This window comes from Leguminivora glycinivorella, chromosome 6 (assembly GCF_023078275.1).
Source record: "Leguminivora glycinivorella isolate SPB_JAAS2020 chromosome 6, LegGlyc_1.1, whole genome shotgun sequence".
Taxonomy (NCBI): Eukaryota; Metazoa; Arthropoda; class Insecta; order Lepidoptera; family Tortricidae; genus Leguminivora; species Leguminivora glycinivorella.
The window spans coordinates 11,898,270-11,960,976 of NC_062976.1; the positions used below are offsets into that span (position 1 = coordinate 11,898,270).

General features: G+C 36.2%; 4 protein-coding genes across 8 annotated transcripts; 2 read left to right on the forward strand and 2 right to left on the reverse strand.

The window, feature by feature from the left end:
* Positions 1-20,224: 20,224 nt before the first annotated feature.
* On the reverse strand, positions 20,225-34,186 carry LOC125227157 (ATP-dependent RNA helicase DHX33). 5 transcript variants are annotated; one of them, XM_048131381.1, is made up of 15 exons: positions 34,050-34,184; positions 33,869-33,974; positions 33,509-33,762; positions 33,103-33,312; positions 32,535-32,757; positions 31,741-31,925; positions 31,293-31,368; positions 25,607-25,794; positions 23,983-24,156; positions 23,571-23,695; positions 23,095-23,219; positions 22,580-22,744; positions 22,031-22,159; positions 21,056-21,102; positions 20,225-20,958 (listed from the first exon to the last, which is right to left on the reverse strand). In XM_048131381.1, the coding sequence occupies exons 3-15, from the start codon at positions 33,751-33,753 to the stop codon at positions 20,721-20,723; spliced, it is 2,130 nt and encodes a 709-aa protein (XP_047987338.1). In that variant the 5' UTR covers positions 33,754-33,762; positions 33,869-33,974; positions 34,050-34,184; the 3' UTR covers positions 20,225-20,720. The 5 variants fall into 5 exon arrangements, with proteins under 5 accessions (XP_047987338.1, XP_047987337.1, XP_047987340.1 ...); XM_048131380.1 differs by lacking the exon at positions 33,869-33,974 and having other exon boundaries at positions 34,050-34,186; XM_048131383.1 differs by having other exon boundaries at positions 20,225-20,954; positions 33,869-34,186.
* Positions 34,187-34,512: 326 nt separating this feature from the next.
* LOC125227065 (FAD-dependent oxidoreductase domain-containing protein 1-like) lies at positions 34,513-36,667 on the forward strand. The gene is made up of 6 exons (XM_048131256.1): positions 34,513-34,941; positions 35,064-35,367; positions 35,443-35,779; positions 35,886-36,120; positions 36,193-36,307; positions 36,475-36,667. The coding sequence occupies exons 1-6, from the start codon at positions 34,675-34,677 to the stop codon at positions 36,612-36,614; spliced, it is 1,398 nt and encodes a 465-aa protein (XP_047987213.1). The 5' UTR covers positions 34,513-34,674; the 3' UTR covers positions 36,615-36,667.
* Positions 36,656-38,724, reverse strand: LOC125227475 (calcium load-activated calcium channel). Its single transcript, XM_048131800.1, has 5 exons — positions 38,525-38,724; positions 38,342-38,419; positions 37,715-37,889; positions 37,275-37,415; positions 36,656-37,082 (listed from the first exon to the last, which is right to left on the reverse strand). The coding sequence occupies exons 1-5, from the start codon at positions 38,583-38,585 to the stop codon at positions 36,986-36,988; spliced, it is 552 nt and encodes a 183-aa protein (XP_047987757.1). The 5' UTR covers positions 38,586-38,724; the 3' UTR covers positions 36,656-36,985.
* Positions 38,725-41,168: 2,444 nt separating this feature from the next.
* LOC125226913 (serine/threonine-protein phosphatase 1 regulatory subunit 10-like) lies at positions 41,169-60,300 on the forward strand. The gene is given in 7 exon segments (XM_048131092.1): positions 41,169-41,648; positions 45,978-46,075; positions 46,159-46,433; positions 46,622-47,752; positions 58,591-59,586; positions 59,589-59,818; positions 59,820-60,300. Coding segments are annotated over 7 exon segments (2,967 nt in total). The 5' UTR covers positions 41,169-41,645; the 3' UTR covers positions 60,054-60,300.
* Positions 60,301-62,707: the final 2,407 nt, after the last annotated feature.

Here is a 62,707-nt window from a genome sequence, read left to right on the forward strand (position 1 = left end):
AACCTCCGATCGCCCAGGAAGTGGCTCGCGGAAATGGAGATGGATCGGTCATACCCTTCGGAAAGGAGCTACCAACAGCACCAGTATCGCGTTTGAGTGGCGGCCTCAAGGAGGAAAGCGGGCCCGCAAACGCCCCGTACACACCTGGAGGCGGAGCGTTGAGAACGAGCTGAGGGAATATGGACTGAGCTGGAACGAGGCCAAGGCGGTGGCTCAAGATAAAAAGGCGTGGAAGGATCTTGTGGAGGCCCTATGCACCTATGGGGTGCCTTAGGACATACAACAACAACAAATAAACCTATTGATTGAAATGTTCTAGTAATAGAGATGTAGATATTATTTTTAATTAAAAGAAATGAAATTCGTTTTGTACGACATCCGGTTAGTGCGACGTAATATCAGCTGTCCCTTGAGCGTCGTTGTAACCGGAGTCTATTTCCGTATATTTCAAACTATATTTTTTAAAAGAAAGGTAAAATGGTGATCTTGGTTTTCTTACATCAATTGCTTGTATTACTAGGGGCTCTGGGAGCTGTAGACCTTCGCCACATGCCTAGAAAACGCAAAACTGACGTCACATTCAAACCACACAAGCCTTTTTTTGCAATTTCCACATTTTACAAAATTTCCAAAAACTGAAGAAAAATGATCTTCATCGTGCAAGTAATACCTGCTACGATATCATCAACATCAGAATTCTTAAAGGTAATGGTAATTATTGCGTAGTACGGCCATTTACTAAAAATCCTCAAAACCGGTTAATAACCGGTTAACCGGTTTTGAAGGAAATGTCTCGGTTATTAACCGGTTTTTTAAGTTAACCGGTTTTTGCAAACCCTACACGGCTCGCCGGCTCGGCCGGAAGAAGGTGATAAATTGTGGCCGAATTTTAATTAAAACCAATTTAAAACCGTTGTCATCGGAAACAGCGGGTGGACAAACTTTACTCCTCTCGAACAAACGAAAAAGTAGGTAAACGCAATACGCCTACAGAGCTACCTTCATTAAATTCTTTCAGGCATTTTTCCCGAGTAAATTAGGGTGGTAAACAAGCGGCCCCTGATTAAGTAGCCTATGGATGTTTGCGATACTGGAGGTAACTGAAAATAGGGAAAGGTTGGAAAGAGGGATAAAGAAGCCGAATTTTGAAATTATTTAGAAGGTGGTTCTTAGCTTTCAATACCTTTACATACACTCCGAAACGGTTAATAAATAATTCAGGCATTATTAGTATAACTTTATAACTAGACTTAAAAAAATATATCTACTGGACAGCAAGAAAACACGCAAGTACTAAGGAATTTAATTCCTCAATACCAACCAGTAAACCTAAAAATTAAATACGATTTCTTCGCAACCTAGCACAACCAATACTAGCCCTAAAACCAGCCAAAATCCTCCCTGCTAAGCTACGTTTTAGTTACTTCACGTGTGCAGCAAAAATACGCACCTAAGTTTTTCTAAGTATAGGGCCCTCGGGATTGCATCGTATATTAAGGAAGTCACCTAAATTGTTCGTTATTAGTAGCTAATACGTATTAAATGTCACTTCATTATCTAAGAGCGTGTAAGCAGCCATCTAATGGTGATGTGAAGTGATATACGTAATGAGGTCCTTATATAGAACTCGGAGTAGGCTTCTTCCCGCGGGACCAGAGACCCTTCCCCGCCGAATATGCATACCCCATTTGCTCTCTAAAAGCTTTTATACTTTCTATTCGTATATATATTTGTACATCGAAGTATCTATAGTATCGATACCTTCAATAAAAGGGTCACTTAATTTTTTCCTGAATACGATTGTGTTAATAGAGTCCAATAAAAAATTACTGGGCCCAAAATTATTATTGATATACGTGCAGACGGATAGCCTGATGGTATAAAGTGATCACCGCTATGAAAATAAGCGGTAGGCAATAAGGTAACGGACCCAATCATGGACAGTTTATAATAAAATTTAACATATTTTTGATATTTCACTGATACATGTAAAAATTATACCGCCAAGCGTGTTAAAATTTGAATGTCTTGTCCTTCTTTTACATTTCAAGCGTATTGCAGAATAGATACTCCCATTGGTTTCTTCATAGTTAACAAATTGAAATGAGGTGTTTTTACTCCAATCATAGCCCATACAACCATTTCAGTCGCAAAATCTTCAAATCAGTAACTAACTGTCAAATGTGACATAACGCGTGGTAACGTCGTGCAAACAATGCGACCGTATTGATACAATAACAAAATGTAGTCGTCGTGTGCACTCGTTACGGTAACAAAATGTGTACGAATTTGTGGCTGTCAATGTCACTGTCAAAATGACATTAAACGACACTTTATTAGTCGACGTTTGCACACATAACGGTAACAACATGTGGACGAATTTGTGGCTGTCATTGTCACTGTCAGAACGGTTTCTGACAGTGACATTGACAGAATTTGTACACACATGTGTAGGTCTGATTACCGAACTGCTCCTAAACCACTGTATCCGCAAATGACAATCTGAAATACGAAGGTTTCTCAAACTGTCTTGTGAAGTTGTGGACTGGTTGCTTTGAATCATTTACATATGAGCGAATTAAATAATAATAAACGACAACGACCATTTAAGCACTCTTCGACATTTTATAGAAATGTGGGAAAGTTAAGAAAAGTGCAGAATGATAATACAAATAGATAAGCACTTTATAGTTACTTAATGTATTAAATATATAATTTTTAATTCTTATTGATAAAAATGATGTGTAGTGTTGCTTTACACAATAAAAGTAGTTATCAAATGAAATAGAGTATTTACTGTGATATTAATAGAATTTCTGTTGCGCAATGATAGTTTTTTTCAGTACAGATGCTGCTTTTTTTTAACGCAGTAGTGCGAGCAAATCAAGCAATGATTCATTTCTTGCCTGGTCGAAACTCTTAGCTTAGATTTAGGTACTGAAAATCGTCGTACGATACACGTGCGAAAAGGACATTCACAACTCGTGTCGATTTAAAACACTCCCTTCGTTCGTGTATTAATTTATCGCTACTCGTATCGATTTTCCTCTTTTCCGCACTCTTATCTACAAGTATTTTGTTTGGGTTACAAAAAAAACACATTATTTACTCTACTACGTTTTATTTATGTCTCTTTAACATTACAAATTTGTGGACACTTGTCTCTACAAAAATCTTGACAAAAGAAGTACAGATCGCTGAAATTAATGTTGATAGTAATATTAATGACGACTACTTCAACAAGTGTCAATTTTGAAATGCCGCAAAATACTAGTTGCTCTATAGAAGACCATAATAATATGATCCCCGATCCTTTACAACCCAGCAGCTCGGTACGCACGTTACAATTTTTTTTTAATCTTCTTTAGTGAGGACAACTGAGTACGACGGCATATTTAATTGTTTATAAAGTTTGAGGATACCTGGAAAAAATGAATACAAGAAGCCATTTTGTAAATCCAATAAATATTCACTGCTTTCGGTCACGCGTGTACGCTGCGACCATATTGCGACCGTTTGTTGACCGTTTGGTGACCGTTTGGCGACTGTTTTTTACATGGAATATTACCCAATCTTAATCCATATTTTAACAACTTTATTGGTTTTCTAGGCATTATTTTTATTATTTCAGTATAGTATATGCACCGGAGCACTAAAACTTCACCAAACTACGCTAACACCGAGTAGTCAATAATATTATTACTGGTTAAACTGAGATAAATTGATGGCGCGTTGATAAATTTAGACTTATTTTATGAAATCACTCGAGCAATTTAATTGGCCATGGTAATTAGCCCACATTATATTACAAATGCAAACAATATTTATCTTTAACAAATTCTTACGCCATTACATTTTAATGTCAAATGATTTTATTTCTTTTTTAATTTGACGTCTCTGACAGTCGCCATTTGAAAAGAATGAAATGAACGAATTATTTTGGGAAAGTAGTCGCCAAACGGTAACAATGTGTGCACGCGTAGTGCACACTTCTGTCACTTCTGTGACCATTTGTGCCTGTTACCAATCGTCCCCATTTGGGTCGCCTCGACTAAACGTCGACCGTACTGCGACTAAGCATTGAGACCCGAAGACCTATGTGTACACAAAATAGGACGATTTGCGTAGGAACGGCGACCGATTATGGTTATATGGGTAAGTAAAACTCATGTTTACGTCGAGTATTATTTTCTATTATTTTATACATAAACTCAACTCTCTCAGCAACATTACTAAGAATTCGTCCTGATATTTTTTCAGTAAACTGATGACTTTTATCTTGCCGCCAAATCCTTCAGAAATAACCGAATTAAATGAAACTTCAAAATTAAGCAGCTCTATGGCTCTCGTTTATGGTACAATACCGTCAGTATTTAGAAACTAAGTTTAGATACTTATTTTTAAGGATTTGTGTTTTTTTTTGTCCATAATGGCATCACCGTCCATTATAGGGTATTTTACATTACTTGTTACTAGAAGTTAGTAGGATTATTTGACGGGAGTGATATAAGTCCAACTTGTCTATTCCTCGTGAGAAAACCTCTGCCCAACATAAGTCTGAATACCTACCTAAATACCTAAAATATTAATATTCTGAAGCCGATCATGATATTATTACTATAACTTGGAAAACAGTGACATCATGCTCCATTGATACGCAAATGAAAAGAGAATATTAATTGGCTTCTGAGGGGATTGATAATAAGTAATGTGTCGAAGAAAGTTGGGCAATTAGCGGGAAAAACACAAAAAGCAGGCTCGGCGAGCGTTATCGATGATGCCATCCATTTCAAAGTCCCATTAACCGCAGCGAGGGCCTACGGCGCCGGGATATTACTCACAACTTGACCATCAGCTAATCATCGATTGGCTTCATTTTCTACATAATTTTGTGCTGGTAGACTAATTAGTACGTTCTAAAATTGGATTTGATATTTCAAAACGATATCGAAACCTTGTTGGTTATGCGGGCTCGTGAGATTTTGAATTTAGAGCTCGTTATAATTTGTCATATGTAATGTCACGACTAGAGTGTGGTAATAGTACATTGTGCGTGTGCAACGTTAAATATTGAAAACAATAGAAACTTAATTCGCAACGGCTTGCCGGAAAAATTTAAAGACTCAATTTTGCAATATTCTTATACCCCGAGTTAGTCCGTTTTCACATTATCCGATCCTATATCGGATGTTTTCAATGGAAACAAACCAAGATGGCGCCAGTAATGTATGGGATATCGGTCCTACATCCGATATCGGATCGGATAATGTGAAAACGCACTAACACACAATGTTTTTCACTTGCAATATAAAAAGATAGAAAAAAGTTAAATACGGTACTAAAAAATTCATAACATACTTGTACCTAATTAGTTGTAGGACTTGTAGGTTAATCCAGTCTGCCTGCGGCGGCGAACGTAACTAAAGAGAAGTTGGAAATCGATAAGTATAATCAATTAATAATTTGTTCTAGTTGAATTATTATCATGCTTCAGAGACTAGATTTTAATAAGGTCTTAACATTTTGTCGACAAAGAATAATGTTCGAACGCGATATCTGCATAATAAAGTTGTAAAATAAATTGCCTACAGTTAATTAAAAGATTGCTCAAAGTGGCATTACTGTAATGGGTGCTTCTATAAAAAAGTTAATTAGGTTAGAACGGCGAGGCTCGGTACGGCGGCGTGGCTGTCGTTAGAGACGCGCAAACGGCTCTTTTTCTGCCCCACAATCTCCGCAAGAACTATCCACACAAACAACTATAACACATACTAAAGTGACGGCTTTTAAATAATCTCGCACTTTTAGAAACGAGCGCTCGTTTCTTTCGGCGGTTTTTGTCCCTTGTCGTTGTTGTCTTGAGTAAATATAATATGTACCGTGTAGTATAGTATGAATTTTCTGAGATGAACTTTTCGGTTTTGCCCTAATCTGTTAAACAAAGGCCTTTGTTTCTATTATTCGCGGCGGTTAGCTCCCGTTTCCACAGCACGTGCTGAAGTCTCAGTGTAGTTAAAAAGCAACTATCATGATAGCAATAAGGTTCAAATTTATTAAACAGTTTGCAGTGTGCAGGTAACTTTTTTTGAAGATGACAAAACGTGTTATCTCCGAAAGGGCTTTTTATGGATTTGAACCTTATTACTATCATGATAGTTGCTTTTTAACTACACTGAGACTATAGCACGTGCCGTTTAAACGGGAGCTAACCGCCGCGAATAATAGAAACAAAGGCCTTTGTTTAACAGATTAGGGCAAAAGCGAAAAGTTGATCTCAGAAAATTCATACTATATAATGTTGGCGATGATTAATGGACATTGGTCTAGTGATTACTCTAGTAAATACGTACTTAGATATTTGTTTTAAGAGAAATTGGCATATATAAGTGTGCTAAAGTATCATATTCAAAAAAAATCTTAAGTGACTGCAACGCTTTTTTTAAGGAATATTAGAAACATAAACACAAGTGGAATTATTTTTATTTTGTTAAATAGCAATAATTATTCTGATCAAAAAATATTTTCCAAGTAAAATAAAAACTTACCTGAATCTAAACGTCGAAACAATAATCCGTACAATAACTTTAACTTCACTTGCACTTCTGTTACATGGCTTGGTAAAATGAGGTATATTTAGGAAAATTATTGGATCAGATAGGTACTCTTTACTATTGTAAGTTGTCGGGCCGCCGATGGTGAATAAAACGCGGAAACCTAAGAACACACGCGGAAAGCGCTAAGAATATATAAGGTCCTAATTTATTAGTTGCAGATATTTTAACACATGATACTTTACATTAAAATAATTAACTTTAAATATAAATTAAGAAATCTTTTCATGTAACTTTTTTGATTTCATTTTCCTAACAAAAAAATTAATTATAATTTCGTCTAAAAAAAATCATCATGTGCATTATCACATGTCACAATAACACTGTCTGTCATGTCAACAATTGTTTGTTGTAAATGTCGTAAAATGCCGAACGGCGGGAAAACTGCACATGTCATTGAAGTGGCCAGTTACAGTTAAGTGGTACGTAAAAGAGGTACTAGAATCTGTTCAATAAGTTTTCATTTAATAATCACATAAACAGGGTGTTTTTACGTAGAAAATTTGTTTTTCCGTTTTCTCCAAAAAAACATCGTAAAAGCTATAATGTTTCACGGTTTAATATACTCCAGAGACCGAGTACTATCAGCTGTAAAAATATCTGCATCTAATAAATTAGGACCTTATATACACATCTAGCTATGTACATTTACACATAACTATTTACAAAAAGACGTACAAAACTAAACATTTGTCGCTCTTATCCATGACAGAACTATGCAAAAATAAAATATCACATCAAACAAAAGACGCGCGCTGGCATCCATACCGGCTAGGCTGCCAGCACGCGCGCAGCGCGGAGGTTGGTGGTTCCGTCGAATAGAAGTAGGTACCTAATACAACCATATTTTTATAGTTTTGAAATGGACACAAAATGACTGTATTTAAATTAACTTAATTTTAACCTCCTGGGGTTCGATGTCCTAATACTAGGACAAAATACCTACTACGATGGAATTTGAATCTACGTTAAATAGAATGGAGGTTTTTTTGTTTTGATTCGTTCGATTTTCGAAAAAAATTAAATTCAGCCCTGTTTTATAGTACCATTTGATTCAAACTTGATTGGCAAATTTTTTGTATGGTGGGTCGCTAGAGGATAATTATTACCTATTTACCATAACTAGACATTGCCGTACAAGTATTAAATTATATACGGTAATATTGATTAAAATATTTTGACGGACACGTAAAATGAGTTCAATTCTATGCTTCTTTGAACATTGCATTTTTTATACATATGCAGTATTTTAGTGTTTGTTTGTGCTCAAAAAGCGTTTGTAATCAAAAACAATGGATTTATATGAGGAATCCGATATAGGTGAAGATAGACTACTGGTCGCAGCGCCGCCGCCATTCATTGAAGGTTTAGCCTTATGATTTTTTTCCTCTGTGTTTTCCTCTCAAATGTGATGAAAAATATTGTGTGTACCTAAGGATTTTGTAAAACTCGTGTCTATAACTCTCTCCAGCCTGCGGCTGTCGCGAGTTATTAACACTCGGCGACAAAATCCCCCTTACCTCCCTTGTTGCACAATATACTATTTCACCACACCAACTGTTAAAGGCTTACTTTGCTATTCGAAAACAGATAGCAAAATGGCATTTTATCCACAAGGGGGCAAAGTAATTTCATACAAATTTTAACTCGATGTCTTAATCTGGCTGCTAGATTTTACCTATAAATGATGATTTTGAATCATAAATATTGAATAAATTGACGGATTTGATTTATTTTGATGTTTTATAGTCAGTATTTTGTTCGTGTTGTTGTGGTGAAAAATTTTGTGTTTCACTCGGTGGCAAAGTTTGTTTAACCTTCGTGCCTTGATACCCTCACAACGCTCAAGATTCCACTTTTTGAACCACTCGCTACGCTCGCGGTTCAATATTGGAATCTTTCGCTTGCTCAGGTATCAATATTGGCACGTGCGGTTAAACAACTACTTTGCCCCCTTGTAAAACAAATAACTATTATTTTGTAAATTTTCTGTTGTACTGCCCGTTGCTATGGCAACGCGGTCAAGCGCAAATCGAGATGGCCTTCATAATTTCCTGCCAGATTGCATATTATAAAGATCTATCTACGTGAAATTTACAAAATAAATGTAAAACACACTGAAATACTTGTAAAACATAAATAAAATGCATTTTTCATACCGTATAATATTTTTTGTAGCTTAATAGTCAAATTTTAGTTGTGCAAAAAATCCTTGGCTGATTTAAACATCATTTGCCCGAAGTATTGTACGGATTGTATTGATTTTAAAAACTAAATCCATTACTACCTTGGGAATAAAATAGTACATTATTCTTCAGTACACGTAGACGCAATGAGACCTTTAAACAGCAAATGTGATGAAAAGTTTATTACTATGCTGTCATCAGGACGACATGATAATAATATTAAACCTGCTTTAATATGTATATCGCATAAATCATAATGAACGATTTAGCGGTATTAGCATAATTATCGAATTAACATTGTTCCGGCTTCTGACTGAAAGCCCCGCAGGCTCTATTCTCAAATGACAATAGTGACTACCTTGTATTAGAACAGTATCAGTTATACTTGTAACAATTATAATAAGATAGCTTCCTCATTCTTAGAACAAATTAAATTATCCTCATAGAAAATAATTTAATTTGTATTTTTAGTAGACACACTACTATTTTAACTATAAACTGAAATAAATGTCATATACAAAGAAAAAAAAAAAAATGACCAAGGCCTCCAAGTGTCCAAAGCTGGATTCGAACCAGCGTCCTCCGTTATCGCGACGGATGCCTCAAACCACTCGGCCATTCGGTCACGGCGGCAAGGGTCGAAATTTTCAAGTATATGATACAATTACCGAAGGCTAAGGCGCCCCCTGCCATCTCTGAGTCTCTGAGTCTGGGTTGAGGCATCCGTCGCGATAACGGAGGACGCTGGTTCGAATCCAGCTTTGGACACTTGGAGGCCTTGGTCATTTTTTCTTTGTATATGACATTTATTTCAGTTTAATAGCTTCCGTCTTCCAAATCCGCCGCGGAACCGCGATTATTAGATATTTTTATTTATAAACTGAAATAAACTAAGCTAAACTGTGGAATGAATTATTGTCGCCTGCGATATTTCCGGACCGATAGGACCTTCAAATCTTCAAGAAAAGAGCGTACACCCATCTTAAAGGCCGGCAACGCACCTCCAACACCTTTGGTGTTTCGGGTGTCCATGGGCGGCGGTGATCGCTTACCATCAGGCGACCTGTCTGCTCGTTTGCCTCATATCCCATAAAAAAAATATACATCTCATATTAAAGTAAAAGTGACCAAGTTCACCGGCGGGTACCACCGTGGCCGGGTGGTCTAGCAGTCAGGACGTCAGCCGCGTATGCAGGCGATGCGGGCTCACTGCACTGATTCTTTTACCTACTATGATAGACTATGATATGATGTGTTCATGATGTGTTTTATTAAAGGTACTGTCACTACTTCAAATAACGCAAATCAAAAATCCATACTAATATTATAAATGGGAAAGTGTGTGTGTCTGTTTGTTTGTCCGTCTTTCACGGCAAAACGGAGCGACGAATTGACGTGTTTTTTTGAAGTGAAGATTGTTGAAGGGATGGAGAGTGACATAGGCTACTTTTTGTCTCTTTCTAACGCGAGCAAGGCCGCGGGCAAAATATAGTAGTTTATAAATCGAGCTTCCTCGATTTAACGAGTACAACAACGACAATAGTACATTACGATACAAGTGCGAAAAAAAGGAAGTACGAAACGAGTGGCGATAAATCAAAACACGACCGAAGGGAGTGTTTTAAATCGACACGAGTTACGAATTTCCTTTTTGCACGTGTATCGTACGACGTTTTTCAGTACAGATAGCACTCCGAAGTTTCGACCTGAGATATAATGAACCACTTCTCGCACTAGTCCGTAAAAAAACACCATCTGTACTGAAAAGAAAATTAAGGTCTACATAATGTAAGTGCAAATATGAGTAAGTAGGTGCAAGTATACCAACATATCAATTTAACAATAATAGAAATATCCCCATAATACGTTTATTTAAGGAGTTAATTTGAGGAAGATTATTCTAAAACCTGCTTTGAGGATTATCCTAGCGAGTTCCGTTACTTATTTACGTGAATAATTTAGCATTTCTTAACTGACAGAATTTCCGCATATTATAAAGACTCCAATTCTTCAGTTTGTTAATTTGTTAAATCATGGTTACGGTTGTATGGGCGGTACCGTGGCACTCCGTGGCAGTACCTAACTGAATCGCCTTTAATGAAAATTAAATTCAGGTTCAGCCAAGTTGATATTGGTTGTTTGCGTAAGTATTAGTGCGTTTTCACATTATCCGATCCGATATCGGATGTCGGACCGATATCCCATACATTACAGGCGCCATCTTGGATTTTTTCTATTGAAATCCTTCCGACATCCGATATCGGATCGGATAATGTGAAAACGGCCTTATGCGTTACTTCTAAATCATGTGAGGTGTGCAATAAAGAGTATTGTATTGTAATTGTGTCGCTTAACTTCAAAACTGGGTAAATCCATTCTGCTATAAGGTTGATCATATTATATTTTTTATATATTCAACCTTAAAGCAGAATGGATTTACCCAAGTTTGAAGTTAAGCGACACAATTATTGATTACCTATAATTCCTCAAAATTTAGACATATTATGTCATCCCGGACTTTGTTGTACCTGTCATCAGTAATGTAAAAATATGTAACATGATCTCTAACATAAATCTTGATTGATATTTAAAATTTTACGTTGACGTTGATACCCATTTGATACCTATATGAAATAAGTATTTTAAATATTAACAGATTTTATTAGTCTGATGGGATTCGCCTTTGGCCCGAACTGCTTCGGTGTAGGTACCCTTACTTTACCCCTGTTCGGCCTACCACATCAAGTTAGAGCCATAATGGCTCTATGATTGAAATCTAAACAAAATTCTTTTCACCACACCAACTGATAAAGGCTTACTTTGCTATTCGAAAACAGATAGCAAAATTGCATTTTATCCACAAGAGTGCAAAGTAATTTCATACAAATTTTAACTTCATATCTTGAGCTGGCTGGTCGAATTTACCTATAACCTATAAATGATGATTTTGAATCAAAAATATTGAATAAATTGATAGATTTGATTTAGTTTGATGTTTTATAGTCAGTATTTTGTTCGTGTTGGTGTGGTGAAAAATTTTGTGTTTCACTCGGGGGCAAAGTTTGTTTAACCTTTGTGCCTTGATACCCTCGCAATTAGGGCTCCCGGTCGCGTCCGTGTTTCGTGTACCCGTTGCCGGGTATCTGTTCCCGTGTTACACGAATCCGGATTTCTGGCCCGTTTGGAACGGGTAATTAGGGACCGTGTAATTAAAGTCCGGGTACCCGTGTAGTCCGTGTGTCCGGATCGACGGACTCTAAAAACCCGCGGGTCCGATCCGTTCTCGACGTATAGTGATGCTTGGTGAATGTTCGCGTTCTCGGTTCAAGCGAATATTAAAATCAGTTTAAAGAACCAAAAATGATAAAACCTTAATAACTAAAATGAAAAAGGGACAGCGGAGCAATTGTGACTGGGGGACAAATTTTAACTGCTCGATTTTTTCCATGTTTTACATTTTACGCATTATTATATAGAGTACGCGTTTTCAGTGGCCTAAATTAGTATGATGTCAGAAAGCATGAAACTTGGTATGCATATAGCTTTGACGTTCATAAGAATAAATAGAAGTAGAAACACGCTGAGGAGTCAATCTCTTCCCCCCACTATTATCTCCCATTTTTAGCGTTTTTAAATTTTCACGAAAACTACTAAAGGTTTTGGTAAGTAAATATTACGAGTAGGTACTTACCAGAAAGATGTCTAGGAGAAGTACCATGAAATTCTCTACAATACTTCCATTTAAAGTATATTACTAACAGTCGATAGTGCTACCCCTACTCATCCCACTAGTAGTTAAAAACAAATATTATGCGGGGGACTTAAGCATAATTTGAAAATGATGAGTTAAAAGCCTACCTACCCACCTTAAAAGACACCTACTTTAAAAGACAGTATTGTAGAAAATTTTATGGAGAATATACTTTTCCTAAATATCGTGATTATAGCTTTCACGGTTTTCATAACAATATAAAAAACCTGAAAATAGTGATATAAAAATGAGGGAAAAGAGGGGAAACATTGACACCTCGGCGTCTGCGTACTTTTATTTTTTTCTGTTGTGTTTGTAAGTTACCTATATACTTATCAAGTCTCATGCTTTTTGTCACACCCTATCCGACTAGCGCAAGTTAAGAACCAGGACTATGGATATTATTCACTTCAAGGTGGTTCCAATAATTAAAAAAAATATACCATTCTTAACTAATTATTTGTAAAACAGCGCGGCTACGCCTTTCGCGGAACTTTTCAAACAAAAGGTTTGTCCATGTCAAAGGGAAGCCGGGTGTGAGGTTTGAGTGTCATTATTATTAGTAAAAATCACCACGGGTATTGGTTATTGTGCCGCCCACAAGTCATTATTACCTTTGTCTTCTCATGCGACTTTAATTCTACTAACTTCTTAGATAAAAACTAATAATTCGATAGTTCAAATACATTTCATTTAGTATACGCGATATAATCCGTTTCCATAGTTATGTATTTTATCTATTTAAGTATGTATATCGTCGCGCAGCACCTATAGTACAAGCTTCGCTTAGTTTGGGGCTAAGTCGATCTGTTTAATGTCCCCAATATTTATTTATTTATTTTAAAACTATGAGACATAGATATAACTATAATAAATTGCATGAGTAACTGTCGCGGTAACCGAAGACAATATTTTGAAGTATATTTGTCAGCATCTGTACATATAGTAAGTACCTATAGGTGGTATGGTCCCTATAGGTAGTTAGTAAGTCCCCATGAACATCATAAAACAATCAATTAATATAACTAATATAGTATTTTTCACACAAACCAATACCCTTCTATTAGTTAACCTAGAGACATATAAAGTCCATTAAACTCGCAATTGCCTTAAGCAACTTTATTGAAAAAAACCAATAGACTAGTGTGCCTGGCGAAAGTATGGACCTATAGGAATACGTTTGTAATATTTGTATAGCCTATAACGTAACGGGAATAAGTGCAAAAAATATAATTAATACGTTATTGACTCAAACAAAATGAGTAGGTATGTATAAAACCAATTCGTATTCGTTCGCTATATTAACATACATTTTAAAATTCACCTATTTTTTTAAATACAAACCGGCACGGCAATAAGTCGATCGGTCCGCCGGCCGCCTCGTGTGTTCAATACCCGAACGGTGCCGAGGTCCGGTGCGTCCGGCCGTCCGGCCCCGAACGCCGATTCGGCACTACACGCGCGAACGGCACTACACGGGAACGGACTTCGGCGGGTTCGGGTAGTTCGGACGCTTAGCACCGCCGGGGCTAAGGGGCCGGACGCACGGATCGGCGGGTAGTAACGAATATCCAGAGCCCTATCAAGATTGCACTTCTCGAACCACTCGCTACGCTCGTGGTTTAATAATGGAATCTTTCGCTTGCTCGGATATCAATATTGGCACGTGCGGTTAAACAACCACTTTGCCCCCTTGTAAAACAAAATAACTATTAAAAATAAAAAATAAAAAAATAAATATTATAGGACATTCCTACACAGATTGACTGAGGCCCCACGGTAAGCTCAAGAAGGCTTGTGTTGTGGGTACTCAGACAACGATATTAAGAACAGGGTTTTTTTTACGTTTTTAGGTTTCTGTAGTCAACTAGGAACCCTTATAGTTTCGCCATGTCTGTCCGTCCGTCCGTCCGTGGATAATCTCAGCGACTGTTAGCACTAGAAAGCTGAAATTTGGTGCCAATATGTATATCAATCACGCCGACAAAGTACAAAAATAAAAAAAATATTAGGGTACCTAATTACACGTAAAGTGGGGGGTATTTTTTTTTTTCATTTGAAACCTAACGTGTGATATATTCTTGGATAGGTACGAGGGCTGCTACTTATGTTTCCGGAATGGACCACTTACAGGAACAATATAAAAATAAAACTCTTTGCAAGTAGAATACAGTTTGTTTCATATATCTATCAGTCGGTTTCACATTGTAAAATCATTTTTAAAAATGTTTGTTTCATCTTCAGCGGATTTACCTACTAGTGAAATTTTTCGTGTGATGTTTTGTTTTACGATTTTCGCCTTGGGTTTACTCAAAAATATCGCATGGGTCGGATTTTTTCGACTTTAGTGGAGGAAGTGCCATCGAAGATCAATATGTATCGACGGTTTAATGAGTTTGATCGTGGTCATCGTATGTTTACGGATGAATTAAAAAAAAAAGCTTAAAATCAGCTATTATCCCACAAAATGTTAATGCTGTGCGCGACCTCATAATGCAAGATTGTCATAGTATATATCACAAGATAGAGGCGTCTCTTGGAAACAGTATGACGCGCATTTGTAAGATAAGTTCGCAAAATAGACATTTTTACGTACAAAATGCATGTTTTGTATACGAAAAGTGCTATGAAAAGTGCAACAATAAGAATGGAAAATTGCATCATTCTAACAAATATGAAGGCAATAATAGTTATTTGTTATACAAGGGGGCAAAGTTGTATTTTAACGCCGAGTGTGGAATTGAAAAACGAGCAAGTGAAAAGATTCTATAGAACCACGAGCGAAGCGAGTGGTTCGAGAATAGAATCCTGAACTTGCGAGTTTTTAACACACGAGAAGTAAAATACATTTGCACCCGAGTGTAACACAAAACTTTTCCCCTCACTATAACGAGGAAACTACAACGCAAAAAATGCGCTTATCACTGCTTCCAGTAGTTCCACAGGTGGTAAATCATCTTTATTACTAGATTCACCTACTTTTATCAATTTTAAAGCAGTTAATTTGACTTTATTCAAGGTAAATTACTTTACCCACTAGCGGATAAAATGCGTTTTTACCCGCTGGTATTAAAGGACAAAACACGTGTTTCCGAGCTAGTGAGGGGAAAAAGCATTTACAACTATAGATATTTCTTAGTTTTTTGTTTTCCGGATACAGAAGTAGCAGCCCTCGTATTGCAATAGTATATTATATAACGGTAACGTTATGAAGGCTATAAAAGTTGAGTACCGCGGTTAGGTCACGAGGCTTGCCGAGTGGCCTAAGTAAGGTACGAGACTTTTATAGCCTTCATAATGTTACGATTGTATACTATACTTTTTCTACGACAGCCAAATACATACGTATTCGAGAATAATAAAATGGGTTTCTTACGTACTTCATATCATGAATGGGAACATTTGTGCGGATCTTAGGTATTCTGTCCGCAATGTTGATGGCGAGAACTTGTTGCACAATTCTTCAAAATATGCCAACAACGCGGTTTCAGAGAAAGTTGAAACATTTTTTGCAATTTCCATGTCAAAACAATCATAACATTTTTGGTGACTTTTCAGGTAACAAATTGTCAGTCACTTTGAGCGCCATAGCCTTGATTTCTTCGGAAGTACATTTTTCACCAGAATCACTCATAATCACTTAAGTTTTTGCACAATAACGTCGAATTAAAACAAACTACACAACACCGAAATATGTAGTTCAAATAGTTTCGTCAAAAGTTTACAAATGTCAAACATACCATAGACAAGAGAAATAGAAAATAAGCCGGTTTTCAATTACGAAAAATATGGTTGCGTTCAAGAATATTTAAATATCGAATGTAAAATTATTGGATAAACTTATGATTTTTACCTTTGTTTTGCAATATCTCATATTAAAAACGCATTTCAGTTTATTTTTTCATCTTGATTTAAATTATGAACCTAAATATTATATTATTTATTAAAAGTTACTTATTGCTGCAAATGAAAACATACCTGATAAATGGAAGTTGTGCTTTTAAAAAAAAATTAACAGAACTCCTATATTCATATGATTACTGCTAGCAGTCATCATATGAACCTATAGACAAATAGACTTTCTCATCGTTACTCAAATTAACTTAATTTGGATACCGCTGACAATAATCTAATTGACAGATTTAAGTGCTGGAGTAGAAAAAATAAATAGGGGTTTACCTAAATTATTTTTTGATATTGTTAATATTTTCGGAAATAATCGCTCCAAAAGTTTAAAAAAAATGCGTCCCCCCTCTAACTTTTGAACTATAAGTTTAAAAAATATGAAAAAGTATCACAAAAGTAGCACTTTATAAAGACTTTCTAGGAAAAATATTTTGAACTTGATAGGTTGAACAGTTTTTGAAAAAATACGAAAACCTACGGAACCCTACACTGAGCGTGGCCCGAGACGCTCTTGGCCGGTTTTTTTCATTTACTTTTGTTTGACGTTTTAACTATAAAATTCAGAATTTTCAGTATAACTTGAGTTAACGCTAGCCTATCTAGGCTTTTTATTCATAATTTGTAAAAATTAGATGTTCTATAAAAATCACATTGGGCTACTTACTAGGATGCACAAAAATTATGAATGTTACTATTTCAAAAACTGCTCATATTTTATAAGTCGCCGTCATCGAAATCAGTGAGGAGGACTATACATATTGACTAACCTAACAAGACTAAGGAAGAAAGACAGGAAATACAGAAAGAAAAAAAAATGTACAGCAATTATAGTATTTTATGCAACTGGTGGTTAAAAGAGGTCAAAAAAGGTGAGTGGCGTGGGTAACAATTTGAGGCGAAGCCGAAAATTGTTAATAAAGACGCCACGAGCATTTTTTTGACTCAGTTAAACACCGTTGCATACAATACTTTTTCTACGACCAAGCACTTATTTTGAAAGAAAATTATAAATTCAACAAATACCTACTTTCAGTCATCTTAGTTATCTAGGTGGACCGCCTACCATTTTGAATATGCAGTTTGAGTGCAAACATGAAAATAAAACTGTCTATGGTATGGTTCTTTGAAGCCTGGCCACTAAGACGAATCGAGCCGAGTTGAATCGAGTTCTATACATTTGAATGCGATTCGACGCGTCGCCAATGAACGCAGCAGAAAACGAAGGAGTCTCGACTCTGCGAATTGGTTTGTTAAGTTGGTAGCAATGTATTTACTGAACTGTAAAACAGCTATATCGTGCGACTGCTACTAAATGTTTTCAGGGTATAGACTAGATAGACTTGTCCTGACATCTTTTATGTAGGGTTTTAAAGTTCTATGCACGACCTTGTAACTCACGAATAACAGTACGGGAGTAGAAAAAAATATTTATTTACAGTTATTTACAATAACGGTACCGTATAACCTATTTAACAATAATCCACAACATTACATTGACGGTTACATCGTTTAAGAGAAAAGACGACGGCCTAACTTTCTATATAAACGTAGATCCTTTACCTCCGGATATTCTGTAGGATATTTTATGCATGTTAACCATTTTACCAGTGATTGTCGCTAGATGTCACTTAACTATGCCTATACAAATAACCCGCATTTAATGATGTATGGAGTTACAACTCTTCCTTTACTTATTCCTCTATGATCGTACTGGGGGGTTACCATGACGTGCTAAAGCCGTTCAGTTTAGGTTGAGAGAGAGGGACGGAGCTATGTAACTGCTATAGCTGTGTCCCTTTCTCTCAACCTAAACTGAACGTCTTTAGTACGTCATGGTAACCCCCCTGAACGAAAAAAGAGTAAGTTAACCGTGACGTGACGTCATTTGTGTAGTGATTCGTATAAATTAAATGCTATACGAAACAAATCGCTTTGACATTTAAATAAAAATAACTGATTCAACTGATTTAACGGATGGGAACACCCATGGCTTAACGTACAATTCTAACGTCTAATCTAAACGACCGGAAAGAAAAACGACGATTAGCTGAAGGCTTATAGTAGGGGATCCGTACTAAGCTCGATTTTCACCGACGTGTTAACCAGATGAAAATAATATTTTATAAAATAGAATAAGTTTCTGAACATGTCTTACTATGGCAACCTCAATAAAAATGGTCAAGAATATTTTTTTTTAATTTTTTTAATTTATATTTTTAACTAATTTCGCCGACGTGTTTACTACTCAACGTGATAGATACGAGCAACTAACATGGAAACCAAGCTAAAATAAGCTTGGTGAAATGTATCTTACAACACACAATCAATTTTAAGAGCTAATGACACAAAATTCTTCTTTAGAAAGGAGTCCATTTGACATAATCCAAAGTCCATACTATTGCTAAGATAGTTGATATTTACATAGATTTGCCATCCTTTTCGAACTACTTGTAAGTGCGATTGGGACGCACCGATGCGATGAAGATTATAAATCCAATTAGGGACACTTGCACCAACGAAAATAGAGGGTGAACCCGAGGATCAACCCACCATTTTATTACGGACTTCGACAGATGACAGCCCACTAACCCTGAGTTAAGTGGTTGGTGCAAGTGGGCCCAACGCCGGTGTGTTACGCCCGCAAGTTCCAGGAATTGACTATTCGTGTTTCTATGTAATTCAACGTGCACTCTCTCACAATTAGCGGGTGCGTGGTATCCTTTTCTATCATCACAATGAGTAAGTACGCGCAACTTCTCTTTGTCTTGGATTTTTGCTCGCTCCGAATTTTTCAACTTAAAAGCCTGCATGGCAACTAGGATTTATGACCAATTTTTCTCAGGCAACCTCATTCTAGATAGATAGATAGATAAAAGCTTTATTTGAATGCTGCAATAACACACAATTACAAATGCAACACAGAACAACAAAAAAAGAAGAAGAAAAAAACATACAATTGACTTAAAATTACGTACACAACATTAAAAAAATGCTTACCAACACTGTGTGCATTGCAGCAAAAACAAAAGGGTTCCGACTCAGCTATACGCTTCACCCTTTCGAGTGAGGCACTGATATTCTGCCGGCACCCAGATCACGTTACAGTTAAATAAATAAAGAAATGTGTATAAATGAAGAAATAGGTTAAGGTAATTTTAAAGTAAAGTGAGAAAACAATTTATGATTATAAATATAATTATATACATTGCTGTGAAATGAAATACAAATTAAAGTGGAAATAATACATACATATACAATTAATGACCAACAAGAATATAGAAAATGTGTAAGTAATACTTGTGTTATAGTGTTATAAAGTGCGCAAACGTGCCGTTAAGAATGTACCGTAAAAATAATTATATCCTAAAATCCGCGACCAAAAATCCGTATGGTATCCCTGTTTTTTGTTTCTCCAGTAATATCTTTTTAAATTGCAATTCTACTTTATTTGTTATTAAGTTGGCCTCATTTTAAGACTAGCCCGGATTGGATAACAAAAGGGTACAACTACTACCATCAACTTACCTGTTTGACAGCGGCTGCCAGGTCTTAGGGACCAAAAAAAGGTAGGCAACTGAGGTGCTGCATAATGTGTATAGAGTACACTTTCTACTGGAGTTTGTTTCATTTGGTAAACACGTCGGCGAAATTAGTAAAAAATATTTATTTTTCAAAGATTTTAAAAAAATAATCTTGACCATTTTTATTGCGGTCGCCATAGTAAGACATGTTCAGAGAATTATGGTAGGCAACTGAGGTGCTGCACAAGCGTTTTTTTGAATAACTGCCGTAGGTTTGTACAACGCGTGCTGTTTGTTTACATAAATTATTTACAATTGTTTAATCACGTCAATTGACGTTATATGATTTAAACATTCTAGTTTTGAATTGTTCTAAAATTTCGTCAAAAACCCGTCCTTATTTGAACTGCCAGTCCGAAATCAGATTCAGGTTTAACAACTATGATAAGCAACAAATCTGGATTTCTCATTTACAACAAGCACTATAGACACAGAATATATAATAGTACAAGTACAGAAGGCTCACTCCTTTGATGTTCACAAAATACCGCCATTCTAAATTCTTACCTACACTAACAAACAGACCGCACGCGGGCAGCCGACATTGAATTTTGAACTGAATGGGCCGCAACTCGCGGCCGCCGGCTCGTACTTGTAGCGCGGCGATAGAATCGCGGAGTGAGCCGCCCCTGCTATAAATTAGAAAATCAACTTTACGTTCTAAATCGCAGCGGCGACTTAAAAACTAGTGGTAATAATATGTAAATGTATGGCTACGGTCACAGGTCCAAGTGATCATTTGGCACGGGTCGCACGCTCGGTCACTCGCACTATCCGCGGCGGCGCTCGCGTCACCGGCCCGCGCGGCAGCGGCGCGCGTAGTCGGGCGCGAGCTGCTGCAGCCACTGCGCCTGTATGGCGGACACGGTGACGAGGTAGGAGCGGCGCGTGTGCAGCAGCTCCGTGTACAGCACGGCGGGCGGCGGCGGGCGCGCGGCGTGCAGCGCGCCGCCGGGGTGCAGCGCGGCCGCCGCGCCGCTCGCCGTCACGTAGCGCGCGCCGCCCGCCGCCTCGCCGCGGATCCACGCGCAGTTTGTGAATAGCCCGCTCACCAGACACTTTAGGAGCTGCAAGCGATTATGTCTACTTTAAAAAAAATCGACAGTATACGAGCGCAAATCCAGGATAAAAGTAGGTAATCGAAAGCTCGGTCTCAAGCCGATATTACACTATCATAGAAAACATGATCATAGGTCTGCCTCTCTTTTTCTTCAACGTGAAAAAAAGGACGGCATGTTGTCTATGATCATATTTCTATGATAGTGTAATATCTGCCTAATGTTTAACCCCTAAGGGCCACTTGCACCAACAAAAATGGAGGTTTAACCCGAGGGTTAACCCACCATTTTATATGGAATTTGACAGATGACAGCCCACTAACCCTGAGTTAAGTGGTTGGTGCAAGAGGGCCTAAGGGTCACTTGCACCGACGAAAATAAAGGTTTAACCCACCATTTTACATGGAATTTGACAGATGACAGCCCACTAACCCTGAGTTAAGTGGTTGGTGCAAGTGGGCCTAAGCGAGTGATCCTGGATCAGCGCTTAATATAAAAACTCCAGTAAATAAAATTACAAGCTTATCTGCACAACTCGCATTCTCCATTATCTTGAGATAAATCGTACAGAACACTTCACTTCGATCGAGTACGTACCAATATTATGAATGGAAATAACTGAGTACGCACTAAGTAGCTGGGAGTTATTTTTGCGATGATCGAAAAGCGCACACGCTACGCTAAAGTGGATGGATTAAAAGGGCTAAAGAATACTTTCTTGTCTTCGTTTGTGAAATACTTTGTACTTGACAGATGAAGACAAGAAAACATTTTTTAAGTAGGTATAGATAATGTTGGAATCCAATACTGATTGAAACTGTCGTTACATCTTTGTTCATATAATCGCATCACAGCCATTTGCACTGTAGCGTCCACAAACATTCCCTATGACTTCATTTGTCTTCATTTATTGAAAATTATGGTGTGTGATGCTTACCTGATCAGTGGCATTCCCACAACTTGCGACGGTCAGATTCAAACGTTGACAGATCGCTAGCAGTTGTTGTCGTACCTCGCTGGCGTACACCAAGTTCTTGTGATTTAAATAATTTTCTTTACACCATTGCTGAAATAAAAAAAAATGATTTTAAAACTTCTTTAGGAAGTTTTTTTGTGATCTTTGGAACGTGTAGAGGCATAAAGCGCCTACTTGAATAAAGCCACTGATACATGATGAGGTGTCATTCATTATACCGCCCGTGGCTAGGTAAAAATGTGTGTGATCATCGCGTCCCGCGCGATACTTCATCAAGTGGTTAACGGTTATAAATAATGAACCTTCGTAAAAGTCAGCTGCCACTTCGTCAGTGGGTTCGGGAATGGCAATTGTAAATTTAGTCATAGCCCGTTTTATGATTTGTTTAGAAGCTATTATGATGTACAAAAACCATCGATACCCGGTTGTATAGCGGTGGAAAAACCTTCAGCTGGTTTCCCCTTAATCTATGTATAGTTAGATACAACATTAAATTTATTAAACACTCACCTTTTTCAATGGCGCTTTGCAAAATGCTTTATAAACGTTTAAAAGGGTCATGTGATCACCCAAAGGCGAGATAAATTTTTGCTTGACTTTTAACGCTTCTTCCCGTTTGTGCATTGGCGTGTGAAAGATGTTTTCACTCGACAGCATGGCGACCAAACTTAAAGCCTAAAAGAACATACAAAATGCAAGTTGATAAGATGTTTTAACAAAATATGTTGAATATGAATATCTACAACATTGAAACAATTTTAATAAGTCACAGAGTTCCCAATGTACCATCAAATCAGCTCAGCTCGATGGAACCATAACATTGCAAAAAAACATTTAATTTATCGGAACACTGGATCAGAATATAAACATATTTACATGCATCGAAAGTTAAATAAAACCTTCTAATAAAACACAATTGCATCGTATAGGCAGGTTTTATATCTACTTAGGCCAATCATTGCATAACAGACTGACAGTGTACCAAAATTTGTAGATTTCCATAATTTAAATGGCAAGGTACATACCTCGTCCAGACAGTCGAATTCTGGTGCACTAAGAAGTACTTTAGCATATTTGGGGTCAATTGGGAAAGATGCCATCTTTTTCCCAAGGACAGTCAGCTTTGGATTAGCTTCATTATCAATAGCACCTGGAAAGAGCATTATATATTAGTTTTACTTGTAGTGTAGTGGGATTACTTTTTATGTTAAGAGTTATTAACCAAAAATAAAATCAACTCTCATAGAACCATCATACATGCATATACATGCATTTATCTTGATGAACCGAATTTACTTTATATAACCAATTACAATTTGACTAGGACTCGACTATTTTTATTTGAGCATACGTGATGAGATTTAAAGACCGCAAATATCTACACAGCTAATACTACACGCAGAACAGTCGCAACAGTTGTAAGTCGGAAGATTCACACAAACGACAAAGAAGTATGAAAATCGGAAAACTTCTTCAAACTAGTGATTAATTCGAAAATTACCTAGTTCTTTTAATAATGTTAACGAGGCGTTGATAGAGTCCGTCGGTGGCGTGTCTATAAGCGGGAACGTGCTTGGTTCAATGCCTGCTGCGATCAGCAACAATATCGTAGGCGCCAGTGGACATCTGGAAAAATATTATATTGAAAATGAAAATAGTTTATTACATTAATTAGACACAAAATAAATAACGCCATTGCCGAGAATACTTATAAGATATATCAATAACTTACCTACAAGGGATGCACCCTACTTGCTACTTGAATAATTTCGGGAGTGATGTGTGGTGGCCGCGCCGCAAATCTTAGCGATGAAGAGTCGGTATGCCGCGCCGACGACGGTATCATCCCGTGCGGCGCGATGCCATGCCGCCGCTTATCACTAAATCTTCCTTTTTTAAGATCGCTTTCGTACCTGACTATCTCAGGGGTGCTGTGCGCTGGGCGAGCCGCGAAGTCTTTAGCTGTGAAGAGGCGGTATGCCGCGCCGGCAGCGGTGCGGCCCGCGCGGCCGGCGCGCTGCCACGCCGCCGCTTGTGCGCAAGCTCGCACTCGCAGACGCTCCGCCCCGGTTGCTGTGCACCACGTCCTGTGCACAATTTAATGTAGTGTAGGCGCTATGTCAATAAGAACAGATCAAATAATAGAGAAAAAACATTAAAACGCACCTACTGAAATCCTCCAATGCTCTTAACCAATTGAGCTACGGAAGCCGTCAGAATTTAGTATAGCAATCATAGCATTTCGCTTTTTCAAATATAACAACATATTTTTTGGCATTTGATATCTTTTATTATTATATTTCCATAACCAAACCGCACCGGCTCGCGCCTTCGCTCTGCGTATTATTTTATCTGCCTTCTTTTATTACAATGAATTGGGAGTCGGGAGAGCAAGCAAAAAATCCTGAAGAATTCCGCCTAAACCATAGGCACCAATGGTTACCGTTGCAATACATTGCTCCGATTAAGCGATCTGACATTACTAGGAGATATTTAAACGCTTAGTAAAAGAAATAAGACAAATACTATTGAAGAAATGTAATAATTGATTACCGGCAGTAAAACCTCACAAATTTTCCCCAAACATGTAATTTGAAGCAAAGAATGTAAACTAAAGGAAGCAAAACACTTGAGATGGTGCACTATTTTTTTGCTAGGCAGAGAGAACGTTCTCGAGAAAATTAGTCATTTTCTGGAAATTTCTGTGGAATACCGCCCATACAACCATTTCAGTCGCAAAATCTTCAAATCAGTAACTAACTGTCAAATGTGACATAACGCGTGGTAACGTCGTGCAAACAATGCGACCGTATTGATACAATAACAAAATGTAGTCGTCGTGTGCACTCGTTACGGTAACAAAATGTGTACAAATTTGTGGCTGTCAATGTCACTGTCAGAATGACTTTTAACGACACTTTATTAGTCGACGTGTGCACACATAACGGTAACAACATGTGGACGAATTTGTGGCTGTCATTGTCACTGTCAGAACGGTTTCTGACAGTGACATTGACAGAATTTGTACACACATGTGTAGGTCTGATTACCGAACTGCTCCTAAACCACTGTATCCGCAAATGACAATCTGAAATACGAAGGTTTCTCAAACTGTCTTGTGAAGTTGTGGACTGGTTGCTTTGAATCATTTAAATATGAGCGAATTAAATAATAATAAACGACGACGACCATTTAAGCACTCTTCGACATTTTATAGAAATGTGGGAAAGTTAAGAAAAGTCATAGCATAGCATGGTATTTGGCAAGCCTGTAGTATCGTTAGCTTAGTGATGTTTCTGCTTGTTACAAAATTGGCTAATAAGAAGAAAGTAAATTATATAGACATTTATCCCTTTCTTTTTGGTGCTAGAACTAGCGTAACAGGCTTCTCTGTGCCTGAGTTTGATATAAGACCGTCCCTGGCCTAGCTACAATTTGGCATATAAGTGTTTGCTTCCCTTGTCTGACCAAGTAGGTATTAAATAAAACCTTTACAAAAGTTCACAGGCGCCTACAAAAATAATGGTTAAATCTTACCTCTCTTTAACAACCCCTGTATCAATAACACATTTAATTTGTGGGATAGTGACAGAAGCCTCCGCGATATTCGTAGCCAGGACAACTTTCCTCATCCCAGCGGGCGTCTGCTTCCACACTTGCAACTGCTTGGCGGCGGGTAGTCCGGCATATAGGGGACATACTAGTAAAGGAGGGCCGGGGGCTTCCTGAAACATAGAATTTTGATGTTTAGCCCCTTGCATGCTTAGTAGCAGATGTGCTCCATATTAAAATTCGTTTCAAGCAGATATACCTCTAATCTTATTCATCGTAACCTATCAATATTGGTATCATTTGAAAGTACAATTAAAGTACTTTAAGAAACAATGTCAATCATTTTCATAAAATCAATAATCGCCAGTCTGTGGTGGTTACAAAGGAAAAAAGTGGGTATGCAATTTGACTGGTTTCCTAGGTTTGATACCCTAGACGAGTTTAAAAGGGGAGGTAAAGGTGACATATGGGTTGTTCTCTGGCCTAAAAGCTATACAGAGGGTCAGGGGAGAAAAAAACTAGGGTTTAAGAGCGTTATAACATTTCGGCGTCGGGCGAAATTAGGTATTTTACCCGCCGCGCGAGCCCAATATGCCGACCCTTTCTAGCACGTCTTATCACTCGCTCGCACTACAATAATGGACAAAACAATCTTGATCCTTTCTATGGAATTTTGATAACAACCACAATCTACTATCTCGATATAAACTTTTGGTTTCTAATAAACATTATTTTGTACGAAAATACGAGAATATAGCGCGAAATAATATCAATTATGTTAAAATTTATTTAAAAAATTAAAGTAATAATTATAAAAGTAGACCCCATCCCAAATGTTTGCTTTTGTTATATGATAAGTATTAGAGTAAAGTATATATTAATATGATGATAAAATAAGACAAATACAATTCTAATTACTTCAAGGTGGTGCTCAGGGTCTGATGATGGAGCCAGATGGTGGTCACCAATACTAATGAACAATATGACTATACAACTTCGTGGTTTACATGTCATTCTAGCATTTTCACTTTCACATTTCAAGTGCATATACCACGAGTATAGGTTTTCGGGTGTGCTGATTTAAAAATTAATGACCGATTTGGAATCTGACATTGCTGACTGTCACTTTGACACAAAAGTCGTCATGGGTGTCGTAAAATAGGTTTTAGGGGGTGCTGATTCCAAAATTAATGACCAATGTGGAATCTGACATTGCTGACTGTCACTTTGACGCAAAAGTCGTCATGGGTGTCGTCAAATAGGTTTGCGGGGGTGCTGATTCCAAAATTAATGAACAATGTGGAATCTGACATTGCTGACTGTCACTTTGACACAAAAGTCGTCATGGGTGTCGTAAAATTGGTTTTAGGGGTGCTGATTCCAAAATTAATGACCAATGTGGAATCTAACATTGCTGACTGCCACTTTGACACAAAAGTCATCATGGGTGTCGTAAAATAGGTTTTAGGGGGTGCTGATTCCAAAAATAATGACCAATGTGGAATCTAACATTGTTGACTGTCACTTTGACACAAAAGTCATCATGGGTGTCGTCAAATAGGTTTCCGGAGGTGCTGATTTGAAAATTAATGACCGATTTGGAATCTTGACATTGCTGACTGTCACTTTGACACAAAAGTCGTCATGGGTGTCGTCAAAAAGGTTTCCGAGGGTGCTGATTCCAAAATTAACGACTATTTTGGAATCTCACAGTGCTAATTGTCATTTTGACACAAAAGGAATCATGGGTGTAGTCAAATAGTTTTTAGGGGGTACTGATTCCAAAATTAATGAAATGATTTAAAAAGTAATGACCGATTTGGAACCTGACATTGCACAGTACCCCTGGAAACCTATTTGATGACACCCATAACGACTTTTATGTCAAAGTGACAGTCAGCAATGTCAGATTCCAAATTGATCATTAATATTGAGATCAGTACCCATGAAAACCTATTTGAAGACACCCATGATCACTTTTGTGTCAAAGTGACAGTCAACAGTGTCAGATTCCAAATTGGTCATTAGTTTTCAAACACCTCCGGATACGACGACTTTTGTGTCAGAGTGACAGTCAGCAATGTCAGATTGAACATTGGTCATTAATTTTGGAATCAGCACCCCCTAAAACCTATTTTATGACACCCATGACGACTTTTGTGTCAAAGTGACAGTCAGCAATGTCAGATTCCACATTGGTCATTAATTTTGGAATCAGCACCCCCTAAAACCTATTTTACGACACCCATGACGACTTTTGTGTCAAAGTGACAGTCAGCAATGTCAGATTCCAAATTGGTCATTAATTTTGGAATCAGCACCCCCTAAAACCTATTTTACGACACCCATGACGACTTTTGTGTCAGAGTGACAGTCAGCAATGTCAGATTGAACATTGGTCATTAATTTTGGAATCAGCACCCCTAAAACCTATTTTATGACACCCATGACGACTTTTGTGTCAAAGTGACAGTCAGCAATGTCAGATTCCACATTGGTCATTAATTTTGGAATCAGCACCCCTAAAACCTATTTTACGACACCCATGACGACTTTTGTGTCAAAGTGACAGTCAGCAATGTCAGATTCCAAATTGGTCATTAATTTTGGAATCAGCACCCCCTAAAACCTATTTTACGACACCCATGACGACTTTTGTGTCAGAGTGACAGTCAGCAATGTCAGATTGAATATTGGTCATTAATTTTGGAATCAGCACCTCCTAAAACCTATTTTACGACACCCATGACGACTTTTGTGTCAAAGTGACAGTCAGCAATGTCAGATTCCACATTGGTCATTAATTTTGGAATCAGCACCCCCTAAAACCTATTTTACGACACCCATGACGACTTTTGTGTCAAAGTTACAGTCAGCAATGTCAGATTCCAAATTGGTCATTCATTTTGTAATCAGCACCCCCTAAAACCTATTTTACGACACCCATGACGACTTTTGTGTCAGAGTGACAATCAGCAATGTCAGATTGAACATTGGACATTAATTTTGGAATCAGCACCCCCTAAAACCTATTTTACGACACCCATGACGACTTTTGTGTCAAAGTGACAGTCAGCAATGTCAGATTCCACATTGATCATTAATTTTGGAATCAGCACCCCCTAAAACCTATTTTACAACACCCATGATGACTTTTGTATCAAAGTGACAGTCAGCAATCTGAGGTACTACATATTCGTAATCTGAAAGTAATCAAGTCAATAATTTCAGTTATTTTGAATCGACTATGATTCCGAATTATTGGTAATAGTAATGATTATATAGATGATTAGTGATTCCTTTACATGTAATGGTAATTTACCGTTTCACTTGATTACATTACAAGTAATCTGACACCCAGTAGTGTCAGATTACAAAGTAAAATCAAGTAATCGTGTAATCCGGAATCGATTACGATTTCCCCATCTCTGGGTTTAGTTATATGGTTCATTGGTACTGGTGACCACCATCTGGCTCCATCATCAGACCCTGAGTACCACCTCTTGTCAAAGGTCTTGTTGAGACGAACCCAACGAGCCTAAACACGAAGTCGTTTACTTACATGGTTCACTGGTACTGGTGACCACCTTCTGGCTCCATCATCAGATCCCGAGTACCATCTTGATGTGTCTTATCATCTTGACCGTATTGTAATTTTCACATTTTTATAATCACAATGTTGTAATACTTTAACATTCAAACATAACAAAGTATTACAAAAGCAAATATTTACGGATCTAGGATCAAATTCGTTGGTCGCTGTTTACACACACACAATGCGAGGATAGCCCGTGTATAAACAAGGCGTCCGACCCACACAACGATAAATATTCTCGACGTTTGCGATGAAAACTCGGAGACCAAAGCGACATACGTCTTACCTCCTCGAGCTCCGGCGCGGCACTGAATACGCAGGCGTCCGTCGCCGGTAAAATAGCGACAGGAAGGCTAGTTTTCAAAAAATTGGCAAAAAATCATGATAAAATATTATAACGACAAATGGATAACAGCAATTTAAGCACATTGTGCAGATTATTTATATACTAAAATAACTTCGATAACATGTAGATTTTCGGAGAAATGATCACTTGTTTCGATGTATTTTCAAGACAAAATTGAGTTCGTTTTACTTTCAATTTCTCAATTTCAAAGGATTAAATGATAAATATTGTTTAATGGGCCTAAAGTACAAGATATTAGGAATTTAAATTTACCGCATTTATGAGAGTGAGCTTATCAAATTGTACATAATAAGAGCTCCGAAATCTGTGCTTCGCGCGGTTTTTCCTAAACGAGCATCAGAAAAAAAATCATTACTAATTGAAAACGCTTTTTCATCCATATGTTTTTTAATGAACCGACAGTTAATTAGATTTTCTAACTGAAACAAGTACTTTAACTGTCTTTTAGTATGAGTAAAGTGTACAATTTTGCCGATAAATATTGTACATTTTACAATATATCGCCTTTTTTTGTCATAGCGCTCTTAAGTTTAGTTTTAAGTTATTTTTTCTTTTATTTGTTGATTTTATTGTGTTTAATTTTTTTGTAATTTTATCAAGGATACACATTGGTTTCTTTTGCTGAAAATTCCCTTTTTTATGAGAAATGTTATGAATTTCATGGCATTTTCCGATAGAGACTAAAATTAACTTTCAAATAAGGCCACATAGTCATACTGATACATAGTCATACCCTTAATATTATATAAGTAAAAGTATGACTATGTGGCCTACTGATACATAGTCATACCCTTAATATTATATAAGTAAAAGTATGACTATGTGGCCTTATTTGAAAGTTAATTTTAGTCTCTATCGGAAAAAGCCATAAAATTCATAACATTTCTCATAAAAAAGGCAACTTTTAGCAAAAGAAACCAACGTGTATCCTTGATAAAATTACAAAAAAATTTAACACAATAAAATCAACAAATAAAGGAAAAATAACTTAAAACTAAACTTAAACCCTAGTTTTTCTCCCCTGACCCTCTGTGTAGCTTTTAGGCCAGAGAAAACCCATATGTCACCTTTACCTCCCCTTTTAAACTCGTCTAGGGTATCAAACCTAGGAAACCAGTCAAATTGCATACCCACTTTTTTCCTTTGTAACCACCACAGACTGGCGATTATTGATTTTAAAAAAATGATTGACATTGTTTTTTAAAGTACTTTAATTGTGCTTTCAAATGATATCAATATTGATAGGTTACGATGAATAAGATTAGAGGTATATCTACTAATTGTTCAACTTTAACATGTATTTGTTATGACTGGTATGCTAATGACACATGTTTGACAAGCGTATACGAATGGTTAGTCAATAGTCATTGACTTGTGATACACAATATGTAAAAACAGACCTTATGAAAACTACGAAGGTTGCCAATTCGTTGGTGCACAGGTCGAGCTTGCACATGACATATTTATTTATGTTTGGGGGTATTATAAAAACAAGTCTATCATTACAATTGAACTCTTTGTGGTTATCCCAAATAAGCTAAATATTATGATCTAATCAGACCACCAAGGTCAAAGAAAAAATAAAGCCATTCTGTATAGAGCTGCTCGATGGTTAGAAACATAACTTCATGCGAAGGAGATATTCGCGGTAACAACGCTTTTTTTAACTCTACTGCAAGATGAAACATACAATATATGTAGGTACTTACTTTAGCTATTTGCTTTATGTTGTACATAACTGTTTCAATTTCTTCTTGTCCCGTCAGAAACACCAGAAAATCATTGCTGAAAATAATAAAATAAATGTCAAGATGTAAAGTAATTTTCAAACACAATTCTCATAGTTTGCATCATCACAATAACAACATAGAACTATGTGAAGGAAGGTAGATAGGATGTTGTCAACAAGGGGTAGAGGCTGTTATCCCATAGGTATCTGGGGGTGCCAAAAAAATATATTTTTCTCACTTTTACTTATGAGAGACCGTTGGCAGGGCCAGGTAATGTGTTTGCTCTATAAAGTAAAAATAAGACTGGTCTGTCGACTGAAGCAACTCTTAGTGTAGGTTTTATATGTATTGTTTCTTGTATATTTTATATGGACCCATAGTGTCTGAAATAAAGTGATTTTATTTTATTTATTATTTTTATACTCACTTAGCTGGCATAGTTCTATGAAGTTCGAACAGCGTACACACAGCAGCATACTGATAATCCTCCTGTTTCATCTTTGAGTGGTAGATGGTGACCGGGTGCGTCCTCCCTTCTAAATAGATCACTGGGCAGTTATTGAAGTATGCTCTGAAGGTGTCTACGTCCATCGTTGCAGACATCACAATGACCTACAAAGTTACTAAAGATAAAGCAAGTCAATTTATCTAATGCAATTAATGCAAATAATTCGCAGAGAAAGTACCACATTTGTATTAACCACTTATATGTATACCTACAAATGGCATATTTTATTTTATGTTATAAGCACTAGTTTAAATTTATAGACATCAGTATTCAGTAGGCCTAGCACACGATTGCCGCGAAAGTATGTCGCCGCGAGATAGATCGTCTTCTTCTAACTGTATTAATGACATAAGGACGGGTAGTCTATCTCGCGGCGACATACTCTCGCGGCAATCATGTGCAAACCCTGCTGTCACTCTCACACTGACAAACTTGCCAAAGCATGACAGATGCTTTATCCACATAGATCAGATAAGTGATAAAATTGGAAGCATGATACGCGGCTGCAGGGCTAAGATGGACGGCTGTCTACCATTTGTCACCATATCTGTCCTCTAACAAGTATGTAAAGTGTGAAAGTGACGTACAATATGACAAGTGACAAAATCACAACCATGATATGATCACTGCTACACCAGAGGAGTTTAAGGCACACAATAACAATAGCCTTAAAGACAGGGTGTGGCGTTCAATGATTATAATGCAAATATTACCTTAAGAGGAGTTAGTTTCTTTTCCAATCTTTCCTTTTGCGCCAGTTTAACTATCCCAAACAGCACGTCAGTACTAACAGTGCGTTCATGGGCCTCGTCTAACACCACAATGGAGTACTTCTTCAGAAGAGGGTCTACTATGGCTTCCCTGAGCAACATGCCATCTGTCAGGTATTTCAGCTTGGTTCTAGGGCTAGTCATGTCCTCAAATCTTACTGAATACCTGGAAATATAAAATTTATTTGGAAATATAAATATTTTAATGTTGTAAGCTTCCTGCAAGTGTAATTGATCACAATAGATCAGAAATGGTTGCAGTGATACATAAGGCGCTATGAAGCCTTACATAGCCCCTAACCAAGAAGAAGAAGAAGTGTAATGTTTGACATTTAAAGTAGATAAGGCATCCATCTCTTACTCTAGTTAATAAATTTTTTTGTTCAATATAACTCTAGAATCTTGAGCCAGGTAACAACTCAACCAAAATTAACACATAGCATGCTGCACTCAAAATTTTGCACAAAAAATTGGCCCAGCACCAAGTGGAATGTGATAATAAAATTCTTACCCTACTATATTTCCAATATTAGTGCTCATTTCAGCAGCAACCCTGATTGCAATGGTAATCGCTGCCACCCTTCGCGGTTGAGTCACAGCAATGCACCCAGCTCCTTCTAGCCGCTGTTCATGAATCAGCTGAGGTATTTGAGTTGTTTTCCCACTGCCAGTTTCACCAATCAAAATCATTGTATCATTTTTCTTTATCTCTTCCAGTAGCCTAAGAAATAAAGCACTCCATTTAAATAAAAGTTCATAAATTGCAACCAAGAAATAACTGCTACAACATAATTTTAGCCATAATTGAGTTTTTCAGGACTGATATATGGAATATACTTGAATATAGTTAGTTAATTACAAGTAGATTTTTGGAGCAGAAAAAGAACATAATAGGCTAATTTCACATAAGTACACACCTGCCCCTAACTGTATAAACAGGCAAGCACTTTCTTGCTTCCAGTAAGTTTTCTACAATGGCTTGTTTCACTGGAGATTTTTCAATTCCATTTTGAGGCTTACAACCATTAGAAATCAGAGGTTTATTTTCTGTATTGGGTTTTTTCTTTTTGACTTTCAGGTTTTCCATGAAGATTTTTCGTTTGAAATTATTATTAACTTTGCCGCCATTCTGCTTACCCATAGATGTATATTTGGAGTCCATTATAAAAATCTAAAATAAATGTATTAAATTCCTATAGTATATAAATTGATCCACATTCCAGTACTAATCGCCAGTTTGGAGGCCACTGACACAATAGTAACAATATTTCAATAACCTTAGCAAATTTTTCGTCTTTCAACACATATCACATTTTTACGAACAAAAATCATTAAATTGCTGAAAAAACGTGCAAAGCCATTCTGTAACGCCAGCCCTGGAACCTAGAATAATTCATTACACTACTGCGAACTTTATTATTTTGCCGTTATCGTGCTAGAATCATAATACAAATTTACTTATTTCGGTGTCCTATATGTATTAAATTAAAGCCATACAAAATACACATAGGAGGTGTCGCCGTAAAGTTCGTTTATTATAATAAAAGGACAACTTTGTCACACAACAGCACATAACATAACCAAAAAGAAGCGAGACTATAGATAGCGTAGCGAGACTAGCGAGTAGCGAGCTGTCAAAAATAGGAATGAAACATTCCGTATTGCACATATTATTTATGGTTTTCACATTTTTCACCTCTTTTTATTAGAATTAGTATTATAATTATTCTACTGATACTGAATTGACTAAAACTGTTTCTTTTTACATCGGTCTAGATGTACTCTTCTTGTGCCTAATGCTTGTATTTGTTTCCTTTGGTATTTTTTCACAACTATCCCAATTTAGGTACCTTATATTGGACTTTACCGACTTTACGTAGTGTAATGTCAACTGTCAATGTCATTCATCTGTCATTAGCACGCCTATGCCAAATGCGGCCTAGTCACAGTCAGAAGCAATATTAAGCAAGTGAAAATTTTGGCAAAGCAAATACGAAACTTATGTCCTGCTGTAACATTTAAGTTATTTCACTCTAGAAAAGAGGCATATTTCCTTGAGTATTTGGTGACACTCATTTATACTATGATAACTTCCAAAGTCTTTCATCGAGGTTTTAGCAAATATGGTTTTTTGTGCTCCGAATCAAAAAACCCCTTTAAACGAACATGGGATACAATTTCCAAAGAATTGCCAGCTTTGTTCGGCTTGAATAACAAAATCTCAAATTATCCAGAACATGCCGATATCGTAATTATTGGAGGTGGTTATATTGGCTCATCTGTTGCATATTGGCTTAAAACGAAAGCCAGCCATGGACTTTCTGTTGTTGTGCTAGAAAAAGATCCAACAGTAAGTGTAACCATCTGAAATACCTGAATACTGCTCTACGAAAGGGTCAAGAGTAGGAGCATTTGTTCTAAATGGAAGTTTTACTTATGTAATGTATTTTTATAATGGATTTTTTTTTTCAGTACGCTGGCGCTAGAAAAAATATATCATGTGGATCCCTAACTCAGCATTTCTCATCACCAGAAAATATACATCTTTCTCAACACAGTGCAGAATTTTTAAGGAATGTAAAAGATAATTTGGGTCCAAATGTTGACCTAAAATATGTACCTAAGGGGCAGTTACTTTTAGCTTGTGAAGAACATGCTGAAAAACTTGAGCAAAATGTCAATATTCAAAGAGAATATGGTATTAGAAATGAACTATTGAGTACAAAGGAAATAAAAAACAAATTCCCGTGGATAAACACTGATGATGTAAAACTTGGTTAGTTAAAATTTTGACTTTGAATAAGTATTAAATTAATTTTATGGTTTTTTTTTATACTCATCTTTTTTCTAGGATGTTTGGGATATGAGTCTGAAGGAACATTTGATGCCCTAGCCCTCCTTGGAGGTCTTGTAAAAAAATCTTTAGATATGGGAACAAATTACATACATGCTGAAGTAACAGGGTTTGAACTAGAAAAACAAAGAGATGTATTAATGGAGGGTATTGCACCTGGTTCATTTGAAAGGATAAATAAAGTTATGTACAGAACACCAGAAAATGAAGAACACTCCATTAAATTTGCAGCTTGTATTTTAGCAGCAGGACATGAGTCCAGTCAAATTGCCCAATTGGCCAAAATTGGTAATGCTGGTGGTTTACTAGCCATACCATTACCAATTGAAAAAAGGTAAATATTAGAATAGAACCACTATTTTTCATTAGATGATGTTTTATTACTGCAAGTTATAATTAAGATAAGATAATTAACAGGTAATCTTAATTATTTTTTTTAGAGAGACTGATGTGTATTCCATAGAAAATGTAACCAAAATTACTGGCCTAAATACACCTCTCATTATGGATACAAGTGGAGTATGGATAAGGAAAGATGGCATAGGAAGCAATCTCTTGTGTGGTGCCATTCCTCTTCTTTCACAGAGTGCTACTGGCCTGTTTGGTGATGAATACTCTGACAAAATTATAAAACCTTCTTTATTTAACAGAATACCACAATGCAACTCGGCACAGGTAAGAAGAAGCATTCATCTAAATTCACTTTTCAAAGATGATGTTTTAATTGTATTTATTGCTTTGTTTTAGGTAACCAGCATTGCAACTGAATCATATGACTATTGTCATTATGATGACACTGGCATATTGGGACCACATTCATATCATAATAACTTGTACATAGCCGCAGGTTTTGGTAAGCAAGGTAATAGCACATTTCTATCTTTTTGAGTCCTGCAGACAATTTTGCATATTCTGTGGTATGTTGCGAAAAAATGTCACTGAAAATGTTTATAAGGTGTTTTATTTAGGTAGCTGAAAATAGTCATCATCTAAACAATCTTTAAATTTAAAAAACTATTATTGTTCCAGGTTGCCAGCATGCACCAGGTATTGGAAGAGCTATTGCTGAGCTTATAGTTGATGGCCAATATGTCTCTACAGACTTTACACGGCTAAGCTTTGACAGATTCCTTACAGACAGTCCATTAATAGAATTTAACATTTATTAATTCAACAAAACAGAAATATAGTTAATGTAATTAAAAACAAATGAGTTTCATTACTCAATTTTATTTTGAATTTGTAGAGAAATAAACACATCATCATTATTACAAAAAAAAACAAGGATCAACTAATCTTACAATTACAACCCTTAATGAAATAACAATTGTACTAAGTTTTTATGTCTAGTAAACCTATCAATCAACACATTTAAGTAAGACTGTAATTAAGTAACACAAAGTATCTATCTATATAAAATAAATAATTAAGAAATTTAAATAATTTATTTGTATTTCTTGGAAAGATACAATAATCAGCACTCTGCACTAGGATTTATTATAATGGAAATATATAACAAGGTTTATAAAACTGTCCCTATTTACTTGAACTGTGCTGGTGGTGCTGCAAAAAGTGCTCCCCCCTGCTTTGATGCCACACGGGATGGTGCAAATCCCAGCAATTTCTGGATATTTTGCCTGAAGCAAAAGAAATTTATTTAACTTATAAATCTTAATACTACCTTTATCATTTTTAAATAGGAGTAGTAACAAAAAAGTAAAACTAGTAAGTATGAATAGCCACAATAATAATTTACTGAAAGGTGATGTAACAACATAAAGATGGAATTCCATAAACAAAGTCTTAAAACTTGTATTATTATAATTTACCTTATACTCATGGTGCAGAGGATGTACAGGAAAATAAATGAGCAGTCGGAGAAATCATCTCCTGGCAAGTTCCTGTGGCTTAATCCTTGAATCCAGGAAATGGGATAAAAAGGCAGCTTGGCTACTACTCTTCCATCAAATCTGCAATAGTACAATGTTATTTATTTGAGGCATTGAAAGTATTGAATGAAACTGATTTTGATTATAGAAAAACAACAAATGGCAGATTGCCTATTTTTATTTAAGAATTGAGTTTTACGTAGGATTTTTTTAAATTAACTAATTGGCAATATTCACTCTCCATGGCAAGTGAAAAGACACCCTCAGACGGGAGCTCACCAGTTAAGTAAGTCAATTCACTCTTGCTGTAGACAGAGGTTTATTTTGTCAAGGAATACAAGTGGCAGAAAACTCCATTTCTAATCATTCAGCATACTTACATACTGTTGAACATGCTAAGCAATGCAGTAAAAGCAAAGCCTATGGCAAACATAGATTTCATTTTAACTAAAGACAAGTCCCGGTTATTATTTTTAAGCCTCTCTTCTTCACGTTCAATTTTCTTCTTGTGTTGTTTGTCTAAAGAGTCTCCATGAGCTTCTTTGCGCTTTTCCACTGGAATATAATCAATTCAAAACATATGTAAAGGAAATCTCCCACCACACTAGTAATCAATATCTAACTAAGAAAACTACACATCTCTTTCTTTTGGTTGCTAGTACTAGCTAAAAATCAGAGACACTATGATTCTATCTATGTTTAAAATGAGAAAGTTCTGGGCTTACAAGAAAATAGGTGCAGTAATTAATCATAACCAGTTCCTTCACATAAAATAATCACTAGGAGTATTCAGGAGCTTACTCATGGCTCAGGTAAATAAATATATGCTAATTGTATAGCATAAGAAGTAAGACTTGATGACACCAAATAAACTGAGCCATTTTACTGAAACCCTTTAAACTTGTTAACATCTTGTTACAAATTCAATAGCAGAATGACAAATGTGCCAAACTTTATATTCTAGATTTCTGTCTACTACGAGAAGTCATTGGCATCGGGCTACTTACATTTTTTACTTTGTCGCTCCACCTCTACCTTAAGTTTTTGATATTTTTCTGTTCTATAGACAAGAATCCATGTCAAACCTGAAAATAAAAGTAACATTACAACATAAATTAAAACTACTTGCTAACATATGCATGAACTTGGGATGGAAATGAAATGATAAATCAGTTTTTGTTGAAAAATACCTTCTCCTAGAAACGCTGTACAAACTGATATGAAAACAATTAACAACGAATCGCTCCACATGTTTACTTCAACAAGATATTTTTGTTTTACTGTCTTGCTTTTTCTAGATTATCGGAAATAAGATGGGAAATATTTGAATTAATATCAAGTTACAGTAATAATATAGCCGACAAAACATGAAATAGATTATAGATAGTGTGGTGTGACATATGTCAAGACGACGTTCCTCCACTACAGCCAACATAAGTATAATGTCCGAGCTGTACTTTCAATTTTTGCCAAAACGATATGAGCAAGAAATTGCCTTGGGTTAAATATTCATCTTTTATAAAATATTGAATGACATCTTGTAAACAAACCCATACAAAACAAAAAATATTAAGTGAATATTTTATAAGAAAATAAAATACTTTTGTTACTGTCATTGCACAAAACGTTAGCTCACGCGTTTAATACGGAACAACCGAATTGACCGAATGGATAGGATATGTACATGTGGACCCCATATCCGCTTCCGAACTCTTAAGGGTTCATTACAGTGGACAACTTGTCATCAATTTAAAACCTTTGTTTACAACGTTGCATTTCTTATTATTATTTCAATAAATTCTAATAAGTAAGTGCCAACCTTTTACTTCGTTTTGGCAATGAATTTTCCAAGTCTATAGAAGGTCTATGGCCGGCAACAGACAGTCTTAGGCTCCCCACAGACAGTCTTAAAAATTCATAATCTTAAAAAAAACTTGTATGCAATCTGACAGTTCAAACTGACACTGACAAGACACTGACAGATCTGAACTGTCAGATTGCATACAAGCCTAAGGCTCCCCACAGACAGTCTTAAAAATTCATAATCTTAAAAAAAAATTGTATGCAATCTGACAGTTCAAACTGACACTGACAGATCTGTCAGTGTCAATTTGCATACAATTTTTTTGGGGAGCCTTAGGCTTCCCAAGATTATGAATTTTTAAGACTGTCTGTGGGAAATTTGCCTTAAAAATTCATAATCTTAGGCCGGCAACAGACAGTCTTAATTTTCATAATCTTAAAAAAAGATTTGTATGCAAACTGACATTGACAGATCTGTCAGTGTCCGTTTGAACTGTCAGTTTGCATACAAATCTTTTTTTAAGATTATGAAAATTAAGACTGTCTGTTGCCGGCCTTAAAAAAGATTTGTATGCAAACTGACACTGACAGATCTGTCAGTGTCAGTTTGCATACAAATCTTTTCTAAGATTATGAATTTTTAAGACTGTCTGTTACCGGCCTATGATAGACGGTCAACAAAATCTTGGAAAACCGGCCAAGAGCGTGACGAGCCACGCTCAATGTAGGGTTCCGTAGTTTTTCGTATTTTTTTTTAAACTGTTCAACTTATCAAGTTCAAAATAATTTTCCTAGAAAGTCTTTATAAAGTTCTAATTTTGTGATTTTTTTCATATATTTTAAACTTGTGGTTCAAAAGTTAGAGGGGGGACACATTTTTTTTACTTTTGGAGCGATTATTTCCGAAATTGTTAACTATATAAAAAAATGATTTCAGTAAAACCTCTATTCATTTTTAAATACCTATCCAGAAATATAGCACACGTTAGGGTTGAAATTAAAAACAAAACACTCCCCACTTTACATGTAAGGGTGGGGGGGGTACCCCAATAAAACATTTTTTTTTTCACTTTTTAGTTCACCACTTTGTCGGCGTGATTAATATTACATATTGGTGATATTGGTACCAAATTTCAGCTTTCTAGTGCTAACGGTCACTGAGATTATCTGCGGACGGACGGACGGACGGGCAGACATGGCGAAACTATAAGGGTTCCTAATTGACTACGGAACCCTAATTTAAAAAAGGGCTCACTGGCCAATTGTGTTCGTAAAACGTGTGGCTTCGTAAACCTTGACGTTAGCGGAATCATCCACGAGTCATAAAACTTAAAAAAATGTTGAAAATGTAGGGGCGAAGATTTAATTCCACAACATCAAATCATATGACATCGGGGACCTTTTTCATTGTTACTTAGCCGTTAAGCTTAATTTACTGTAGTAATATATTGCCTTATCTATATTTTGTATAGTTCTCAGTGAAAGCGTCTTAGGAGATAGGCTATCTCTTGAATTGCAAACCTGATGTAATTTTTTGGTGCTTACTTCTGTTGTTTCTCCAATAAAATAAATATTTCATGATTATATGTACAATGTGCATAGTATTTGTGCCTAAACGCAATTTTCATGTAAAAAAAAACAAACCTATTATTTTTATTGCAATGTACTGTAAAGTCGACTATTGACCAGCTAGCCAAACGTAGTGATTCAATGCTCTTTGCAGCTAGCTACATATTATTAGTAATCTGTGCTATTGACTTCTAAAAATACCGCAGTGATAAAGGCCGGCAACAGACAGTCTTAATTTTCATAATCTTAGAAAAAGATCTGTCAGTGTCAGTTTGAACTGTCAGTTTGCATACAAATCTTTTTTTAAGATTATGAAAATTAAGACTGTCTGTTGCCGGCCAAATTGTCACATGAATAGATTCCTTAATAATCAATTTAGCCAACATAAATTACGCGAAACCATTCACTCTATCATTCGACAGAAGTGGTAGGGTTGGAGGGGGAAAAGGAAACGACTCATGAATCGTTCGTTGGATTCGTTCTCGTTCGCCAGCCGTGCACCCGAACGGACTGAACGGCGTCACTGGCTATCTCGACCTAAATAATATTTTTACTCACTGATCTAGTATATTTTGCGTGTATCTGATTTATTTTGAACTATTGATCATATTATACTGTCATTTGATGCAGTAATCTAGCTTTTAAGGAAAAAATCGTACTTAGAAATATAACTACGTAGTAGGATTAGGTAACAGTAATAGTACCTAAATGAATCGGTGGAGCCTGTAAAAGGAACATAATTTCAATAGTGATATTATCTAAGTAACAAGGAACTGTATGGACTATCAAATTGTGGTTTATTCTTGTGCATAAGATAGAAAAACCAGTCGTTTTATTGACTTACGAAATGAGCCGCCATGTTGTCTCGGCACAGCAGGGCGTGGCACATTCCTGAAGCTGTATAAAAATAAACCGAAGTAAAATTTTGTCAATTTCATCATGGTAAGTTTCATTTGTATTACATTCTCAGGGAAAATATAACCATTAAAACTTGTATTATAATCTGTAGAGAAACGCCTGCATGCGCACCTACTTGACCTCGTTAAATGTGGACTTTGGACTCTTCGTGAACTACGTAGATGTTTTAATATTTTCGGATTACTAGAGTATTTTAATAAAATCTCCCGAAACTACCACGTAGGTATATTAATAATCCTCCATTGCTTTTATCTAACTACATTAAAACCTAAGATGATTCATCGCCATTTACGTAATGACATGAGGACATGACTGACATGTTTCTTTGTTAAATATTAATACAACGTGGCTTTCCCCATGTCACTAGCTATTGCGCAGAAATTGAAATTCTGATGAAAGCTACCTAATACGATCAAAGAATATTATTTAATTTGCTTAGTGTGGTTATTTTTATTTTGACTTAATTTTATTGTCTTATATCTATTCTAGTCATTTACTAATACCTAGGCACAAATAGCTATCCCTAATTTTCTCCTGCATAGAATTAGGTCTCTATAATCCAGTCAATTAAGTTTTTTCTAAATCATCTGAGTTTTTGAAAGCTGTACCGTTAGACAGCTACGTATCGACCTTTGCTAAAAAATAGTTGTTGTTATTAGTTAATTTAATCTCGTTACCCGTTAACTCGTCATTAGAAAGTTCTGTTTAAGGCTAATACAGTGGCATTGTGACTTATTTGCATTCACCTATGGTTCAAATCGCATTTTATGTGGTGGTGTCGCATCGAGGTAGTATCTAAAGGGCCAATTACATAGATGCGTAATTCCATACGTTGCAACGTCAGGTCATATGTGGGACGGCTGTTTTCTATTCTGTTGGGGTTGACGTCGGATCGGGCCCTTTGCAGCGTGTGAATCTAAGGTGTACAATACACAGGAGGGACGCAAGTCGCCTGAGTGCCCTATACAAAATGTACTGAGGAGACGTTGTTCCGCGTCTTAGGCTCCCCACAGACAGTCTTAAAAATTCATAATCTTAAAAAAAACTTGTATGCAATCTGACAGTTCAGATCTGTCAGTGTCTTGTCAGTGTCAGTTTGAACTGTCAGATTGCATACAAGTTTTTTTTAAGATTATGAATTTTTAAGACTGTCTGTGGGGAGCCTTAAGCTGGGAACTAGGCTTGTTCCGTTTCGTTCGTTGATCGGAGCGCTCCGATCTCGTTCAATCGCTCCCACGAACTAGTTCGCTCTTTTAGGTCTTTTGCTCATTTAGTTCAGCCAGACCAGCGACCACTGCGGTCGGAAAGATCAGAACTAATGGGACCGAATAGTGTCAAAATGATACGAATAGTCCACAGATAGTAACATTCCGGGCCGAAAGGTTGTAAGTAACCGAAGTTTAATATGAAAACTTGACTTTTTTGTTGCTCTGCTAAATAGCTCTCGGTCGGCGCAGTCACACATTCGTTCTCGATCCAAACCGCTCGCGCTCGCCGATCCTATACTGAACTAAATGAGCAAAGACCGATTCTCAGACCACGGAAAGATTCAGTTCATTTCGGTCATTGATGGGATTTTATTCCTAACAGTTCATAGTTCGTGAACGACACAAGCCTACTGGGAACAAATTATGGGACGCGTCTGGCGGACCGCCGTCCACTACCGCAATCTAGATAATGAACATAGACTGAATTGTGCAAACTATCGGACATAAGCCGTGGACGTGGCCTTGAGCGTATGGACGTCCGGACGTCATCTGGCGCGCTGGATGTTTTAAGCTACCATCCACACTCATAAGACGCATGTCTTGCGGCGCGCAACGGACGTCTCCGCCACGCCGCCTGAATGTAAATCAAAAAACGTCTCCTCAGTACATTTTGTATAGGAAGGACGTAAGACGCGCCCCCAGGCGGCGTGGCGCGGACGTCCGTTCCGCACCTCAGGACATGCGTCTCTTAAGTGTGGCCGGTCCCTAAGACTATGTATCAGTCGCGGTAGACGGTGTGACGCGTCCTATAATTTGTTCCTAGCTTTACGACAATTACGACTTGCGTCTCTTCCGTGTATTTTACCCCTAATAGTAGGGGCTTATTAGGGGTAAAATACACATGAATGGTGTCAAAATTATGTTTTAATTTTATTTTTTATGAACTATGCTGACACCATCAATTCTCATTATTGGCTTATGTTTTGCTGTGACTTAATTAATAGGATATAGAATTTCTGACATACATGAAATATACAATACAAATTTGAATTTAATACTGGCACTTTGATATATTGCACCCTGATTGATAAGGCCGGCAACAGACAGTCTTAAAATTAATAATCTTAAAAAAATACTTGTATGCAATCTGTCAGATCAATCTGAAAATTCATAATCTTAAAAAACAAGTATTTGTGTGGACACTCATTCTGATTTTTTCAGATTATGAATTTTAAGATTGTCTTTTGTCGGCCTAATAGCCTCAAATTGAGATATTGTTTTAGATTATTTATTATGTGCAACACTTGTGCCTATAACACAAATGCTGGCCACTCTATTCTAAAAATAAATTCTTATTGACATATAAATTTAGCTCATTGTTATAATATAATTTCTATTACTGGCAATGTTATGCTAAAATGAATTCTGTTTATCATTATGTATACATACAGAGTTCATCCCTAGTACAAAGATGGAAGGGGGAAAATTACTGGCAATTTACCCTATCAAATTAGAACCTTGAATTGAGAGAAAATAAAACTGAAATATTGAACCTGTACCCATTTCATACAGGGCAAATTAGCAAAACTTGTGAAAAGATCAAGTTTTATTTTTATTAGAAAGTAGTGTCCTCAAATATTACATAGATTATATGATATGTGGAGGCCAGGAAACTAAGTTAGCATAGTTGATAAATAAGGTATATTTTATTTCTTGTTATTTTTTTATACCAAATTATGATATGTAGAAATAGTAAGGAAAGAGCCTTTTGGAGTCAAAGGTGGCTTTTCTTAGAAATTTACAATAATATATTAGTTGCACTAGTAAATTAATCTGGTTCTATTTCATGGGTATTTTCTCTCCCTATATAAATATTACTTGAAATAAAATGAATTGATGCAATTTCTTTTTTGCATTTTGTTGGTATTTACTATTTTTTTCGTATGTAGCAATGAAACGGTACTTATACCAGGCGGGATAGCATAGCTTGCGTTCTCGCGCGCGATTCCATACATCTGGCGCCGCTTGAAGTATGGACTCGCGCGCAAGAGCGCAAGTTGTGCTAAACCGCCAGGTAGTTTCTGTTAATGATGTGTCAAATTTAATGGAAATAAAAATATGACATGGTGTTAAATTAAACAGAAATTGACCCGCCTTAGGCACATGTACCCTTCATCTCTTTCTTTTGTATTATGATATTTTGTATGAAAATAAAAAGTTGGTAGTAGCATAGACAATGCATTTGTTATTCTATAGAAAATTAATAATAAAAATGCAATCTAAATCTTGTTCTCACTACCATCTTAACTGCATTACCTTCACATAAGTGATATGATTAGGTTCAAAACTGCAAATTTTTCCTACCAACTTCTAATAAAGACATATTAAAATTATAGTGACAATTTGCTAAAGAATTTTATCGGACTGTCTTTTATACCAAACGAACCAATTGAGATTTAAACTAACACGATCTTCACTCATATTATTAAATTAAAACGGGACTTAATCGCGTAAAACTTACGTTTTATATTTAACCCGACGTTTCGGACATGACATTACGTCCGTGGTCACGGGTAGACGGGGGTGGGAAACGTCGGGTTAAATATAAAACGTAAGTTTTACGCGATTAAGTCCCGTTTTAATTTAATAATATGAACCAATTGAGCTTCGGGTAAAGACATAAAATAAGAACTTGTAAAACATACTCCATAGACATAGCAAATCTGACTGTCCTGTTTGTGACTTTAAATGTGTGTACAAAACGCGAGAACTAAAGTGTTATATAGCAAATCTGATTTATCATGGAGCGCTTGGGTTAAATTGCCAGTAGCTGGCCCCTTTTCAATAACTACTATATATACTAAAAATGAGTTCTATGTAATCTGAATTAATTTTAGCATAACGTGGCCAGTTACTGAGAGGTGGCCAGTAACAGATTTTTTTATATAAAAAATGAATGTTTATAGGTAAAGAGAATACATTTTTAGTACAGTGGCCAGTTATTGGACACTAACCAGTAATTGGCAATTTGCCCTAATAAACTTTTATTCAATTTTAACACTAAGTTTTGGTACACTCTAGTTTTTTTGTAGAATTAGTTGACATTACTTTGCAATATACAATTTGTTTATTTATATTTTTACAGCCACGCATTGACCCGATCCAATTATTAAACTGCCTCAGTGTACTCCTGTCTCCTGATGGCGGCATTAAAAGCAGAGATGAAGTTCAGAGGCTTGCCAAGTAAGTTTAATTCCATTTATCTATTTATACTAGTAAATACATTCACAATCAGTTGTCTAATAGATTTGTTTCTTTTATTTCAGCCTTATGACTAAATTTTCAAAAAAATTGGTATCTAAGTGCATATATATACAAATATTGAAGTGTACTGAAACTGATTTATTGGGTTTGTTTATGGGCTCAGGAGGCTGGCGACTTGTTCACATGTGGCTAACAGAAAGCATAGTCGCCAAAAATTGGCCATTAGTTCGAGAACTATTGGAGCTTTTACTATTATGTCCTGTCGACATAGAACATTTAAAAACAAATAATTGCCCTAAACTCGTCAAAGAATTGTCCAAGGAGGGCAATGAATTTGGTAAGTTTAATATTATTATATTTAAATGTACCATTTGGACTAAATACACTAACGCCTATCAATTTTATAATTTTTCCGTTCTGTCATTTCATGTAGGTAGTAATTTCTAGTACTTTTTTAGGCACCTGTATTTTTTCCATTTTCAGGCTTGCTCGTATATTTTACTAATAAAATATGTTTTGTTGTAGCTATTCGAGCACTTGCTTCTAAACTAGTGGAGCAATGGCTTAAAACCGTAAAAGGTGAACCTGTTATTCCTGTGCAATCTGCAGAGATTCCCCAAATAATATCAGACGCACAGAAAGAAATAAATATAGATTTATCTTTAAAAAGCGAAGTTCCCGACTTTGACAAAACTATTCAAGATGAATTAGAAATAAAAAATGAATTCGTCAAGCAAGAATTATGTACTGAGAGAATTGAAATTAATGGAGTCGATGACAATAAAGAAGTGTCAGATAAAGAAAAAGAAACTTTACCTGTTCTGAAGATTACATTAAAAGATGGAAAACAAATACTATCACAATTAGATGATGCAGAAAATAAAGTTACAGAAAAACCCTCTGATAAGGAGAAACCTAAAGATAAACATAAAAGTAAATCTAAAGAAAAAGAAAAATCGCATGACAGTAGTTCAAAATCCAGTTCCTCAAAACATTCGAGTAAATCTGTATCTTCTAGTGATAAACATAAAAGTAGTAAATCAGACAGTCCTAGTCACCATAGCAGTAAGGATAGGTCTAAAGATAGAAGTAAACATTCTTCTCATAGTTCTAAGTCCAAAAGCGATAGCGGACGCAGATCCTCTAGTGAAAAATCCAGCTCTTCCAGCAGCAAATCTAAAGAAGAACGTAGTAGTAAGTCGTCATCTGAGAAAAGCAAGAGCAAAGAGAAAACTAAAGATGACAAAAGTGAAAAGAAGAAGGAAAGCTCCGACAAAACAAATGAGAAGTCTGATGAAAAACCAGGACCTCCATCTATTCATAAATTAGGCAAAATACCAAAATTAAGTGATGTTAAAAAAGAAAAGCCTTCAATATCAATAGAAGTTAGAAAACCAGATGAACCTAAGCCTAAGACTGTAAAAACGTTTCATTCTAAATTTAGAAAGCATGGTCTTGAAGAAGAAGTTAAACCTCCGCCTAGTCGAGCTTCACTTTTGAATAAAAAGCCTCCTCCCCCTGCGTTACCACCGACAGTATCGATACCTAAAAGACCTTCTCCGGTACATAACGAAACTCCACCAGAGAAAAAGCCAAAAACTGTCGAACCTGTTGAAAAGCCTGGCGCTATAAAATTGATACCACCTAAACCTAAACGTAAGTATAATTTCTCTTCTAACTGTATTGGTACATTATACATTTGTTTTATTTTTGCAGGTGTCGCTCCGAGCCAAACCCAAGTGTCTTCGAGTGTTAATAAATATTTATTTAGATATTTCGACAGTGGTAAGTCAATAATGTATAACATAAAGGGTTCCAAAGTGATATATTTGACTGTAAAGTATTTATTACAAATAAACGGTGAATTAATACTATTCTTTCGTTGAATATTGACCTGATTTGTTCAGACTAGCGTGAGGTGCAAACGCTAGCCCGGCACGCGCCTTCATTGGTTCCGTGCAAGACTTGCTGCAATGCTGTTGAGAACAACTGGTCTCTACGGCTGGAAACTACGGCTGTCATTCAACAAAGGTCCATACGAAAAGGAATAAAGCTACTACTTGCGAGTTTTACCATAGTGGATATTACATAATTATGCGACTGCAACAAATATTGGCTGTATAAAAAAGTAGCCCGAATTATTATAAAGGAATTATTATCACTTGTTAAAGGCTCCAAACTTTTCTTTTTATTTAGTCTTCACGCGATCAACGATTCTTTTTTTTACTTTTGTTTTAGATTACCTACATGTTTATATATTTACAAGAATTGTTGACCGTGTCCATACTTGTTTGATAGTGGATTAGACATGCTTAGGGCAGACCAAATCATACGCCAGTTACGCCACACACAAATATATATTATATGTAAAGGGTTTTAAGAAAAAACTTCGGCTCTTGTATTCCTGAGCGTCGAATTTGTGACACTAGAACAGAACTAAAGAAGGACACTAGACTCCAAATGCCATATCCAATTTATTATTATTCGATTCTGAAAATTCAGAATGTCTCCGATGACAGTATGAAATTCCTTTTATTTGGCAGTCTCTGTTTAATAAGTTAAACATGGATTTCAAATCTTAATAAAATTCTAAGTCACGTATTATTTATATTATTGCTCAATATATTGTAGCGTTAGAGATTTCTCAAATTGGAACATGATATACAATATAAGACACGGTTATGACTTATATGAATTTTATTGTAGGTATTGCAATTGCTCTAATATCGTGTCGTGTTTTATATTGTTCTAATTACAACATTCTCATGCCAAGGTAGAATTCGAGTTTATCCATCATGCCAGTAGCTGTAATTATAAGGTAAGGATATGGCAACGCGACTGAAGAATCCTCTTTTTCTACTCGGAAGAAGTCTCCGGATCGACATGATCATTGCGCGGCTGCGCGCCCTTGGCCTGAATTAAAACATTCTGCTGTGCAAGGTGTCCTATCTGTCTTAGATTGTGATAGTGTTATTCAATCAATGCCTTTGAAATGCAGTCGCTCAATTTAGGTTGATTTAATGACCCTCCCAGTAGACTTAAAATTATCTCTGGCTTGTCAGACATTCGGTAACTTAACCGCGAGAGGACATTTGACACACTGCACTATATACATGGTGCTTGTGAGGAACCCGCATAACTCTAACAGCATATTCCAGATCGCATTCTAAGACTAAAATGTCATGTATTTTTTCTGGATTTCACCTAGCTTCTGATTTATTGCCAATTAAAAAAAAACTTATTGATACTTAGTACAAAAGGCCTCTTTAATGGGGCATAGTCTCTAGATGTCAAGTGACACAAACAAAACTGATTAAGTGCTAAAGTATAAATAACTCTTACGTTTAATGTGAAAATACGTCCCAACAAATTAGAAAAATATTTTTTTTAACTCAAATGTTCTATTCATATAACATTTTTTCTTTCTCTTGGCCTCAGAAACGCGTGGTAAAATTTACGCGAGTTCTTCGCGAGCACCCTGTATAACACGTATTTACGTGATTTTAAACTGGGTTACAGTGAATTGTAGATTCAAAAATATACACTGTGGGGCGGGATTTATTAAGTATTTTATTAACAAATTAAGGATTACCTTATTAAATATTTCACCGGGACCCACGGACCCCAGTGTATGTAAACAAGAACTTACATTAGCTATTTCGTACAATATTTAAAAAAAAGTTATTTGATAATTCTTTGTTTTTGTTAAGGAAACTATCGGGTAAATCCAATTAAACCGTAGTCCGATATGTATGACATACAAAATACAGATTCGCCGAAATCTTATAAACAATAAAAATCTTCGTATGACTACCGGCGGCAGCATTAGTAGTCTGTTAAGTAGGTATCTACGGATAGTACACTGGCATTTAGTATTTTTTTTTTTATACTACGTCGGTGGCAAACAAGCATACGGTCCGCCTGATGGAAAGCGGTCACCGTAACCTATGAACGCATGCAACGCAAACAGTGTCACATGCGCGTTGCCACCCCATTAGAAACTTGTACATTCCCTTTTGTATTGCTCGCTTTTCGTGAATCAACTGTATAGAGCTTGTTAATAATAAGACTACTAAACTAAAACTAAAATGTATTTAATAATTATATTGAATTCCAGTGATATCACTAAACATGTCGCGTGCCTACTTAGAACTCACAAGTTCAAAACGTTAGTTGCTAAACAGTCAATTAAGTACGTAAATGGGCTTCTAATTCTTCTATGAAACCAATAATACACTATTTCTACATGTACCTACATAATAAGATATCGCTAAATGCGGGATGAACGTACGAGTTATCCATTATCCTAATAGTAGGGGTCCTAGGGGTACGTATTTAATTCTGTATCGCGCGGTAAAAAAAGTAACACATGACACATCTCATATAAAAGGAATCTAAGAAACAGATACAAACTGCTGTGGATCTAATTAAGCGTAAATTATTGGCGCAACAAGTTCATTTGCAGCAGGTAAGGTAGAACTACCCTATAAGATGCATCTCGCCATCGGTTGGTAGCTGTAACCATGTTGCAGTGGTTCTCCTACAAGAACCAATGTTTGTTTCTTAATGATTCCTGATGCTTGGTAATAATGTTACCCCTACTGCGTTTACGGCTAGTCTTTAAACATTAGCTAAGATCGCAGCATTTGTGGTAAATACCCTGAGTCCCTATCCCTACCCGAAGTTGGGGATGATCCGGATGATGTTACTTGGCCACTATGTGATACCACAGAATACATATTAGTACAAGTGATACCTAGGTTGATTGTTGCAGTTTTCTAATTTTATTATAAGACGCGTAGCAGAACTAAATGATCAGAGGGCGTGCCGCGAAACAATATTATTAACATAGTCTATTAACTTAATTCATAAATTTGAACAGTCAATTTATACGTAATTATCTACAAGAAGTAAATCTGACGCGTTATTTTTGCCATGAGAATCCGCGTGCTACTCCGTTCTTTGAGCGAGACAGGGCTACGTACCTATACAGCGTAGCAAAAATAAGGAAGATCCGATTAAGGACATAATGTAAGTAGTATTGTTCTGATTCGGGAAACTAGACAATATTTTTTCATCACACCAACTGGTAAAGGTTATCTTGATTCTTCGAAAGCTGATGGGAAAGTTGCATTTTATCCACAGGGTGCAAAGTAATCACTATCACTACATAGTATAAAACAAAGTCGCTTTCTCTGTCCCTATGTATGCTTAAATCTTTAAAACTACGCAACGGATTTTAATGCGGTTTTTTTTAATAGATAGAGTGATTGTAGAGGAAGGTTTACGTGTAGGTATAGTACCCGTGCGAAGCCGGGGCGGGTCGCTACTGTCGCTAGTTTCATATAAATTTAACTTAATATTCCAAGCTCGCTGATAAATTTTACCTTGAAATGATAAATGTTTGTTAAGAGGGCTTTCATGTGAAAAATAGTGAAATCGCAACCGAGCGCTTAATCATACCGTGTGTGGTATCATATTAAAGAGCTTTCCGAGTAGTTTACAAATATATAACATATTATAGGACTTTTTCTACTTGGTCTAACAAAATATGAGAAAATGTCCAGAAGTGGTAATAATTGTGACGGGGAAGGCTCGTTTTCAAATAATTGCCAAAAATATATAATAACATTTCATAATCACTAAGGCATAAGAGCAGTTTTAGTAAACGTTGCAGATTAATTTTGTACGAAAATAACTCCGATGTGATGTAGATTTTCAAAAAAATTGTCACATCATTTTAGGTAATTTCTGAAAAAAATTGAATTCTTCTTAGCCTTTACTCTTTTTAAAAACCTTATAATAAAAATGTAGTCTGAGAAGTTTGTAGTACAGGATATACGTATTATAAATTTACCAGTTTCAGTATTCCAAATTGTCCAAATTTTACAAATAAGATCGACTAATCCAGCACTATACGCGGGTTTTCCTAAACGTGCATCAGAGAAAAATTCATAATTAATTTAATGAGTTAGTTTTCTAAAATCCAGTCTGATAAGTATCAAGATAATAAGATGCTCTAATTGAAACTTGTATTAAATATATGTATTAGGTAACGGAAACTGTAGTATTTCACCGACTAAAACTATCAATTTTACATTATTTTGACGTTTTTCTCGAAAGCACCCTTAAATTGATAAAATAATTTAATGTCATGTTTAAAGTTAGTATATTGCTCATGTTGGTGTGGTGAAAAATTTTGTTTCCCCCTGTGTCAAATAACCTCCGTGTCTTGAAACCCTTGCAATTCTCAAGATTCCACTACTCGAACCACTCGCGGTTCTATATTGGAATCTTTCGCTTGCTCGGGTATTCATATTGGCACGTGTGGTTAAACAACTGGCCCCCTGTAAGACAAATAAAAATTATTTCGACAATTTTTTATGGTTAATATACTCTATCCACTACTCAACACGACACCAAATGCGCCGTTACCGGATCCCCACTATTTTTGATACCCCATGTAAGCGGAATAATTTCGACTGGGGGGTCAAATGCAACTGATCCATTTTTTTCCATGTTTTACAATGTTTCCATTATTAATTAGTGTCAACTGGTTATATATATAGCACTCGTGTTCAGTGGATACATGTGGAACTCAATAGTGTAATAATGGACCAGTCACAATTGTCCCCAAGTCGGGATTTGCCCCGATGTACCTTATATCGATAACTGCTATGTCTGCTATCCTTGCGTAACGAAAGACAAAGCTATCGGGATTTAATTCCATAAGTAACATGAATTTGAGATTTAGGGTACGTGTGCTTTATTTAATTATATTGGAAAAGGTGGAGGAACTCTTATAATAGGTAAAGTTACCAATTGAGATAACTCTTTAGACTCTCTAGAAAACGTAATTAGTGAGTTGTAAAATATAAACCTTTAAATTCGTAAACAAGACAGGTGTAGGTACTATCAGCTGCAAAAGTGCATGGCGAATTTATCAATGAATTCATTCATAATTTCTCCATGCACTTTTGAACCTGATAGTACATAATATTGTCTTCGGTTACCGCAATAGTTACTCATGAAATAAAAAAACCATGGAAACTGATTCAATCGCGTATAATGGATTCAGTTCACTTGAACGGGTGTTACCCGTTGACCACGAATGCTGTAAAGTGTTCCAAACGTCGGGATGAATTGTAAATTCATTACACGCGATTGAATCCGTTTCCATAGTTTTATTTCAAGACACAGGTGCTTAACGTGGCCCATCGTTATTTTTCTTTTTCTCGTTTTTTTTAGTACAAACTACAAACTTTGTTTTGTTTAGGGTATTAACGAACGTGGATACATAATTTAACCTCTTTCACCTTACAAATCTATGAAATTTTGAAACTAGGAAAGCTTCAGAACCGGGCCATTTTTGGCGCCAGTATCTTAGATAAATTCGACTACAATTCGAAAATACAGAATGATGAACCGTCATCACAATTTCAGATGCAATGTTCCTTATTGTACCTACTCGAAACATAAGGACCCTTGCAACATCTTCAGTAATCAATACCAATTCCAAAGTTTGAATCGGCCTCGTGTATCTCGTTACAAGTTGGTGTAACCTTGTGCGTAGCCGAATGCACAAACGCTCACGATATCTCTTTCGTAGCTATCTATCTCTATCGCTCTTGCGTATTGGCGCTACAGAGCCAGACTACATTTCTGCGGAGTTTCGTATCGCAGAAATGCCATTCGGCTACGGAACCAGATATTTTGAGTAATTAATCGTAGGACAGTGTTGCATTTTTATCGTCAAATTTTCGAACAGATCCAAACTTGTGTCCAATCCAAATCATGATTTGCAATTGTGTCGCTTAACTTCAAAACTGGGTAAATCCATTCTACTATAAGGTCGGATTATCTTTATATCATATTATATTTTTTATATATTCAACCTTAAAGCAGAATGGATTTACCCAGGTTTGAAGTTAAACATTTACAATTATATTGGAAAATTAATCTTTAATGTTTGGATCTTAGTCTTTTATTTTGTAATATTAGTAATAAATCTTATAATAGTATAATAACCGTTTATTTTATATTGTATCCATACAAATTTTCTTTTTGAAACTCCGATAAAAGTGCAATTTCCTGGTAACTTTGTACGCCCAAAACCGCATTGTGCAGCATGAAATTATTCCTTGATATATTCTTAATATATTTATTCAATTAAGAAATACTTTGGTAGGGTTACTCTGCCTGCCAGCTTTGACGAAATTGACTATAAACTGGGAACCTAGGCTACAACCATAAGCTAGACCAGAAAACTCGTTTTCAGAGCAATTTATAAGATCATGTAATCGTTTTGCGGTTTCGAAATAATCGGCCTTTTTGTCTTCGTTAAGAGGTAGCACCTTACTTAATTTCATCAATAGTTATTTGTTTTGCAAGGGACAAAATTGTTGTTTAACCGCACGTGCCAATATAGATACCCGAGCAAGCGAGAGATTCTAATATTAAACCGCGAGCGTAGCGAGTGGTCCGAGAAGTGAATCTGGAGCTTTGCGAAGGTTTGAAGGCCACGTAGGTTAAACAACAATTTTGTCCCTTGTAAGCAAATAACTATTGATTGAAATTCAATATTAGAATCTCTCGCTTGCTCTTGGGCGGTATACTTTTTTCACATTTTCCTTCAAATTTTTTTCACAAGAAAATTATAAAAAATAATTTTGATATGTACAATTTGAGCTCTTTCTAACGACACCCCACTTGACCTAGTAACTTGAAATTTTCAGTTTGCCCCCTTTCATTTTGGCCATTTACTACAATACATATTAATAAATTAAAAAAAGAGAGGTAGAGGTTTAAAATGTTCATAACTATTCCAAATTTCACATCGATAGCATAAGTAGTTCTCGAGATATTTAGTAATGTGACAGACAGAGCGGCACCATAAGGGTTCCTTTTTTACCTTTTTGGGTACGGAACCTTAAAAACTATTGTTGTAAATACTCAATTTACAAAAGTTTCATGCCATTTTAGAATCGGTATTAAACAAACTATTTCTTAAAAAGTAGGCCACTCTGTTAGGACTCCTGTAAATCTACATTTCTGCAACAATGTTGAATTATATTCAAATTTCGACAACTGGAGAACTTATTCAGAGTGGGAATAATGTTACATTAGCATACCTACCAATGTCAAGGTTAGCCCTCTAATATCATTGTACGTAAGTAATTTATGTAAACATACCTACTTATCTACAAAATCATCTGAAAGTGAAAGTTGTTTGACGATGATAAGTCTTTAAAAACCTTCGTCACTTTATAGGTATATAATTTTATTATTTCTAACACATGATCACGTGCTAGTTTATTACCAGCGCTAGTTGTCTATACCTTTTACTATAAAACAATATTTACCTCATATTTACCTATTGTATATGCGGCATAAAAGTTAGGTACTTCGCAAGTTCCATATTAGCAATTGTTAATTAATAAATTAGGTACTTACTAGAGTAAATGGGCGAAAATTATCAGTCTGAAATTCTTACTCCAAGCAAAATACCTTAACTATTTCCCCTGGTTTATTCGCGAAATAATAATCATTCTCATTGTAAAGTAGACAGGCACGGTATAAGGAATTTCTACCCTCTGACGTATTTTTTGTGATGAAATTTTGTAAATAAGACAAGTTATCTAGAATATTTACGGACAGTATACATAAATTTTTTTACATTTTGTCTGTTTCATCGATGTAAATAGAATACTATATCAGCTTAAAGCTTATTGTACATATGTAATGTAACTGTAATAGTTTGTTTTATTACTTCGATGGTTTAATCTAATCCATAGTTGTCGACTATTTTCCTGAAATGAAGGCATCCATGGATGGACTGATCCAAGTTTAAAAAAAGCAACAGTACATTTATATTGGATATAATATAAGCTTTTATTATTTGATACGTAAATTAAGTAACGACACAAAGTATCAAGTTGTTTAGGTATCTATTCACTAAATATGTTTACGACTGGGGAATTCATTAGACGACTAATATAAGTTGCCCCATGGATAGTGACCGATAGAACATCGAAGTCTGAGTCTAGTATTCGTGGTAGCCTTCTGAATAGCAAATAGTACCGAATTGTTACAGTTGCGAGCACATTAAATTTCATGATATAGTTTGTCGTACCTACCTACTTAAATAAATACTTCATCGTCATCAATTTTCCTTGTTCGCCTTTGATTCGACCGTTGTCCCTTAGCTAATTTATTGGTTGCATTTCATGTTTAAAATATTGCTTAGTAATACAAAAAAAAGCACACCAAATTATTAATAGTTCAGACTATTTGTCTAAGCAATAAGTAATTTAATTAGATACCAATATTATGTTTCGTACCATTTGCAGCGTTATTGCCAGAAATATTTTGACCTATATAAATCGAGAAGAGACAGCCAACGCGGCCAAACAAATTGCAACGAGTTATTTAATGAGGATTAAGTGTGCATGATGATAATTATGTTACGGTTTATTTCATTTTTTTTGCTATCATAATATGTACCTAACTTTAATTATAATGTAATGGTCTGTAAGTAAATACACTTCTACAGGGTTTTTTAGTAACCACGCAATTATTTATGAAGTGAATAATATGAGCCATACGCATAAGTAGGTACTAAGATACTTTAGCAACTTTTACCTATTATGGTACCGGTAAAGGGCTGGTCCGTCGGAGAAACGGAGAAAACATTATTTTCTTGTCAATTTTATTCACGAAATTGAAGTTGAATTCATAATAAAAGTTATGTTAGAGAAGTTACATATTCTGAGATACATTCATAATTATTGTAGGTGAAAACAAACCTTGCATTAGAATTTGGCACACATACTGGCCGAACTGTAGGTAGATAGGTATGCCATAAAATATGCAGGCGTACTAGCTATGTTATACCAGGTACTTAAAGTATAAAGTCGTGTGTCGATGGATTTACAAGCGACGAGCACGTCTTGACGTCGCATGCTCGAAAGTCGGGCGAAAAGTTGCTCGTGCCAGTGCAGATGCATTAACTTTAGTGACCTAGATACACAAAAACATCACATAACTAACTCTACGTAACATCCTCCACAACGAAAATGCGTATTACCTACGAATATTTATTTAAAGCGCAAGGATACTAACAAATATAAATGTAGGCACCTATTCGTGTTTAATATTCTTGGGAAAAATATGAATTCATGGACGCAAGATCTCAATAAGTAATAGGTATTACAACTTACAAATGGAACTGTTGCTACTAAAGAGTATCGAAACTTCGCTAAAATATATATTTGCAACCGAAACATTGCTACTATAAATAACATTAGTTCGGTCAGTTTGAATACTGGGAACAGAGACGATCAAAAAGTAAGAATACCTGCCTATTTACATGAAATAATCCTATGCCAGACCTCGTCGACCTATAAGTTTCCCAAAAATTTAAATATATGCATAATTGAAATTGAGTGCTGGTGATTAAAGACGAGTTACAGTACGAGTTAGTTAGTTACTTAGCTATTAAATTTTGTTACATACTTGGTCGGGCGTCATCTTAAACCGGCAAAGCACTTAGTCCCTCTGGTGCTGCAGGTGTCCTCAGTTAAGCGTCGGCAATTGCTTACAGTCAGGCGATTCATTTGTATCGTATAATATACTTACATAAATTTACTTTTTTTTTAAATATATTAAGGTCAATACGGTTAAGTGAAAGTTACATACATAGGGTGAAAGTGTGTCTGACTGTTTTGCGAGTTCACACTTTTGCATCTTGCTACTGACGATTAGTGGTAAGGTATTGAACTCTCAATAAACACTGGTCATCGTTTAAATAGGCCAAAAATGAGAACTCCAGCACAAGACACACTTCACCTTATGAGTCTTATGACACACTTAATTACCCGTATTAGCCTTACTTCAGAATAAATTATCAGTATGTAGCCTAAGTCGTTGTGTTTTCGGAGAGTTAATGACACTTATGTATTATTTTTAACTGTGAACAATATGAACCCATATGTTATACCTTTTTGACTTCAAGTAATTTTAAGCTATCAAGCAAAGCTCGTAACGCATTTGGTTAAATTTCTGTTTTTTTCCTTCTGAGTCCTGGAAGCACTCTTGTTTTTGAATCAGAAAATTTTTGTTACTCAATAAAAGTTCAAAATATATTTTTGAATAAGTACCTATGTACAGTCACGGACTTTAATCGTTGACCCACTTTTAGCTCATTTTATACTGGACATTCATAACTTAACTATGCTTAACTACGAAATGTCCAGTATAAAATGAGCTAGAAGTGGATCAACAATTAAAGTCCTTGACCATACAAAAAATTGTACTTGCGGACTGAGGCGGTAAACCGATATCAAAAGAATTATTTTTTAAATTATTGCTATGTATTTTGTTATTCAATAATATTCTAGGTACCTCCTTAATTTAATTATAGAGTCGATTTAAATCACGTTAATTAGTCTTCTCAGATCGAATTATTATTAAATTCTATGTTTTTGTTGTTACAGCTATGCTGTTATTGGAGAGCGACATGTTTATGGATGCCCTAAATGCATCAGCAACTAACAAAAAGGAGCCAAAGAAAAGAAAACGACGTACTAGCGGTTCTAAAGATGGAAACGCGCCGACTGATGGCTCCCGCCATACTCCAAATTCTATCACCAGTCCAACGAGCGAAAGCAAATCTGTACCACCTAGATTTTACCAGGACACTTTAGATACGGAAGATGATAAAGATAAATCAAGCGATAAGGTTACTGACAATAATGACAACAAAGAATCATCCGATAAAGAAGCTGAGGAATCAATTGACACCGCGGAGCCGCACACTTTGACAGTGAACGGTTTAAAGGGTGTTTTATGTTATCACAAGAGAAAAGGTCCAAAGAAGAGCATACGGTGGAAACCAGAAGCTGAACTAGAAGAGATACAATACTTTGAGTTAGATGAAACTGAAAGGGTAAATGTTACTAAAACGTTCACAGATATGAAATATTTGGAAAGGATACATGAAAGAGAGGCTTTCCAAAAGGGAAGAAATATTAGTAGTGAAGATGTTATGGAGGAGAAAACAATCTGGAAACCACTAATTCCTATTGATACGAAAGGACAAGTTCATGTTGACCACGGGAAAAATAGTAAAGAAAAAGACATTCAAGCTATTCGGCAGAAAGGTACATTACAACCCCTTTACTTTCATAAGTCGATGATACCGGATTCTCCATTAGAACCTGATACAGAAACTCATACATACTCGGAACCAACTATTATTCCTTTAGAAGATGTCACCGGTAATCAAGATACTACCAGTGACTTCAGAAACATGCCTTGGCCCGAGCCAAAAGGAAATGCTCCCCCAGTATCGAGTAGCAATATGAATATGCCAGCAATGTTCCCAAATAATATGACGCAGTTCCCTAACGGTTTTCCGCCTGCACCCTTCCCAGGCGCGCCTGGATTTCAAGGACCGCCTGGAATGCCTGGCGATTGGCAAAACGGCGTGCCTCTCAAATGATGCCAAATGGCATGCCTCCTGGGATACCACCAGGAGCGCTTGCGCCAGGAGCGATGCCCCCAGCAAATATGCCGCCTGGTTTAATGATGACTCCTGAAAACATGATGATGACTCCAGAAATGTTCGTTGGCCCTAATGGCATGTTTCCTCCTGGAATTGTTCCAGATGGGTTCAACATGCAGCCAAATATGTTTCCACCCGATTTTAACATGACTGGTCCGCACAGGACCTCCTGGTGCAGATGGATTTTCTGGTCCAGGAAATTTCCGTGGTTCTATGCGAGGCCGTGGTTCCAGCGGTCACTGGCGTGGCAAGGGCTCTAGCAACTGGGACGGTCCTCAAAGAGGTAGGGGTGGGCATTCACGTGGAAGCAAAAGACCTGTGTGTATATATTTTCAAAGAAAAGGATCATGTAGGCAAGGCGACAACTGTTCGTTTTTACATCTGAATTGTTAATTGTCCATATTAAACTTAAGTACCTAACGCTACTTACTGTTGTGTAATTATATATTAGCTTAAAAACCTATTTTTAACTCGATACGTTATGGAAGAATATATTGTCGAGTAAAATGAATATACGTTTGTTTGTAAGTTAATTGATTTGTAAAGACTGGTAATTATATTTTAATTGTAAATTTGTAAATAAAAATAGGATAGTGTTTATATACAACGGTGCAAATAAAAATTGCAAATTGAATTTATAGCTAAGTATTATTATTTCTTCCTAATCTTGAACGAAGTAGGTAAGTAAGTACCAAAGAGGATCAGTATTATCATAGATTAAATATAACAAGATCATACTATCCCATACATTAAAAATGCGACCGCCTACGAACGCGCTTACACTCACCACACATAGATGGCGCCACAAAATGCCTTGTTGCCACCGATTATTTTGTAGATTGGCATTACGTGTCAATTCCGAGCCGTAGATCTATGTCAAAAAGTGACACTTAACGCCACACGACGACCGGTCTGGCGCAGTTAGTAGTGACCCTGCCTGCTGCGCCGCGGTCTCGGGTTCGAATCCCGGTAAGGGCATTTATTTGTGTGATGAGCACAGATATTTGTTCCTGAGTCATGGATGTTTTCTATGTAAATAAGTATTTATATATTATATATATCGTTGTCTGAGTACCCACAACACAAGCCTTCTTGAGCTTACCGTGGGCCTCAGTCAATCTGTGTAAGAATGTCCTATAATATTTATTTATATATATATATATCTACAAGTATAATCGAAAGCTACAAGACATTTTTTAGTGGCGCCATCTATGTGGTGGAGTGTAAGCGCGGTCTTAGGCGGTCGCATTTTAATGTATGGGATGGTAGGATCTTGTTATATTATTATACAGGGTGTAACAAAAATGGTGGTGATCCGTTTAAGGGCGTATTCAGTATCGTATTCTCATCAGGAAAAAGTAGGATAAAAATTTTTTCGCAAAATTTTTTTTTATCTTTGTATGGAGATTCGACCGATTCGCGCGGCCCGGCTCATACAAAAGTGAAAATTTTTTTTAGCCAAAAAAAAATTTTTCTTATACTTTTTCTGATAAGAATACGATACTGAGTACGCCCTAAACGGATCACCACCATTTTTGTTTACACTCTGTAGAGAGATACTGTCAAGTAAAATATGTAACACAGTACATAGAATGCCATCTCTCGACACGGGCTTAAAACTGTTGGACCAAAGTTTTGACCGTTTATTTTAGCCCATATTCTTAGGCTTGATATGTTAAATATTAATGTAAATGTCAAATATTAATATTAGCGCCATCTATTGCCGGAGCGTCCCCCAAAGGTGTAACGCCATCTAGGCCACCGTACCTTTTTCTGTATGGTTCTGAGGTACGTTTTTTCTTAGACTTTATCTGTCTATACGGAGTTACATGTCTTTGTAAGTACCTACCAAGAATCAAGGTGGCTTTTAAATTCATTGCCAGGGTCGGATTAAGCGTAGCCGCTGCTGTGCCAAAATATTAAACGCAACATGGTCAAAATAATTTTTTAAAGAAAAAAAAACCGTCGCTTTTCTGGGTTCTGGTGAAAGCTACTTCGCGAATGTTGGATTATGTAGAAATGAGTAAGTATTTTTTAAAACTGCTTTTAATGCTTTAATTATTAGATGGCAACACAAATGAATATACGTATAACGTTTTGAGGAGTTTCCTCATGAATCCGATTATATTAATAAGAAATCGAAGCTTGACAAACTTTGACTTGAAAACTCAATATGTAACAAACATAACCCAATAAATTAGTCACTGTTCTCAAAACGAAACTTAAATGCATGCTTTTCTTACAAAAATACCAAAGTCACTATAAGCGTGCACGTTCAGATTTGAGGAGTTTGGTTCTGGTCATCATCAACGAGTTCCACTGCACCAAATGTCACTGTTCTGGACGAAAGTGCACTGTGCTGTTCTTATAAAAATACCAAAGTCACTCATAAGCGTGCCGTTCAGATTTGAGGAGTTCAGTTCTGACGACATCATCAGCAATTCCACTGCACCAAATGTCACTGTTCTACGGACGAAAAGTGCATGCTGTTCTTATAAAAATACTCAAAGTCACTATAAGCAGCGCATTCCAGATTTGAAAGTATCCGTTCTGGCCATCATCAGCTTAATTCCACTGCACCAAATGTCCCACTGTTCTGGACGAAAGTGCATGCTGTTCTTATAAAAATACCAAAGTCACTATAAGCGTGCCGTTCAGAATTTTAAGAGAGTTCCGTTCTGGCCATCATCAGCAGTTCCACTGCACCAAATGTCACTGTTCCGTACCTAAATGCATGCTGTTCCTTTAAAAACACAAAAATCACCATATGTATGCCTTTCAGATTCGAGGAGTTCCCTCGACTTCTCCAGAGATCCCATCATTAGAACTGGGTTCTGAGAAAAATGGGACCAATCTGTATGCATATACATTCAATCAAAAAAATTTTCAAAATCGGTCCAGTAACGACGAGAGATATCCGAGGAACAAACTTTAAAAAAAAAAATACAGACAACTTGATAAATCGTCCTTTGGAGAGATATGAGGCGACGGTTAAATAATTTTTAAGAAAAAAAAAACCGCCTTCCTTTGGGGTTCTGGGTGATAAA

Coding starts and splice junctions, on each gene's coding strand:
- LOC125227157 (XM_048131380.1), bottom strand. CDS start 33,753: ATGGACTCCAAATATACATCTATGGGTAAGCAGAATGGCGGCAAAGTT. Junction 31,926..32,534: donor AGAAACTAACTCCTCTTAAG/GTAATATTTGCA, acceptor GTAACTTTGTAG/GTCATTGTGATGTCTGCAAC. Junction 31,369..31,740: donor CATAGAACTATGCCAGCTAA/GTGAGTATAAAA, acceptor TATTATTTTCAG/CAATGATTTTCTGGTGTTTC.
- LOC125227065 (XM_048131256.1), top strand. CDS start 34,675: ATGATAACTTCCAAAGTCTTTCATCGAGGTTTTAGCAAATATGGTTTT. Junction 35,780..35,885: donor CCATTACCAATTGAAAAAAG/GTAAATATTAGA, acceptor TATTTTTTTTAG/AGAGACTGATGTGTATTCCA. Junction 36,121..36,192: donor CACAATGCAACTCGGCACAG/GTAAGAAGAAGC, acceptor GCTTTGTTTTAG/GTAACCAGCATTGCAACTGA.
- LOC125227475 (XM_048131800.1), bottom strand. CDS start 38,585: ATGTGGAGCGATTCGTTGTTAATTGTTTTCATATCAGTTTGTACAGCG. Junction 37,890..38,341: donor GGAGCGACAAAGTAAAAAAT/GTAAGTAGCCCG, acceptor ATTATATTCCAG/TGGAAAAGCGCAAAGAAGCT. Junction 37,083..37,274: donor CTCTGCACCATGAGTATAAG/GTAAATTATAAT, acceptor CTTTTGCTTCAG/GCAAAATATCCAGAAATTGC.